Source organism: Hyla sarda, chromosome 2, assembly GCF_029499605.1.
Source record: "Hyla sarda isolate aHylSar1 chromosome 2, aHylSar1.hap1, whole genome shotgun sequence".
Classification (NCBI taxonomy): Eukaryota; Metazoa; Chordata; class Amphibia; order Anura; family Hylidae; genus Hyla; species Hyla sarda.
Window position 1 is genome coordinate 318,351,379 of NC_079190.1, and position 72,089 is coordinate 318,423,467.

General features: G+C 43.7%; 2 protein-coding genes across 2 annotated transcripts in view; both read right to left on the minus strand.

Moving 5' to 3' along the window:
- Window positions 1–21,739: 21,739 nt before the first annotated feature.
- Window positions 21,740–28,431, minus strand: LOC130356363 (gastricsin-like). The gene is made up of 9 exons (XM_056557772.1): window positions 28,376–28,431; window positions 26,781–26,937; window positions 25,248–25,365; window positions 24,002–24,120; window positions 23,531–23,730; window positions 23,335–23,442; window positions 23,089–23,236; window positions 22,772–22,870; window positions 21,740–21,948 (listed from the first exon to the last, which is right to left on the minus strand). Exons 1-9 carry the CDS (start codon window positions 28,429–28,431, stop codon window positions 21,796–21,798), a joined length of 1,158 nt encoding a protein of 385 aa, XP_056413747.1. The 3' UTR covers window positions 21,740–21,795.
- A 36,590-nt stretch (window positions 28,432–65,021) lies between these two features.
- Window positions 65,022–72,089, minus strand: part of LOC130356361 (gastricsin-like) — a 10,305-nt gene continuing 3,237 nt past the window's right edge. Inside the window, exons 2-9 of the mRNA XM_056557767.1 lie at window positions 71,507–71,648; window positions 70,971–71,088; window positions 70,450–70,580; window positions 70,083–70,282; window positions 69,788–69,895; window positions 66,844–66,991; window positions 65,663–65,761; window positions 65,022–65,228 (exon numbers count right to left, since the gene is read on the minus strand). Of these exons, the coding sequence (XP_056413742.1) occupies window positions 65,076–65,228; window positions 65,663–65,761; window positions 66,844–66,991; window positions 69,788–69,895; window positions 70,083–70,282; window positions 70,450–70,580; window positions 70,971–71,088; window positions 71,507–71,648 (1,099 nt within the window). The 3' untranslated portion in view covers window positions 65,022–65,075. The remainder of the gene's footprint in view (window positions 65,229–65,662; window positions 65,762–66,843; window positions 66,992–69,787; window positions 69,896–70,082; window positions 70,283–70,449; window positions 70,581–70,970; window positions 71,089–71,506; window positions 71,649–72,089) is intronic.

The window sequence follows — 72,089 nt, forward strand, 5'->3', positions numbered from 1 at the left end:
TTCCGGGTCTGATTATGGTCGACTGCACGGCGGGCGGCGTGTGACGTCACGCCTCCGCCCCCGTGTGATGTCACGCTCCGCCCCTCAATGCAAGTCTACGGGAAGGGTCGTGATAGCTATCACGCCCCCTCCCGTCGGCTTGCATTGACGGCGGAGCTTGACGTCGCACGGGGGCGGAGGCGTGACGTCACACGCCGCGGGCCCTGCGGTCGCCGGTAATCAGTCCCGGAGCAAACACGCTCCAGGGACTGATTACACACGGGGTGCCGCGTGCATGATCACGTGGGTCCCCAGCGGCGGGACTCCCGCGATCAGGCATCTTATCCCCTATCCTTTGGACAGGGGATAAGATGTTTAAGCACCGGAGTACCCCTTTAAGGACTAACAAAATCCTCTGCTTCTGATTGAGTGCCTGTCCAGATAAAAAATAAATCATCAATATATCTTTTAAATAAAACAATATGGTGAAAAAACGGTGAGGACTGTGCCATGTGCTGGGACTCGAATCGCACCATAAATAAATTTGCATAACTAGGGGTGAAACGAGTCCCCATGGCACAGCCTTTGGTCTGTCTGTAAATTATCTCATTAAAAGTGAAAATATTGTGCTCCAAAATAAATTGTATGGAATTTAGCAAAAAAAGAAGATTGTAAATTTTTTTTAATTGGATCATTGGTTCATAAATGTGCCACACTCTCCAAACCGAGTTCTGCACTAATATTAGAGTAGAGAGAACACACATCCAAAGTAAGGAACAAAAAAGAAGGGGGAAGAGGAGTAGTGTTGAGATTTTGAATTAATTGTGTAGAATCCCTTAAATATGAGGGTAACTGTAACACATATGGTTGAAGGAATAAATCAACATAATGGAATAAATGAGCAGTGATGGAATAAATGCCCGAAATAATAGAGCGACCTGGGGGGTTAACAACATTTTTGTGTAACTTAGGCAAATAATAAAAGATAGGGGTGGAATAATGTGTAATATTAAAGGGGTAGTTCGGTGCTTATACATCTTATCCCCTATCCAAATGATAGGGGATAACATGCCTGATCGCGGGAGTCCCGCGAGATCATGCACGCGGCACCCCGTTTGTAATCAGTGCCCGAAGCGTGTTCGCTCCGGGACTGATTACCGGCGACCGCAGGGCTGGCGGCGTGTGACGTCACACCTCCGCCCCCGTGTGACGTCACGCTCCGCCCCTCAATGCAAGCCGACGGGAGGGGGCAAACACGCTCCGGTTCTGATTACAAACAGGGTGCCGCGTGCATGATCCCGGGGGTCCCCAGCGGCGAGACTCCCGCGATCAGGCATCTTATCCCCTATCCTTTGGATAGGGGACAAGATATTTAAGCACCAGAGTACCCCTTTAAGGAATGTTTGTTCTCTCTTATCCAATAGATTTAAATCCATAGCTCCATTTATTAATTCTGTATACATCAAGAAATATTCGGATGAGGGATCTCTTGGAAGGATTTTGTAGTAATCTATATCTGATAGAATTCTATTAGCCACATTAATATATATTTCCCTATCAAGGATAGCTATCCCGCCCCCTTTATCAGCCTGGCAGATGATAATATTTTTATTATCCTGTAACGACCTATTATTATCTCTAGATGTCAATAATGGTGTCTTTTCGCAGAATTGATCGAATTCTTTTTAACTATTGAATAAAAAGTATCTAAATGATTACCCTAATGCTGAAGGGGATAAAAGGATCATGTAGGTTTAACTGGAACATGTTTAATGGGAGGGTGTGCACTGGTGAATTCTGTAGTTGATTCAGTGGATTGGGCATTAGGTGTACTCATTTTAGTAATGGAAAAATGATGTGTTAAAGTGAGCTTTCTGATGTAATGATTTAAATCTAAAAATAACGGAAAATCATTGGGTTTGGAAGTAGGGCAAAATGAGAGGCCCCTAGCTAGCTCATCTCATTTTGAGCTAGCAAATAGGAGGAAAGATGTGTGTGGACGTGCGCACTTATGCGCATTCCCACTACCTGTAGAACACTTTTCATACCTATTTTTGTGTTGATTATACAGTATTGCTCATCCCTTTCAAGTTTTTATTTCCATTGCATACTTTTTTTATTATATATTTTTTACGGATCTTTAACGTAATCCAGTAGGATTTCTTTGAATTATTATACATATTTTCTGTATATAAAATTTAATTTTTTGTATTGATAACACAAAAATACAGACATACATATCGTACATTTGATAATACGGATAGATTAAAAAAATTATTATCCTATCTTGATTTATATGGATATATACTTTCATCACCAGCATATTAATATATACACATATCATACATATTAAACTTATCATTATTCATACAGATAGCTATATCTCTTTCAATTTTATTCTTCATATATATGTTTGTCTGTTGATTTATTATAATTTCATCTTTTTCATCATTATTTTTTTAATACCATTTTTGATTATTTCTATCATGTTGTATAAATTTTTTTCGTCCATTTTGCCTCAGAGATAGACCCACTATCTCTGAGACTAACCATTTCTCCTATCCACCCCCCTCCCCCAAACCACATAAATGGGATATCTCTAAGGATCAGAAAGAAACAAATAAGATGAACTAGACTATATCTCCGTTGATCTAACCATTCTGCCACCGAAGCACATCGAATCTTGGAAAAACACAATTATCTTTGAATACCACCCTAAGTCTAGTGGGAAATAAAAGTGAAAACTTTATATTTTAATCATGTAGTCGTTTCTTGACCATTTTAAACCCTGCCCGGTTTATTTGGGTGTTCCTTGCAAAATCTGGAAACAAAGCAATTTTTGAACCATTAAAACTGAGGTCAGACATAGATCTTGCTCCTCTCAAAATGTTGTCCCAATCTGATGATAGGAGCACTTTAATTAACAACGTCCGAGGAGAAGAGCCAGGAGGGAGGGGCATCCCCGGGATCCGATGTGCCCTCTCAAGTGCAAACAGTGGTGATAGTCCAAGATGATTGAACCTGTCCATCAACCATTTATGAATAAATGTCACCTGGTCTGACCCCTCAGAATCTACTGGAAGGCCTAGAATTCGCATATTCGACCTCTTGGATTGGTCCTCGAATTCTGTCAGCTTCTGCTTTAAAAAAAAGTTTTCCTGTTTTACCTCCACCCCTCCTGTTTGAGTTTAGTCAGATCTTGATTCATATTGGGGATTAAGTTCTCTGCATCCACCAATCTAGCGTGCAGGTTGTTCATATCATCCCTAATCAATATAATATCTGTGGATAAGGGTTACAAAGTTGAGTTTCTTTCAAAATATTAGTTAATATATGTTCATTTTTCTCCAAATCAACTGTCTCCTCCTCCATAGGACATGATTTTTCTGCAGCATTTAAAAGTCTTTTAGTTTCTCTTTCTTATCCTTATTATCCTTAACCATTACTCCACTCCCCAGTGAGCCAATGTATTTATCAATTTTTCCAGTCATCGATTTATCCTTATTGAGCGATGATGTTACGAGTTTTTTTGGCCCCATTTTGGCTGATATTGCAACTCCCCTGGATTAATTAAATCAGTAAAAAAAATAGTCCACTGCTTAAGCCACATCCCCAATAGTCACTTTCGTATTTAGGTAATATATCAATCTACAAGGCGTGTAATCATAAAAATTTCTGTACAGCTGTCAATATGTGGCAGGTCATAGTAGTACAGTCTATTATATAAGCCGGAAAAAAATTGTTAGTAGTTTACTCCAGCCAATCTTCCTCTTATTCGGGTAATATATTCTTCTAACTAACATAGAATCTTAAGCTTATACCTTTTGGCATGCAGCAGGAATAGTATCACAGTTAGAGATGAGCGAACTTACAGTAAATTCGATTTGTCACAAACTTCTCGGCTCGGCAGTTGATGACTTTTCCTGCATAAATGAGTTCAGCTTTCAGGTGCTCCTGTCGGCTGGAAAAGGTGGATACAGTCCTAGGAGACTCTTTCCTAGGACTGTATCCACCTTTTCCAGCCCATCGGAGCACCTGAAGGCTGAACTAATTTATGCAGGATAAGACATCAACTGCCAAGCCGAGAAGTTCGTGACGAATCAAATTTACTGTAAGTTCGCTCATCTCTAATCACAGTCTATATTTTAGTCCGGGCCAGTCATTGTTAATAATATTCTCCTGCCAATTTTTCCACCGATGGGAAAGTAACAGTATAATATATTTGTCTCACCCCCTTCAGTTGTAAAATTACTTCTGAAATCCTAATAAATCAATCCGCAATCTGGCGGTAACCAGGGCCTGATATAGAAGATAGAATTCAGCCCGGGTTCCTTCCGTTAGGAAAAAGTCTGCACAGCCCTAGATATAGATTTAACTTGGAGATATAATTGGGCCGATTTAAGACACCTGAAAAAACAAAAATAAGAGAAGCATGGAAAACGGGACAGGCATACATATCCAGCCGCCATGACCGTCCATTTATCATGCAAGCGGCGAGCAGCATCATATATTGTTTAACAAAGACCTCTTTGGCTGACCTTAATCTGTAGTAAGTCATGGATAAGGTGGGGGGTAAACAGGCAAGTTTTAATCACCAAGTCTAAAAAAAGAAAAAGAAAAAAATTTAAAAAGAAAATTCACTCCATCCAGCATATTTCGCCTTCTATTAAACAAGTGATAAAAATATAATATATCAGATAAATTAATAAAAGTCCATGCCTCTAACCTTTAATTGCAGAGTTTCTTAAGTACTAGCATACAGTGACAATTTATTGGCAGGAACTTCAGCACCCAGGCTGCAGCAAAGCCTAGCTCAAGTAAGACAACTTTCCAGAGCCCACACCAAAAATGAAAAAGAGACAGCAGGCGGTCATCTTATTACCCTGCTCTCTTCCCAATTTCATATGCAGGTAAGCAGGTACAGATTCTAAATAGCACAAATTCATCACTCAGTATAGGCATGTTACCTGCAGTTTGCTTTTAAGTTCGACAATGTCCGTCTCCCAGAGGGAGAGAGGGGTGAGGGAGGGACGCCACATCTCAGTGTCTTTTAGCGTCTCCTTCCTATCCCTCCCCTCCTCCCCAGTTCTAACCAGCAGCCCCAGTATGGATCTTAATAAAGCCAGCCTATCCGCCTTGTCCACCTCTCTGTCCATCCCTGTCACCCATGTCCACCCCCCTGTCACCCATGTCCACCCCCCTGTCACCCATGTCAACCCCCCCTGTCACCCATGTCCACCCCCCTGTCACCCTGTCCACCCCACTGTCACCCATGTTCACCCCCTGTCACCCCTGTCCACCCCCTGTCACCCCTGTCCACACCCATGCCCACCCCCTGTCACCCATGTTCACCCCCCTTCGCCCATGTCCACCCCCCCTCTCACCCCATCCACCCCCCTGTCACCCCTGTCCACACCCCTGTCACCCCTGTCCACACCCATGTTCACCCCCCTGTCACCCCTGTCCACACCCATGTTCACCCCCCTGTCACCCCTGTCCACACCCATGTTCACCCCCCTGTCACCCATGTCCACCCCCCTGTCACCCATGTCCACCCCCCTCGTCACCCATGTCCACCCCCCCAGTCACCCATGTCCACCCCCCACCCCCGTCACCCATTTCCAACCCCCCCCCGTCACCCATGTCCAACCCCCCTGTCACCCATGTCCACCCACCCCTGTCACCCATTTCCACCCCCCCCTGTCACCCATGTCCACCCCCCTGTCACCCATGTCCACCCCCCTGTCACCCATGTCCACCCCCCTGTCACCCATGTTCACTCTCCTGTCATCCCTGTCACCCCTGTTCACCCTCCTGTCACCCATGTCCACCCCCTGTCGCCCATGTTCACCCTCCTGTCACCCATGTTCACCACCCCTGTCACCCATTTCCACCCCCCCTGTCACCCATGTCCACCCCCCTGTCACCCATGTCCACCCCCCTGTCACCCATGTCCACCCCCCTGTCACCCATGTTCACTCTCCTGTCATCCCTGTCACCCCTGTTCACCCTCCTGTCACACATGTCCACCCTCCTGTCACCCATGTTCACCCTCCTGTCATCCCTGTCACTCATGTTCACCCCCCTCTCACACATGTCTATCCCCCCTCTCATACATGTCCACCCTCCTATCATTACCGTCACCCATGTCCACCCCCCCTCTCACCCATGTCCACCCTCCTGTCATCCATGTCCGCCTTGTCTACTCCCCTGTCCATCCCTGTAACTCATGTTTACCCCCCGTCTGCCCCCGTAGTCTACTCTGTCACCCATGTCCACCCTCCTGTTCACCCATCTGTCCCTTTGTCACCCCAGTCCACCCCTCTGTCACTCCTGTCCACCCCCCGTCACCCATGTCCACCCCCCTGTCACTCATGTTCACCCCCTGTCACCCCTGTCCACCCATCTGTCACCCCTGTCCACACCCATGTTCACCCCCCTGTCACCCATGTCCACCCCCCTGTCACCCATGTCCACCCCCCGTCACCCATGTCCACCCACCCTGTCACCCATGTCCACCCCCCCCTGTCACCCATGTCCACCCCCCGTCACCCATGTCCACCCCCCCGTCACCCATGTCCACCCCCCCGTCACCATGTCCACCCTCCCCTGTCACCCATGTCCACCCCCCTTGTCACCCATGTCCACCCCCCCGTCACCCATGTCCACCCCCCCCGTCACCCATGTCCACCCCCCCATCACCATGTCCACCCTCCCCTGTCACCCATGTCCACCCCCCTGTCACCCATGTCCACCCCGTCACCCATGTCCACCCCCCTTGTCACCCATGTCCACCCCCCTGTCACCCATGTTCACCCTCCTGTCACCCATGTTCACCCCCCTTTCACCTCTGTCCACCCCCTTGTCACCCCTGTTCACACCCATGTTCACCCCCCTGTAACCCATGTCCACCCCCTGTCACCCATGTTCACCCCCCTCTCACACATGTCCATCCCCCCTCTCACACATGTCCACCCTCTTATCATTCCCGTCACCCATGTCCACCCTCCTGTCATCCATATCCGCCTTGTTCACTCCACTGTCCATCCCTGTAACTCATGTTTACCCCTTGTCTATCCCCTTGTCTACCCTGTCACCCATGTCCACCCTCCTGTTCACCCATCTGTCCGTTTGTCACCCCAGTCCACCCCTCTGTCACTCCTGTCCCCCCCCCCGTCACCCATGTCCACCCCCCTGTCACCCATGTCCACCCCCCTGTCACTCATGTTCACCCCCCTGTCACCCATGTCCACCCCCCCCTGTTACCCATGTACACCCCCCCTGTCACCCATGTCCACCCCCCCCCGTCACCCATCTTCACCCTCCTGTCATCCCTGTCACCCCTGTCCACCCTCCTGTCACCCCTGTCCACCCTCCTGTCACCCATGTTCACCCTCCTGTCACCTATGTTCACCCCCCTTTCACCCCTGTTCACACCCATGTTCACCCCCCTGTCACCCATGTCCACCCCCTGTCACCCATGTTCACCCCCCCTCTCACACATGTCCATTCCCCCTCTCACACATGTCCACCCTCCTATCATTCCCGTCACCCATGTCCACCCCCCCTCTCACCCATGTCCACCCTCCTGTCATCCATATCCGCCTTGTCCCCTCCCCTGTCCATCCCTGTGACTCATGTTTACCCCCGTCTACCCCCGTAGTCTACCCTGTCACCCATGTTCACCCTCCTGTCACCCATGTTCACCCCCTTTCACCTCTGTCCACCCCCCTGTCACCCTTGTTCACACCCATGTTCACCCCCCTGTCACCCATGTTCACCCTCCTGTCACCCATGTCCACCCTCCTGTCACCCATGTTCACCCTCCTGTCATCCCTGTCACTCATGTTCACCCCCCTCTCACACATGTCCATCCCCCCTCTCATACATGTCCACCCTCCTATCATTACCGTCACCCATGACCACCCCCCCTGTCACCCATGTCCACCCCCCTTTCACCCATCTTCACCCTCCTGTCATCCCTGTCACCCCTGTCCACCCTCCTGTCACCCATGTTCACCCTCCTGTCACCTATGTTCACCCCCCTTTCACCCCTGTTCACACCCATGTTCACCCCCCTGTCACCCATGTCCACCCCTGTCACCCATGTTCACCCCCCCTCTCACACATGTCCATTCCCCCTCTCATACATGTCCACCCTCCTATCATTACCGTCACCCATGTACACCCCCCCTCTCACCCATGTCCACCCTCCTGTCATCCATGTCCGCCTTGTATACTCCCCTGTCCATCCCTGTAACTCATGTTTACCCCCCCCCCCCGTCTGCCCCCGTAGTCTACTCTGTCACCCATGTCCACCCTCCTGTTCACCCATCTGTCCCTTTGTCACCCCAGTCCACCCCTCTGTCACTCCTGTCCACCCCCCGTCACCCATGTCCACCCCCCTGTCACTCATGTTCACCCCCCTGTCACCCCTGTCCACCCATCTGTCACCCCTGTCCACACCCATGTTCACCCCCCTGTCACCCATGTCCACCCCCCTGTCACCCATGTCCACCCCCCGTCACCCATGTCCACCCACCCTGTCACCCATGTCCACCCCCCGTCACCCATGTCAACCCCCCCTGTCACCCATGTCCACCCCCCCGTCATCATGTCCACCCTCCCCTGTCACCCATGTCCACCCCCTGTCACCCATGTCCACCCCCCCTGTCACCCATGTCCACCCCCCTTGTCATCCATGTCCACCCCCTTGTCACCCATGTCCACCCCCCTGTCACCCATGTCCACCCTCCTGTCATTCCTGTCACCCCTGTCCACCCTCCTGTCACCCCTGTCGACCCTCCTGTCACCCATGTCCACCCCCCTGTCACCCATGTTCACCCTCCTGTCACCCATGTTCACCCCCCTTTCACCTCTGTCCACCCCCTTGTCACCCCTGTTCACACCCATGTTCACCCCCCTGTCACCCATGTCCACCCCCTGTCACCCATGTTCACCCCCCTCTCACACATGTCCATCCCCCCTCTCACACATGTCCACCCTCTTATCATTCCCGTCACCCATGTCCACCCTCCTGTCATCCTTATCCGCCTTGTTCACTCCCCTGTCCATCCCTGTAACTCATGTTTACCCCTTGTCTATCCCCGTAGTCTACCCTGTCACCCATGTCCACCCTCCTGTTCACCCATCTGTCCGTTTGTCACCCCAGTCCACCCCTCTGTCACTCCTGTCCTCCCCCCGTCACCCATGTCCACCCCCCTGTCACCCCTGTCCACCCCCTTGTCACCCCTGTCCACACCCATGTTCACCCCCCTGTCACCCATGTCCACCCCCCTGTTACCCATGTCCACCCCCCTGTCACCCATGTCCACCCCCCCGTCACCCATGTCCACCCCCCGTCACCCATGTCCACCACCCCCCCTGTCACCCATGTCCACCCCCCTTTCACCCATCTTCACCCTCCTGTCATCCCTGTCACCCCTGTCCACCCTCCTGTCACCTATGTTCACCCCCCTTTCACCCCTGTTCACACCCATGTTCACCCCCCTGTCACCCATGTCCACCCCCTGTCACCCATGTTCACCCCCCCTCTCACACATGTCCATTCCCCCTCTCACACATGTCCACCCTCCTATCATTCCCGTCACCCATGTCCACCCCCCCTCTCACCCATGTCCACCCTCCTGTCATCCATATCCGCCTTGTCCACTCCCTGTCCATCCCTGTAACTCATGTTTACCCCCCGTCTACCCCCGTAGTCTACCCTGTCACCCTCCTGTTCACCCCATCGGTCCCTTTGTCACCCCAGTCCACCCCTCTGTCACTCCTGTCCACCCCCCTGTCACCCATGTCCACCCCCTGTCACTCATGTTCACCCCCCTGTCACCCCTGTCCACCCCCCTGTCACCCCTGTCCACACCCATGTTTACCCCCCTGTCACCCATGTCCACCCCCCTGTCACCCATGTCCACCCCCCCCTGTCACCCATGTCCACCCCCCCTGTCACCCATGTCCACCCCCTCGTCACCCATGTCCACCCCCCCTGTCACCCATGTCCACCCCCCTTATCACCCATGTCCACCCCCCTGTCACCCATGTTCACCCTCCTGTCATCCCTGTCACCCCTGTCCACCCTCCTGTCACCTCTGTCCACCCCCCTGTCACCCATGTTCACCCTCCTGTCACCCATGTTCACCCCCCTTTCACCTCTGTCCACCCCCTGTCACCCCTGTTCACACCCATGTTCATCCCCCTGTCACCCATGTCCACCCCCCCCTGTCACCCATGTTCACCCTCCTGTCATCCCTGTCACTCATGTTCACCCCCTCTCACACATGTCCATCCCCCCTCTCACACATGTCCACCCTCCTATCATTCCCATCACCCATGTCCACCCCCCCTCTCACCCATGTCCACCCTCCTGTCATCCATGTCCGCCTTGTCCACTCCCCTGTCCATCCCTGTAACTCATGTTTACCCCCCCCCCCCCCCGTCTACCCCCGTAGTCTACCCTGTCACCCATTTCCACCCTCCTGTTGACCCATCTGTCCCTTTGTCACCCCAGTTCACCCCTCTGTCACTCCTGTCCCTCTTTTACCCCCTTGTCACCCTTGTTCACCCCTCTGACCTCCTGTCTCCCATGTCCACCCTCCTGTCATCCATGTCTACCCCCCCATCCAACCCTCTGTCACCCCTGTCCATCCCTGTCCCCCATGTTCACCCTCCATTGTCCACCCCTCTGACCACATCCTTGTCACCCATGTCCACCCCTATTCACCCCTCTGTCACCCCCTATGCCTCCGTCGCCCATGTTCACTCTTCTACATCCATCTGTCACCTTTGTACACCTCCCTACACCCCTCTGTACACTCCTCTACACCCCTCTGTCACCCATGTACACTCCTCTACACCCCTCTGTCAACCATGCACACCCATCTATCACCCATGTACACTCCTCTACACCCCTCTGTCACCCATGTACACTCCTCTACACCCCTCTGTCACCCATGTTCACTCTTCTACACCCATCTGTCACCCTTTTACACCTCCCTGCATCCCTCTGTACACTCCTCTGCACCCCCCTGGCACCCATGTACACTCCTCTACACCCCTCTGTAACCCATGTACACTCCTCTACACCCATGTATCACCCATGTACACTCCTCTGTCACCCATGTACACTGCTCTACACCCCTCTTTCATCCATGTACACTCCTCTACATCCATCTGTCACCCATGTACACTCCTCTACACCCCTCTGCCACTCATGTCCACTCCTCTACACCCCTCTGTCACCCATGTCCACTCCTCTACACCCCTCTGTACACTCCTACACCCCTCTGTAACCCATGTACACTCCTCTACACCCATATATCACCCATGTACACTCCTCTACACCCCTCTGTCACCCATGTACACCCATCTGTCACCCATGTACACTCCTCTGTACCCCTCTCTCACCCATGTACACTCCTCTACACCCCACTGTCACCCATGTACACTCGTCTACACCCCTCTGTCACCCATGTTCACTCCTCTACACCCCTCTGTCACCCATGTACACCCATCTGTCACCCATGTACACTCCTCTACACCCCTCTCTCACCCATGTTCACTCCTCTACACCCTTCTGTCAGCCATGTACACTCCTCTACACCCCTCTGTCACCCATGTACACTCCTCTACTCCCTTCTGTCACTCATGTACACTGCTCTACACCCCTCTCTACACTCCTCTACACCCCTTTGTCACCCATGTACATTCCTCTACATCCATCTGTCACCCATGTCCACTCCTCTACACCCCTCTGTACACCCCTTTGTCACCCATGTACACTCCACTACACCCCTCTGTCACCCATGTACACTCCTCTACACCCCTTTGTCACCCATGTACACTCCTCGACTCCCCTTTGTCACCCATGTACACTCCTCTACACCCCTCTGTCACCCATGTACACTCCTCTACATCCATCTGTCACCCATATCCACTCCTCTACACCCCTTTGTCACCCATGTACACTCCTCTACATCCATCTGTCACCCATGTCCACTCCTCTACACCCCTCTGTCACCCATGTCCACTCCTCTACACCCCTCTGTACACCCCTTTGTCACCCATGTACACTTCTCTACACTCCTCTGTCACCCATGTAAACTCCTCTACAACCCTCTGTCACCCATGTATACTCCTCTACACCCCTCTTTCATCCATGTACACTCCTCTACACTCCTCTGTACACTCCTCTACACCCCTCTGTCACCCATGTACACTCCTCTACACCCCTCTGTCACCCATGTACACTCCTCTACACCCACACCCCTCTGTCACCCATGTACACTGCTCTACACCCCTCTTTCATCCATGTACACTCCTCTACATCCATCTGTCACCCATGTACACTCCTCTACACCCCTCTGTCACTCATGTCCACACCTCTACACCCCTCTGTCACCCATGTCCACTCCTCTACACCCCTCTGTACACTCCTACACCCCTCTGTAACCCATGTACACTCCTCTACACCCATCTATCACCCATGTACACTCCTCTACACCCCTCTGTCACCCATGTACACCCATCTGTCACCCATGTACACTCCTCTGTACCCCTCTCTCACCCATGTACACTCCTCTACACCCCACTGTCACCCATGTACACTCTTCTACACCCCTCTGACACCCATGTTCACTCCTCTACACCCCTCTGTCACCCATGTTCACTCCTCTACACCCCTCTGTCACCCATGTACACCCATCTGTCACCCATGTACACTCCTCTACACCCCTCTCTCACCCATGTTCACTCCTCTACACCCTTCTGTCAGGCATGTACACTCCTCTACACCCCTCTGTCACCCATGTACACTCCTCTACACCCTTCTGTCACTCATGTATACTTCTCTACACCCCTCTCTACACTCCTCTACACCCCTTTGTCACCCATGTACATTCCTCTACATCCATCTGTCACCCATGTACACTCCACTACACCCCTCTGTCACCCATGTACACTCCTCTACACCCCTTTGTCACCCATGTACACTCCTCGACTCCCCTTTGTCACCCATGTACACTCCTCTACATCCCTCTGTCACCCATATCCACTCCTCTACATCCCTTTGTCAGCCATGTACACTCCTCTACATCCATCTGTCACCCATGTCCACTCCTCTACACCCCTCTGTCACTCATGTCCACTCGTCTACACCCCTCTGTACACCCCTTTGTCACCCATGTACACTCCTCTACACCCCTCTGTCACCCATGTAAACTCCTCTACAACCCTCTGTCACCCATGTATACTCCTCTACACCCCTCTTTCATCCATGTACACTCCTCTACACCCCTCTGTCACCCATGTACACTGCTCTACACCCCTCTTTCATCCATGTACACTCCTCTACATCAATCTGTCACCCATGTACACTCCTCTACACCCCTCTGTTACTCATGTCCACTCCTCTACACCCCTCTGTCACCCATGTCCACTCCTCTACACCCCTCTGTACACTGCTCTACACCCCTCTGTCACCCATGTACACTCCTCTACACCCATCTGTCACCCATGTACACTCCTCTACACCCATCTGTTACCCATGTACACTCCTCTATACCCCTCTGTCACCCATGTACATTCCTCTACCCCCATCTGTCACCCATGTACACTCCTCTACACCCATCTGTCACCCATGTACACTCCTCTATACCCCTCTGTCACCCATGTACACCCCTCTACACCCCTCTGTCACCCATGTACACCCCCCTGTCACCCCTGTCCACACCCATGTTCACCCTCCTGTCACCCATGTCCACCCACCTGTCACCCATGTTCACCCTCCTGTCATCCCTCTCACTGATGTTCACCCCCCCCCCCCCCCCGTCACACATGTTCATCCCCCACCCACCTGATTTGAAGCGTGCTCAGCTTGTGAACATGCTTTACACCCCAGTAACGGGACCATGGTGTACTTTTGATACCTGATGAACAGTATAAATATCGAATCATGAGGCTCTGTAATGCAGTGGCCATCTTCCCAAAAATTTTTTTTTAAATCATAACCTTTTAAATTTCACACCTAAAAATCCATTTAATGGCTTATTTTTTGTGCCATCAATTCTACTTTGTAATGACATCAATAATTTTACCCAAATCTCTTCGGCGAAACAAAAAAAAATCATTGTATGACAAAATTGAAAAGAGAACACCATTTTATAAATTTTGGGGGCTTCCATTTCTACGCAGTACATTTTCTGTAACAATGACACCTTCTCTTTTTTCTGTAGCTCCATATCATTAAAATGATACCCTACTTATATAGGTTTGAATTTGTTGTACTTTTAGAAAAAATCATAACTACATGCACAAAAATTAATACGTTTAAAAATTTCCTCTTCTGACCCCTGTAACTTTTTTCCCCTCATATGGAGATATATGAGGGCTAATTTTTTTGTGCTGTGATCTGAAGTTTTTATTGGAACCATTTTTGTTTTGATCAGACTTTTTGTTCGCTTTTTATTTATTTTTTTATGGTATAAAAAGTGACCAAAAATACGCCATTTTGGACTTTGATTTTTTTTTACGAGTACTCCATTGACCGTTCAGTTTAATTAATATATTTTTATAGACCAAACATTTACACACACAGCGATACCACATATGTTTATATTTATTTTTATTTACATAGTTTTTTTTTATGGGAAAAGGGTGATGATTCAGACTTTTATTAGGGAAGGGGTAAAATCACATTTATTAATACTTTATATAACATTGCACACACCGATTTCCTACACTGATCACTGCTATGCAATCGGCAATCAGGCACGGAGCAGTCATTCGACGATCAGACAGCGAGGATGCAGGTAGGGACACTCCTCATGTCCGCACAGCTGATTTCACCGCAGTTTCATTTTCAATTCAGACGCAGTGATAAACTTTACTCGCTGCATCTGAAGGGTTAATACCTGGCATCATCGCGATCGGTGATGTCCGGTATTAGCTGCGTTATATCGCGGGAGCCAGTGCAGGACGTAAATATACATCCTGCGTTGTTAAGGGGTTAATGTGTAAAGTTAACCCCTTAAGGATGAAGCCCATTTTGACCTTAAAGGAGTACTCCGCCCCTAGACATCTTATCCCATATCCAAAGGAAAGGGGATAAGATGTCTGATCGTGGGGGGTCCCGCCACTGGGGACCCCCGCATTCTCAGCTGCGGCACCCCAGACATCCAGGGCATGGAGCGAACTTCGATCTGTGCCGGATGGTTAGCGATGTAGGCTGGAGGTTCGTGACGTCACGACCATGCCCCCTCCACAAAATCTATGCATTGAGAGGGTGTGGCCGTGAAATCACGAGCATGGCGTGGCTGTGACGTCATGAGCCTCCGGCGCTGCACCCAATGCTCTAACTGAATGCTGGATGCAGCAGGGAGATCACAGGGGTCCTTTAAATAGGGAATAATATGTCTAGGGACGGAGTACCCCTTTAAGGACCTGACCATTTTTTGCAAATATAACCTGTGTCACTTTATGCATTAATAACTCTGGGATGCTTTTACTTATTATTCTGATTCTGAGATGATTTTTTCATGACATAATCTACTTTAAGATAGTGGTAATTTTTGGTCGATACTTGCATTATTTATTTGCGGAAAATTCCCAAATTTCATGAAAATTTAGCATTTTTCTAACTGTAAAACTCTCTGCTTGTAAGGAAAATAGACATGCCAAATAAATGATATATTGATTCCCATATACAATATGTCTACTTTATGTTGGCATCATAAAGTTGACATCTTTTTACTTTTTGAAGACATCACAGGGCTTCAAAGTATAGCGGCATTTTTCAAAATTTTCACAAAAAATTCAAGATCTGAATTTTTTAGGGACCATTTCCATTTGTAGTGGATTTGAGTGGCCTTTTTGTAAGAAATCCCCCATAAATGACCCCATTATAAAAACTGCACCCCTCAAAGTATTCAAAATGACATTCAATAAGTTTGTTAACCCTTTAGGTGTTTCACAGGAATAGCAGCAAAGTGGAGAAAAACTCAAAATCTAAATTTTTTTACACTAACATGTTTTTGTAGCCCCATTTTTTTCCCATCTATACAAGGGGTAAAAGGAGAAAAAGCCCCCAAAATTTGTAACCAATGAAACAACTACACTTTGCTTTGTCATGAAGATTTTTTATTTTTCTTACAAAATGTTCTCCTTCTAAGTTTTGCTTATGAGTGTAATATGCCCATGCTATCACGCCCTGCCAGAACCATATGGAATGAAGATAAGAAGACCAGACTATGTAGACAATGGACAATTTACACTATAAAAGACAGTGCTGCTATCTGATCAAATTGCATATGCCGGTAGGATATGTGGGAGATACTATGTATATGCGTGTTTCATTGTAATCTTGCCTAATTATTTAATAATAATTTCTTTTTAATTTGGTCCAGCTGTTTCACTTTGTCTTTCTCTTATCATAGGAAATACCTTATATGTGAATGTAAAGTGCTCTGTGGGTGCACTAGAGGGCTCAGAAAGGAAGGAGCAACATCTGGCTTTTGGAGAGAGAAAAGCAAAAAAAAAACACGGCAACCATTTGGGAAACTACACCCCTCATGGAACATAACAAGAGAGCCTTAAAAATCCACAGGTGTTTGACGAACTTTGGTTAAATGTGGATGTGAAAATGAATAATTTGATTATTTTTTTAACTAAAATGCTGTGATACCCCAAATCTTTCATTTTTACAAGGGGTAATAGGAGAAAAAGCTGCCCCCCCCCCCGCCCCCAATTTTTCTTAGTATAGAAAAATCCCTTTTGTGGTAGTAGAGTGCCCTATGGACACACTACAATGCTCAGAAGAGAAGGAGCAAAATTTGGCTTTTGGAGAGCAAATTTTGCTGAAATGGTTTTTGGGGGCATGTCTTATTTAGGAAGCCCCCATGGTGCCAGAACAGTAAAAAAAAACAGTTAAAAAAAAACAAAAAAAACACATGGCATACTATTTGGGAAACTACATCCCTCAAGGAATGTAACAAGGGGTGCAGTGAGCATTTACACCCCACAGGCATTTCACAGATTTTTAGAACAGTGGGCTGTGCATGTGAAAAATTAAAATGAAACCCTTGTTATGTTCCTTGAGGGGTGTATTTTCCAAAATGGGGTCACATGTGTGTGTTTTATTTCTTTATTTATTTATTTGCGTTTCTTTCAGAAAAGCTGCAACTATCAGGCATACCATTGCAAATCACCCATTTAGGCCCTAAATGTACATGGTGCTCTCTCACTCCTGAGCCCTGTTGCCCGCCTGCAGAGCACTTTACATCCACATATGGGGTATTTCTGTATTCAGGAGAAATTGTGTTACAAATTTTGGGGGTCTTTTTCTCCTTTTACCACTTATGAAAATAAAAAGTATGGGGCAACACCAGCATGTTAGTGTAAAAATTTTAATTTTAAAAGCCCCGCAAAGTTTGTTACACAATTTCTTCCAAGTACAGAAATACCCCATATGTGGTACTAAACTGTTTCCTTGAAATACTACAGGGCTCCAGAGTGAGAGAGCGCCATGCACATTTGAGGCCAAGTTAGGGATTTGTTTAGAGAACACTGCACGGTGATCTCCAAACTGTGGCCCTCCAGATCTTGCAAAACTACAAATCCCAGCATGCACGGACAGCCAAAGAGCATGTTTGCTGTCTGGGCATGCTGGTATTTGTAGTTTTGCAAGATCTGGAGGTCCACATGTTTGGAGATCACTGTGCAGTGGTCTCTAAACTCTAGCCCTCTGAAGACCACTGCCGCTGACTCACTGCTGCCATCTCACTGCCACCGGAAATCACTGCTGGAGATCGTCCCCGCCGCCTCTTCACAGGTTCCTAGTATGGGCAGAGCGGGGAACAGAACTTTGAACTCCCAACCGACCAATCACAGGGGATACGAGGAGGTGCTACCCCTCACTCCTATCCTTCAGGGTGATTTGTGCTGTCTCGGACTTCTTAAGTACCAGGACGCAAGGGTGTACCTGTACGCCCTTAGTCCTTAACAGGTTAAAGTACCTGTCATTAGCAAAAAGTACAGTACCTGTCATTTGCAAAAACTTTAATATAATGCATATAATACTATTATATGTATAATATACATTGGTTAAATAATGTGTATATGTTAAGATGAAAAAATGCTATCCCTGCTTGTCCTAAGTGCACAGAGCCCTGCTTGTCCACCCACGCCTCCTGTATTTTGTCACTTCACAGACACACAGGCAATAGCTGCAGAGACAAGCCAGAATTTTTTGACCCAAAATTTTTTGACATTTTTCAACCGATGTACAGTATATTACAAATATACTACAAATATATTACAAATAAAAAAAAATGAGTCCTCATACCGCCCCATATGCAGAAAAATAAAAAGTTATAGGGGTCAGAAGATGACAATTTTAAACGTATACATTTCCTGCATGTAGTTATGATTTTTTCCAGAAGTACGACAAAATCAAACCTATATAAGTAGGGTATAATTTTAACCGTATGGACATATAGAATAATGATAAGGTGTCATTTTTACCGAAAAATGCACTGCGTAAAAACGGAAGCCCCCAAAATTTACAAAATGGTGTTTTTTCTTCAATTTTGTCTCACAATAAATTTTTTTTTCGTTTTTCCGTGGATTTTTGGGTAAAATGACCAATGTCACTGCAAAGTATAATTAGTGGAGCAAAAAATAAGCCATAATATGGAATTTTAGGTGGAAAATTTTAAGGGTTATGATTTTTAAAAAGTAAGGAGGAGAAAATGACGCTGAAAATGACGCCGAGTCCTTAGGGGGTTAAGTTCTTAAGGATGTAGTGATTTTTCATTTTTGCTATTTAGTTTTTTCCTCCTTACCCTATTAATAGCAATAATGTTTCACCTGTAGACCCATATGAGGACTTCTTTGTTGTGCCACCACTTGTACTTAGTAATGACATCAGTCATTTTGCCACAAAATCTACAGCGAAACCAGAAAAAAAATATTTCCGGGGCAACGCCATTTTGCAACTTTTGGGGGTTTAATTTCCACGCAGTGCACTTTTCAATAAAAAAGACATGTTATTTTTATTCTTTAGGTCCAATTAATTACAATGATACCTGATGTATAGGTTTTGTTTTATTTTACTACTTTTAAAATAATTATACAATTTTTATGAAAATTTGCATGCCTAAAATTGTCCTCTTCTGACCTCTATAACACTTTTGTTTTTCCGTATATGGGGCTGTATTAGGGCTCATATTTTGTACCATGATCTGTATGATTATTGATGGGACATTTTAATAGCCTTTTTTTTTCTGGTAAATGATGTGACCAAAAATTTACAATTCTGTAATTTTTTTATGTTTACGCCGTTTACAGTTTTACTAATGTTTTATTTTAATAGTTTGAGCATTTTTGCAAGTGGCCATACCAATATGTTTGTTTATTTTTGTTTACATTTTTTTATTTGAAAAATGGCAAAAGGTGATTAATTTTTTTTAGAAAAGGGCTTTATTCACCTGTATTAATATTGTTTTGACATTATTCACCCTTTTTTAGTCACCATAGGGAACTTTTACCTGCAATCGTTTGATTTCATACACTAAACAATGCTGTGCTTTGGCACAACATTGATCAGTGTTATTGGCGCTCCACTTGTAAAGGCTGCCGAGGCTGCCTGCACTTTTAGAGCGCTGATCAGACAGCAGGAACAATGGTAAAAGACTTCTGCTCCTCCTCCTAACTGAAGGGGCCCCTGCGATTTTGCCATGGTGGTCCCAATCAGTGTTCCTGAGCAATAAGCAATAGAATTTCGGCACTGGGAGCAGGCACAGGGGTTAAAGTCACTTAAATCCCCTTTCTTTCCCACTCTGATGCTCAGTTTCAAAATCAGCAAATTTGTCTTGGGGAATAAACCTTGTTTTGACACTTGTGCCACTTATCTTTTAAATTCCTGGCTGCCAGTGCTGCATCAATAGTCAAGACCCATTCATTTAGCTGAAAGTTACAGAAGGGCTCTGGGGGCCCTATGCTGTTCTTTTGCAGCAGGGCCTGCAACCCTTCAGCTACAGCCCTGGGCTCATCTCAGCTTGAAAGAGAACAGAGTAGTTTATTTGCTGTGATGGTTATATTTATGACATTTCTCCAATAAACATCTTATTAAAAATGAGGCCACTTTTACTCCCACACCCACTTAAGTTGGTAGTTTATGTATGAAAACCTTGCCACTTGCTCTCCGTTCTTCAGCAGCCATGTGATACTTGTTATTACTTTCATGATGAGTAAGTCTGATAAATGAGCACTGATGAATATTATAGCATCCTTTGCAACTGTAAATGACAATGATAATGCTATTTTGCTCAAGAAGTAAGGGACACATTTTTTCTCTTTCTTTGGTATTTTTAACTGTAAGAATTTTGCTTTGTCCAACTCTCCATCAAGCAGCTAGGCTGACTACAAAGGACATGTGCAGCTAAAAGCTATGAAACTACACTGCTCCAAAAAATAAAGGGAACACTAAGATAACAAATCCTAGATCTGAATGAATGAACTAATCATATGAAATACTTTCGTCTTTACATAGTTGAATCACACAAAAATGATCAATGGAAATGAAATTTATCAACCCATGGAGGTCTGGATATAGAGGCACAATCAAAATCATAATGGAAAACCACACTACAGGCTGATCCAACTTTGATGTAATGTCGTTAAAACAAGTCAAAATGAGGCTCAGTAGTATGTGTGGCCTTCACGTGCCCGTATGACCTCCCTACGACACCTGGACATGCTCCTCATGAGGTGGCAGATGGTCTCCTGAGGGATGTCCTCCCAGTCCTGGACTAAAGCTGGCTAACGTGGCGTGGATGGAGCAAAACATGATGTCCCAGATGTGCTAAATGGGATTCAGGTCGGGGGAACAAGTGGGCCAGTTCATAGCATCAATGGCTTCCTCTTGCAGGAATTGCTGACACACTCCAGCCACATGAGGTCTAGCATTGTTTCGCATTAGGAGGAACCCAGGGCCAACCGCACCAGCAAATGGTCTCACAAGGGGTCTGAGGATCTCATCTCGGTACCTAATGGCAGTAAAGGCTACCTCTGGCAAGCATATGGAGGGCTGTGCAGCGCTCTAAAAAAATGCCACCCCCACACCATTACTGACCCACCACCAAACTGGTCATGCCAGAGCTTTTTATTTCTAGAGAAATAGACATTTTCTTTAGAAAATGTTTTTTATTTGCATACATTAAAGAAGCACTCAAGGGCTGTTTTGTTATATAGTGCAGCATAGGCTATTGTTACAGAATAATGTTGTGTATGCCTAGTTTATACATATTTTAGTTGATGTAGCAAGCATGGGTTGTCTTCCATCTTGATTCTGCCTTCACCCCTGATATGGTTCTCCCAATTTCCCATGATACCTTTGGATTTATAAAGACAAGAGTGGGGGCCTCATCACTTCATTTGCTTCTATGTCCAATCTAAGGGAGTTGTATAATTCTTCAACTTATCACTGTATGGAATCACTAACTACAGTATATTAATCACTCTTGATCTCTCAGTGCAGAAATAATTTCTTCAACAGAGCTTTGCACACGGAGAGCTATAGAGAGGAATAAGGAGGATTGAGGAATGCTTATTTAATAATCTAATGTGGACAGCAGAATGTTGCACATCTTACATGTATGTACAAAATGTATGTTGCAAGAAAATAAACATTTAAATGTAGTCAGTGGTACTGATTTATTTGCTAGGTTATTCAATTCATAATACTTTCTCTTCACGTTACAGGTACCTGTATATAATACTGACAATCTTAAGAACTGCAGATGTTTATGCTGATTGTGCAAATCCAACTCTGTTGTTGCCCATATCATAAACAGAGTAGTACTGACGAAGGAAGACATCACCCAGAATCCAGAAGGGTTGACCATTTTGAGATGGAAGGTAGGTCACTTCTACTCCAACTGTACAGTAGCCATTATTCTGTAAAGTGAAAGAATAATGTATTGAATTGTGTGAATAATACATAAAATGTATGGCTTTGCAATGTGGTAACTAGCGGCATGGCATACAACCGTAGATGATAACCCAGCCTAATGCTCAATAATATTTTACTCAAAGCATAAACAACCTGCCTATAACAATGGAGCATGGAAAACAGGATTTGACGGTTTACACCCTATTGAGTGAAGAGAACAACTGTTTCCTATACTACCATTTAAGTGTACTACAGTACTGTGTGAATTTACATATTTTTTTTTGTTTTAATGATCCCCACCTGTTCTAACTGTTAACCGCAGCATCTCATGGTAAAATCTTGCACATTTTGCTACATGGTTTCCTTGCCACTATATATCCCCCATTGTTCCCATTTAGGTTTTTAGGGCTCTGGACAGTGAATGCAATAATGCAATGCCCCACACAATATCCTAACACTAAAGTCAACAGATTTCTATTCCTTTCAGTGCCTCATGTGGGGGCCTTTGGGTCCCCAAGACTACGGGGCCCAGTCGCAACTGCGACTTATGCGATCCCTCTAGTTCTGCTTTGCCCATAGGAATTATATATGCCTGTGTACAGTCTGTGTGCACACAACTTTAATGTGTCTGTTAGTTAAAACTTGGATGTCAGTTTAAATTTTAAAATATAATGAATCACAATTTACAATATTTTGTAAATACTGAAAATAAATAAAAGCTGAGCTGATATTTTACTTCATATCATGTACATGATAAAAACATTAGTTATGTACATAACTTAATTTCATTTTTCATATAAGTGTGATGAAAATACAAAGACAAGGTACCTGGAGAATGTATGCAGAAGGAGGAATGGGAAACTGGACACCATTGATCGTGAAGCTGATGGTTGGCAGGCTCTGCACGCTGTTACAGTTTACCAGGTACTGTGAATCAATAAGCATATGATATGTATCTATAGATGTCTTAGCAATGCACTCAACATTTTATGACCATAACAAGATGCATTACATTACGATTACATTTTTTATGCAATTAGTTTACTTTTTCCCACCTATTTTTAAGATGTAACTATAAAACTATCTTATGTCACATATGAAAACGAACTTTAAACAAGTGAATGCTTCCTTGAAATCCATTTTACCTCTCCATTCTGGCTTTGTTGAGCTCCCACGTATTGAAGAAAGGTTCCCAAAAATTGTTGAGGTATGGTAAGGAGAGAGGTGCCAGTATCCACCATGGCTTGACAACCCTGGCTACACCAACCTGTTGCTTGTCCATTGATGGAAAACCTTGAATACGGTACATTAAATTAGTATTATGCATCATTAATATTTGAGTACAAAGATTTTCAATGACAAACTTTACATTTGGTTCAGAAATTACTCACGCATCAACTGCAATCTGCCAGTACAACTCCTGAGTGACTGGTGCCCAGTATATTTGACCAGAATATAGGCTGTTGTCGACACCTCCAAATACTACCATCCCTGATTGACTGCAAAGACATTGTAAAGTCGTTTAAGTATAATTTCTAGTACAGAAGGTATATCATCAAAACTAAAAACAGATTTACCAGAACATACCTACTCATGTAGACACTAAAGATTGGGTATGTGAGGAGGTTTTGTTGCAACATGCCCTGCATTGCAGTGGTGGCACCTCCAGCAGAAAGAGCAGGGTAGGCCATTCCAAAGATTCCTTCAAATGCAGCATAGACAAAGTTGGTGCCTGGTTCATTCACACTTAGCCCAATCTCTTGGTTTGTGATGCTTAGGCCTTGTACCTATGCAAGAGAAAATTTTATAAAGATATTGAAGACATTATACATATCTTTATATCACAAATAATAAAATAATAACAAGGGAATAATTTGCAACTGTATTGTGAGTTTCTTAAATCTTTTATGTCATTACTGTTTTCACCATTAGAACATAGAGTAGGATTGTAGTAGTTGTCTCAGTAACCTTATAGGAATTTTCTAACTTGGTTAGTATTTAAATCTTGAATATCCTATTATTATGTATAAGACTTAAGGCCAAGAAGTAATTACTTACAGTTACAGTGTCATATCCAAAGATACCAGTAAGGCTGCCACTGCCATATTGCATGGAAAACTGCTGATTACTGGAGGTATATGTGGATGACTGGCTTGGGTTGAAAAGTGGGTGGTTCTCTAAAGGTTCAAGAAAATGTAATCAGTAAAATACCTATATTTTTCAAGACCTATAATGAAAAAGAGAGAAGTGTTTCCTAAAATGTATATTTTACATATTACAGAGTCTTTTTATTATAGTATTTCACACAGAAAACAGCAAATATCATTGTCAATAAGCCATAGCATCAAAGCATATACAGGCCTTGTATCTGAGGCATACACAGAAAATATAGGGCCTCATAGCAAACCTCAGATAGAGTCCCAACCCCTATTGAAAGCTCAGAGAAATTTACAACTTTTAATAACTTATTTAATAACTTTTGTTTAATAGGGATTGGCACTCCATTTTTTCTATCCCATAGAGTTCTATGTTCCCTTTGACTTAGGACTAAAAATGATAGCAGAGTTATATGCATTTTCAGGTCTGATTGACTGTCTAATGGAGTTTTTTTATCCTTAAAAGGATTATGTGCAAAAACTTTTTTACATGAATGTGACCATTGCCTAATTACCTCCATTACACCCCCGCAGCTTGGATATCACATTGCCCAGTCTGTGGTGACTTTGCTTTGCTGAACTGCATCCAATACTTAACATTGACGCTCAACCAATCTTGCCTCAGTCAGTGATTGGCTGAGCGACAATGTGATGTGCCGCCTGCAGCTCCGGACAGTTCACCAGAGACCGGATGCCATGATAACGAGGCTGTAAGGAGAGTGATGGTGGTAATTTAAAAGGAGGATCTGGACCCTCCCACATTGAACTCCCAGGTTGCTACACCAGGAGTGGTGCAACAGCTAAAAAGAAACTAAGCAGATGAAACCAAGTCACATCGCCAAGTTAGCAAGCAGAAATCATAGTCAGGAAGGGTTGTTGCAGGTGGCATTCACTTAGTAACAGTAGACAGGCGGAGGACAGGGCAGGGAACAGACTATTGGATGTTGCTATGCAATAGCAAGGAGTTGCTGCAGGCAAACATCAATGCCTTTTTAGAAAATAATAGTGGTTTATCATCTGAAGAGAAGAAATGACAACAAAAAGTAATACTTAGATAATAAATTTTTTTAAACCAAAGTCATTTTTGTTCTTTGAGTATTATCTCCATTGCTTATAGTTTATTTCATATGATCTATCAAAAAACTTACGACAAGCTGAACTTTGGCAATAAGTAGAAGCAACCCAAAGATTGGATGACCCTGTGTCGAAAAGTACCATAAAGTTTTGTGGTGGTGTTCCAACACTAATTTGTCCATAGTAACAAGCCTAGAACCAAAATAAAAATAAAAAAAAACACAAAAACCACAGTGTTACATTTACTAAAGCTTCATAAAATAAAATATATTCATTCAATAAGGTTTTTGTTTTTATAAAAAAATGTATTATATATTTGGTTTTATTTTGGTAGGTATTGTTTTTTTATTTTTTATGTGACTATTTCAAACAAAAAAATATTTAAATATACCGGTTTTCACAATGGCCACAGGAGCAGTTATAGTACAACCGATGCTTTTTCAACTCTGTAGCCCACTAGTCAGTTTTGCTGTATAGATTGGGACAGGGTATGCAAAGTTATCTAGTGATCATTAGAGGATGGGGAATTAATAGTACTGCTGGGGGAGTAGATAAGTAGTATCACTATACATTTCATACACATATGAGGCTCTGTGAGTATCTTCTCTGTCACTCCATAATCTCTGTGGGAGGGTTGCCCTTCATTATTTCCTAGAGATTGTAATAATATATAAACATTTTTGCATTTGCCTATCTATGGCCACTGTTGCTGGGTTGTTGCTTTGAAGTGTGCTTCATCATGCCAGCCAATCATATTTAAGAGCTGTGATTTAAAGGAGGCTCTGGAACCAAGATGGTATCAGCAATGCTACAAGTGACTAGTTATTATGGCTAGTTCTCCCCACTATTTCTAAACTTAAATTTTTTTAAGGGGTTGCACAGTGGAATCTTTTCTAATCGGATATACCCAGTTCCCCCCCCCCCCCCCTCCTCCAGTATCAGGGCGCTCTGTCTCTGCCGGGTATCTGCTGACAGTCTGCTTCCTGAAGCTGGTTGAAACTGTAGACATGACGTCACAGCATTGCTCAGCCAATCACTGCTGCCCTTGCTGCAGACACTATGCTCTGCAGCTCAGGGAAAAGCAGAGTCCCAGGCTGAAGGCAGAGCACCCTGATACCAGTGACTACAAGGGAGTGGAGGAAGGTGAGTTAAAGCTTTTATTGCTTTAATAAACAGTCAGGGCAAGTTCAATTAAATAAAAAAATAATCATTTTTTAATTCTTAACTGGCTAAATGTTTATGATGGATTATCCTCTAGTCAACTGAACAATGTGAATTTCACTCACCTATGGTTATGCTTTGCTATAAAATTGGTAACACATTGGTCTCTGTCCCTTTCAAGTGTGTTATAGAGTGTAAATTATGTCAATTAGATTTTAAGCCTTAGCAAGGACAGGGACAGGGACAAGTATGAGTAAATACATTTTGTATAAATCGAGAACATGTTCACACAGCTTATGAACTAAGCTATGTGAACATATTATGGTGCCCATTATTTTAATGGAAAGAAGAAGACAGCATGCAAATGCTTCCAGCTTTTTTGATGGCATTTATGAAGAAGGCTCCTAAGGGAATTAGGAATCTTTGGAACTTGTGAAAATACTCACATCCATGTTCATTGGCTCATAGACAATTGCAAAGTTATTCTTGTGGTTGAAGCTGTATTTCATGGCTGGATCCCTTTTGTGCGTTTTCATGAACTGCTCCAGAACACCTTTCTCCTTCATTGTCTCTCTTATAGATTTGAATCTTTTCAGAGGGACTCTAAATGAAGAAAATTTTGTGATAAGCATATTGTATACCATATACATGTATCTGTCAGTGTATCAGTCATCTGATCTTCATGGCAACATCTATTTTACTTTATTTATTAAATCCCAGACTGAAAATGTTATTATATGTGATCATTGCACAGGTTGGAATATGTTCATGAAATTATTCCTTATTATATTTTTATAGCCAACTAAGTACTGTGTCTAAGCCGTTGATAATGCTGTATGACACCACAGTTCATAAATACGTCATGAACTGAACTACATTACAGCCATAACAATAAAATCATCTGCCTAATATTGTGTAGGTCCCCCTTTTGTCATGCCAAAACTTGTTACAGGAAGAATCAGGTCTGTTGGCTGTGGACCATTTCCTGTTACACTTTTAGGAGTGGCAATGACTACAGTACCAGTGCAATGGATAATTGGAAATTCCTAGCAACATTTCTATTGTTGAATGATATATCCTGCATTGAAGAGTCTAGGGTTCAACCTTTGGGACCCCCAGTGATCCTGAGAAATATGGCAGTTCTACAGTGCTACAGCCCCTTCACTGTTTTTTAAGTGAATAAGGTGAGCTGCAGCTACCTACAGAGTCAGATTGCTAGGACACCAATGTGCAGCAAACTCTTGAATTCCCAGCAATCATAAAGTGATAGCATACGCCAGTAACATAACATTACTTTGAGATCTGAATTCTCCTTCAAAATTCTAAGTTAACTAAACTAAACACAGTTGTGCTTGAGTAAATTGGTGAGTTGACATGTTTTTATTGCAAAAATATAAGTGTATGTTGTATTCTATTTTTAGGTAGATTTTTTTTTTATTCCAGCCGCTGGGGCCTCCCGCAATCCAGCAAATTCAGAACGTAGACTGTGCTAGGCTTCGGGTGGCTTTGGTCATCATGCCCCCTCCATTAATGTCTATGGGCGTGACGGCGGTAATTGCTCGTAATCCGCCACGGAGGGAAGTTCGCTCTGTGCACGGATTACTAGGGTACTGGGCCGGAGATTGCGGGGGGAGGGGGGGGATGGGGTCTCAGCGGACAGACCTCCAGATCAGACATCTCATCCCCTATCCTTTGGATAAGGGATAATATGTCTAGGGTTGGAGTACCCCTTTAAAAAAAAAAAAACAGTGGTGTTCACAAAGCTAAAATTGTTTGAAACACTGATCTTGCAGAATATTAGACAAACCTTTTTTTTGCTTAGCATCTAACTTAAAATACATGTAACTATAAATATTATGCGAGGACTATATCATGCTTTCCTTGCTTATACTACAACTACAACTATCACAAAGTGCATATTCAGTTACAAGGTACATATAAAATATGTAAATAAAAACTGAGAAGGTATAATTCAGTAGACCATCTCAAATTTCTAAAATGTTTTTATGCTTAACTAAATATTAAAACCAGGGGTACAGACCTGACCAATCCCTCTGACAGCTGGAGACAGACCAGCGCAATGATCACCCACTTCATGGTTACAGACTTTGGGACACTCTGGTGAACTTGTGAGACACTCTGATTTGCCTTTTATAACTCAAAAACTTAATAGAGTTGCGTCATGACTTCTATATTTTCATATAACCTTCCAACATGTCCTTGATTATTATATTTATTTTGGAGCCCTGAAGCATTTGCTATCAACTAGATCCTAGCAGTTCTGTCAATGGTATTGTAATGTAATCAGATTTATTCAACGTCATTAAGCTAATAAAAAAAATTTCCTGCAATCATTAACAAACAAGACAAAAGTGTGTATATGCAGTTAGATTTACATTATTATTCCAATGATAACTTTTTCTACAATATAAAAAAATATTCTATATAGATTAATACATGCAGTCAGAGTAATAATGACTTCAGATTTTTTTTTTTACCCATTTAGTTCATAGGACTGAACATAGTTTACTACAACAATTTACTATAATTCTGTGGGACTCCAAAGTACAGGTGACTATACCTGTAAAAGACAGTATTTCTTTGGAAGTGATAGTCACTAGTAGGCTACATTCAGTGTATTGAACTGACTGGGCATGCACAATACACTGGGTTATAGTGTAAGTGGGGCATAGTGGGTAAACAGCATTAAAACAAGGTGTTACTTGCATAATTCTGTCTGATCAGCTTTTATGAAGAGATAAGCTCAAGACTGGATCAGGGCAATTCATTGGATGTTGTATATCTTGATTTCTCCAAAGCATTTAATACTCTGCCTCATAAAAGGTTGGTACATATAATGAGAAATGCTTCATAAAACAGCAGGAGCGTTGGGAGTGCCGCATCTGGCTGATTACCATAAGGCCCGTATGAGGCACTTGACCAAATGAGGCACTGGTGGGCCTCTAGCTTTAACAAAACTTGGGTCTCTTTAGAAAGTGTCTGCTCTGCCCCTGTAACCCTACGATCCTGGCCTTATGAGGACTTTGCCCACTCCCCTCTCACCTTTCCACAAATAACATCTCTGATGTCATGTGGGCTTCCCTTTTAAAACACCGCCAGTCCTCAACATCATTCCCTTTAACCCATGTCCCACTTGATTATATAGAATCTCAAATAACTAATCTCTTGGAAAGCTTCATGGAAATCCTGTGACATCAATGATGTTCCCTTCCCTTCACTTTGATTTACCCCATAGGGAATTTTTTTAAAGTCTGCAAGTCCATAGCTTACTCACCAAAGACTTCAGGCTCTCCCTCCAGATCACCACTAAAGATTTGTCATTTCTCAATAGATCCCCACACTCAAAAAGGGTATTTCCTTCTTCTATAACCTTCTAGGTGACAATACACAATTAACTAAACTCCCGTTTATGGAGAAGTGGGACAGAGATCTTGGAGTACAGATCACTTTGGTGCAATGGCAAAAGGCTTTCCACCACATCTACAAGTTACTCCATTTAACCATTATCATTAAGAGGCAACAGCCAAAACTATATACCGCTGGTATAATACCCTCTCCAAACTTCACCTGGTGGAACCCTCGATTCCTAAACGTTGCTGGCGCGGTTGTGGAGGTCAAGGAATACTGGTCCATACACTATGGGCCAGCCCATGTCTGTCCCCCCTATGGAATGGAGTACTTCTGTTGATTAGCAGATTAAAAAGTGTGTAAACTCAGCTGTCTCCTACTACTGCCTTACTTCTGGTAGATTTGGACCTACCACTATGAATGACAAGAATTCTTTCAGCAACGCATCGCACCAGCCAGATGTGCTGCTGTTAGAATACTTTTCATTCATTCACGCATATGATTATAGAAGCACTGTGGGGGCCAGACATATGGATACATGTCTGAACCCTGCAGCGCATCTATATACAGATGCACCTGCAGCGCCATGAATGATAATTATTCTTTTAGCAGCACATCGTGCCGGCCAGATGCGCTGCTGTAGAATATTTTCATTCATAGCGCTGCCGGGGGCTTATGATAGTGCCGCGGGGGGAACATATAGAAATGTGCCGGGGGGGGGGGGGGGCAAGATAGATAGAAGCACTGTGGGGGCCAGACACATCCCCCCCCCCCCCCAGCGATTCTATATATCTTTACTCACCGCAGCGCTTCTATTTGAAAACCCCGCCAGGAGCCCTGCATGGCTCCTCAGTACCGGCCATTCAGGGCTCCCGGTGGAGAATTTATAAATGAAACATCGTACATCGCAGGGGAGTGGAGCATGCCGCCCCTCCCCTGTTTAATAACTTCCAATAGCATCTGGTCTCAGAAGTGAGACCCAGTGCGATCAATCCCTCAGCCCCTGTACTACAACCCCCATTATGGAACAGAGTCTGTTCCATGATGGGGATTGTAGTACAAACACTAATGTTGCCTTCGGAGCCGGTGAATTACTACTCCCATCATGAAAACAAGTTTGTTCCATGATGGGAGTAGTAGTAGTCCCTCAGCACTACAGGAGTCTGCTGATGTCACCTCTTCTGAGCATGCTCAGAAGTAATAACGGATATTATAAACCAGGTACAAACGGATGACATAAAGGCCATAGACTTCATTGTTAAAAATAACGTCCGTTACCGTATTTATCGGGCTAAAACACGCACTGGCCTATAGCACGCACCTTCATTTTTCCAAGGAAATTTTGGTAAAAAAGTTTTTTTTACCAAAATATCCTTGGAAAAATGAGGGTGCGTGTGTGTGCAGGTATACCTCGATAAACTGTTTCTTGCGGCTTCTGCTGTTCAAAGATTTAAAGCAAGCGCTGACGTGCATTGATGTGCAGTGGCTTCTGTGGAGCCAGAGTGCTGCTGCTCTATTCCCTCCCCGTCCACGGTTTTATAGATAAATATCCCGCCGCCGCCACGGCATAATTCCCTCCCCGTCCCTGGTTTTATAGTAAATATACCGCCGCCGCTGCCTGATTCCCTCCCCGTCCCTGTTTTATAGTTAAATATCCCGCCGCCGCCACTGCCCAATTACCTCCCCGTCCCCGGTTTAATAGTTACATGTGCCCTGGGGACTGCGGTCCTTCATGCTCCGACGGTCTCCTGATCTGTCACTGTGCGCCGCGCACTGACTGACGAGTGACGTCGTGTTGAGGACGTCACTCGTCATTATGCAGCTCACAGTGACAGATCAGGAGACCGCCGGAGCATGAAGGACCACAGTCCCCAGGGCACATGTAACTATTAAACCAGGGATGGGGAGGGAATTGGGCAGTGGTGGCGGCGGGGTATTCAACTATAAAACGGGGACGGGGAGGGAATTGGGCCATGGTGGCGGCGGCGGGATATTTAACTATAAAACCGGGAATGGGGAGGGAAATGGGCAATGGCGGCGGGACATATAACTATAAAACCGGGAACAGGGAGGGAATCAAGCAGTGGCAGAAGCTGCTGCAGGTCAATGATTTAAAGCGCCCACTTTAAGTCATTGAACTGCAGCGGCTTTTGCGTGGTCACAAACAGTCTATCGGCTTATAACACGCAGATAGACTTTAGGCTAAAAAATTTTACGCCGATAAATACGGTAATTTACCCGTTTCTTGTGACAGAAGAAAAATTTGTGCATGTGCCATTTTTTCTTCTGTCACAAATAACGTCTGTTATTCATGATGGGCTATAACGGGTCATAACGGATAATCAAAACATCCCATAGACTTGAATGGGATTTTGTAAGCGATGTTTAACATCCGTTTTTAAAGCTTTTCTAACGGAGGTTTATAACAGATCTTTTAATGGATGAATTTTATAGTGTGAAAGGGGCCTAGTATAAATATATCAGGCAGTACAGAGATCTCTCTCCCTTTCTCTCATGATTTATTTCTACTCAGGACTGTATCTATAACAAGAGGATATCCTCTAAGTCTAGAGAAAAGAAGGTTTCTATTCTTCTATTCTTTATTGTAAGTGCCATGAGACTATGGAACTTTCTGCCGAAGGAATTGGTCATTGTAAACTCAAGTTTACTTCATGTCAAGTTCAAAAGGGGCCTGGAAACATTTCTGGAGAGTAATAACATTAGAGGTTATAAATAGTACGGACAAAAAAATGTATAGGGACAAAATGTTCATCCAGGGATTTATTGTGATTGCCATATTTGAAGTAGGGAAAGAATTAGCATCAGCCACAGGCTAGGTTTCCACACAGGTTTTTTTCTGAGTTTTTTTTTGGAAAACTGCCTCTGCCGTTTTTGAGCCAAAGCTAGAAGTTTATTCAAAAGAAGGGCTTATACTTCTCCTTCCTTATGGATTCACTTCTCATGCACGCCATATCTCTAATATGTCCCTATTGTGTTTATCTCTGGATAAACACAATAGGGACATATTAGAGATATAGTTTGAACATGATAAACATTCTTTTCCACCTTATAAGCCATGTATATAAGCTATATTTCTCAAACTTCTGACCAAATCAGGGTTTTATGGGTTCGGTTCACTCAACATTACTAACAATTTCTGGCTGCCATAAGTAGGCCGGATGGGGCTGGCGAGGCTTTGTTCTTTAGATAGGATATTCCATGAATAGGCTATACATTTATGAGGAGGGACTACTTCTTGGAATTCCTCATATTCAAACAAGGAAAAAAGAAAAATAATGCATTAAAAAGGCTAAATTTTAAAGGGGTACTCGGGTGGAAAACTTTTTTTTTTTTTTTTTTATCAACTGGTGCCAGAAAGTTAAACAGATTTGTAAATTACTTTTATTAAACATTTTTAATCATTCCAGTACTTATTAGCTGCTGAATACTACAGAGGAAATTATTTTCTTTTTGGAACACAGAGCTCTCTGCTGACATTATGACCACAGTGCTCTCTGCTGACATCTCTGTCCATTTTAAGAGTAGGAAAAAATCCCCATAGAAAACATATGCTGCTCTGGACAGTTCCTAAAATGGACAGAGATGTCAGCAGAGAGCACTGTGCTCGTGATGTCAGCAGAGAGCACTGTGTTCCAAAAAGAAAATAATTTCCTCTGTAGTATTCAGCAGCTAATAAGTAATGGAAGGATTAAGATTTTTTAATAGAAGTAATTTACCAATCTGTTTAACTTTCTGGCACCAGTTGATTTAAAAAAAAAAAAAAAGTTTTCCACCGGAGTACCCCTTTAACGACGAAGGACGTATATTTACGTCCTCCGCCGGCTCCCGCGATATTTCACCGTGAATTTTTGGGTAAAATTTCTAATGTCACTGCAAAGTAGAATTGGTGAGGCAAAAAATAAGCCATAATATGGAATTTTAGGTGGAAAATTGAAAGGGTTATGATTTTTAAAAGGTAAGGAGGAAAAAACGAAAGTGCAAAAACTGAAAAACCCTGCGTCCTTAAGGGGTTAAGGGATGTTGTGTTGATTTTCAGACACATTTTTGGTGAATAAAGTGATTTACAAATATTTTGGAAATCACATAGGCAGGAAATGGAGGGAAGTTGTTTAAAATGATGGTGGCCATTCATATGAAATGAAAATGCCTGTGACCGAGTGATAGGAAAGGTTACTATTATTTCGACAGAAGCGTGATCCCCCTTCTGCATTTTGCTACATTTTCCTGTCATTTTTGTTGACTACCAGATAAATACCGTGTTCAAAATGTTTAAAAATAAAATAGAATTACTCTTGATAAACAATGTGAAGACAAATTCTTTAAATGCATGGCATTTGCGACAAGTGTTTTTAAATGCTCAAAAAAAAAAAAGCATATTTCTCATAGGAGGTAGAGGTTGCTGTGCAGGCAATCCCTAGGTTATGCTCTTAGGATAGTCTCAATAGCAGCTTGCAGATAACATCTTGGAACCAGAATCAATAAAAAAAGACTTCCAATCCAGGTCTCCACCTCACAACAATTCCTTTATCAATATGCATTAATATGCATTAAAACTAGCTACAAACACCACAGCCCTGTGCCACACACATTGTGATCTCAACGATTAGATCATAATATGTGTGGCACAGTGATGTGGTGTTTGTAGCAAATGTTAATGCATATCAATAAAGGAATCATTTTAAATTGGAGAGCGGGATAAGAAGTCTACTTTTCTTGGCGTAAGCCACACACATATGGCCTTCAAACATGGAGGTGAGCTTAACCCCTTAAGGACCCAGCCAATTTTCATTGTAGGGCCCAGCCATTTTTTGCACAAAATGACATTCAGTAAGTGTGTTAACCCTTTAGGCGTTTCACAGGAATAGCGGCAAAGTGAAGGAGAAAATTCTAAATCTTCATTTTTTACACTCGCATGTTCTTGTAGACCCAGTTTTTGAATTTTTACAAGGGGTAAAAAGGAGGAGAAAAAGCCCCCCAAAATTTGTAACCCAATTTCTCTGGGGTAAGGACATACCTCATATGTGTATGTCAAGTGTTTGGCGGGCGCAGAAGAGGGCTCAGAAGGGAATGAGCAACAATGGGATTTTGGAGAGTGAATTTTGCTGAAATGGTTTTTGGGGGGCATGTCACATTTAGGAAGCCCCTATGGTACCAGAACAGCAGAAAACCCCCACATGGCATACCATTTTGGAAACTACACCCCTCAAGGAACGTAACAAGGGGTCCAGTGAGCCTTAACACCTCACAGGTGTTTGACGACTTTTGGTTGAAGTTGGATGTGTAAATGAAAAAAAAAAATTTTTCATTAAAGTGGAGTTTTTTTTCCCAAATTTACCATTTTTACAAAGGGTAATGGGAGAAAATGCCCCCCAAAATTTGTAACCCCATCTCTTCTTTGTATGGAAATACACCATGTTAGGACATAAAATGCTCTGCGGGCGAACTACAATGCTCAGAATAGAAGGAGTCACATTTGGCTTTTGGAAAGCAAATTTTGCTGAAACAGTTTTTGGGGGTCATGTCGCATTTATTAAGCCCCTATGATGCCAGAACCGCAAAAAAAAAAAAAACACATGGCATACTATTTTGGAAACTACACCCCTCAAGGAACGTAACAAGGTGTACAGTGAGCCTTAACACCTCGTAGGTGTTTGACGACTTTTTGTTAAAGTTGGATGTGTAAATTTAAAAAAAAGGGGAAATAGGAGAAAGTGACCCCCAAAATTTGTAACTCCATGTGTGGGCATCAAGTGCTCTGCTGGCGTACTACAATGCTCAGAAGAGAAGGAGCGCCATTGATCTTTTGGAGAGAGAATTTGTTTGGAATTGAAGGCCACATGTGTTTACAAAGCCCCAAACTTGAAGCAGAAGACTCACTGTAAACCCACCCGTGTGAATGTACCCTGTACATTGAAATGGGGGGGGGGGACAAACCTCCTGTTGTTTCAAAACTACAACTCCCAGCATGTACTGACAGACCGTGCATGCAGGGAGTTGTACTTTTGCAACAGCTGGAGGCACACTGGTTGGAAAACCTTCAGTTAGGTTCTGTTACCTAACTCAGTATTTTCCAACCAGTGTGCCTCCAACTGTTGCAAAACTACAACTCCCAGCCTGTACTGATTGCCGAAGGGCCTGCTGGGAGATGTAGTTATGCAAGAGCTGGAGGTACGCAACTACAACTCCCAGCATGCCGAGACAGCAGTTTGCTGTTTGGGCATGCTGGGATTTGCAGTTTTGCAATATCTTGAGGGCTACAGTTTAGAGACCACCGCACAGTGATCTCCAAACTGTGGCCCTCCAGATGTTGCAAAACTACAAATCCCAGCATGCCCAAACAGCAAACTGCTGTGTGGGCATGCTAGGATTGTAGTTTTGCAAGATCTAGAGGGCCACAGTTTAGAGATCACTGCACAGTGATCTCCAAACTGCAGCCCTCCAGGTGTTGCAAAACTACAAATCCCAGCATGCCCACACAGAAAACAGCTGTCTCAGCATGCTGGGAGTTGTAGTTTTGCAACATCTGGAGGGCTACAGTTTAGAGACCACTGTGTAGTGGTCTCAGGCTGTAGCCCTCCAGAAGTTGCTAGGCAACTCAACGGCTTCCATAGGATCCAGGGAGCCGCATCGCCGTCCTCCTCTGCCACCGATCACCGCCGCCGGTCGCCGCCTGCTGCCACCAATGGGTAAGTGGACTTTGGCGCTGGTCCCTGTCCCTGTCTCCCCACATGGCATACCATTTTGGAAACTACACCCCTCAAGGAACGTAACAAGGAGTGAGCCTTAACACCTCACAGGTGTTTGACGACTTTGCGTTAAAGTCGGATGTGTAAATGAAAAAAAAATGTTTTTCATTAAAGTGGAGGTTTTTTTCCCAAATTTATCATTTTTACAAAGGTAATGGGAGAAAATGCCCCCCAAAATTTGTAACCCCATCTCTTCTTTGTATGGAAATACACCATGTTAGGACATAAAATGCTCTGCAGGCGAACTACAATGCTCAGAATAGAAGGAGTCACATTTGGCTTTTGGAAAGCAAATTTTGCTGAAACAGTTTTTGGGGTTCATGTCGCATTTATTAAGCCCCTATGATGCCAGAACCGCAAAAAAAAAACACCTGGCATACTATTTTGGAAACTACACCCCTCAAGGAACGTAACAAGGTGTACAGTGAGCCTTAACACCTCATAGGTGTTTGACGACTTTTTGTTAAAGTTGGATGTGTAAATGAAAAAAAAAGGGGAAATAGGAGAAAATGACCCCCTGCTGCCACCAATGGGTAAGTGGACCGCCTGCTGCTGCCAATGGGTAAGTGGACTTCGGCGCTGGTCCCTGTCGGTTTCCCCGTTCCGCCCCACCTATTGTGGGTGGGCAGAACAGGGAAACCGAAAGTTAAACACCCCCACCCCCGATCTGCTATTGGTCGTCGCTTCTTGATGGCCAATAGCAGGAAGAGGAGGGGTGGCACCCCTGCCACCTCACTCCTATCCCTTCAGGGGATCGTGGGTGTCTTGGACAACCCCGATCCCCCTTATATTCCGGGTCACCATAGACCCGTATGACCCGGAATCAGCTCAAATCGCAGGTGTGAATGCCCCGGTGTGATGACTCCCCTGGGCATTTGCGCGGGGTGCCTGCTGATCAATATCAGCAGTCACCCCAATCCAGTCCCCGCCCGGCGTGCAGCAGGGACCAAAATTCCCACGGGCATACAGGTATGCCCTGGGTCCTTACGTACCAGGGTGTCAAGGGGTACCTGTACCCCCTGGGTCCTTAACAGGTTAAAGAGATTTTTTCCTTTACCAGAATCAATAAAAAGAAACATGGTCATACAAATCTTAAGTCTTGGCTGGGTAACAACTGTCATTGGGACATGGAGAGGGGCAGTGGCTCAAATATGAACAGCGGTCTGTGTCCCATTATAAGCACATACTCAAAATAGGCAACCTTTACTAATGAAGCAACATAGGATGAATATTATGGGCATTTAGATGAAATGCACCATAAAAATATCTATATATTTTTTTTTTTTTTTATACTAAAAATTAGGTAGCACAAAAGAGAACAGTGCACAGGTACAAACGGATCTGGAATTCAGGCTTTAGCAAAGCAGTGGTAAATGAGAATTATCAATGACAAATGTAAGGTTACACACTTCAGGAGGAAAAAAACATGCCACCCATACATACTAGATTCTCAAACAGGGGAAAACAAACATGTTTTAACTCCTTTTATCAGTCATAACTAAATGAAAAACAGAGGAAGGAAGGTATGTAGAAGAAAATAAAAGACTAGCTGACAATAAATACTTTTGTTCATTTTTACTGAAGAAAATGAAGGAAAAGGACCAGTTAGGGAGGAAGGTTAATGAATCTTTTAATGCATTTGTCTTTACAGAGGAAGAGGTTCCTCTGAACCATTAACAAATTTATTTAACCAATCACTGGTAACAGGAGTTGTCCCAGAAGATTGTAAATTACCAAATGCTGTCCCAATTTATAAAAAAAAAAATGGAAAAGGAATTAGGCAACTATAGGCCAGTAAGCCTGACATTAAAGGGGTACTCCGGTGAAAAACTTTTTTTTTTTAAATCAACTGGTGCCAGAAAGTTAAACAGATTTGTAAATTTAAACAAATATTTGCAAGAACAGGTGTGGCACCTGGCACTGCTGTATCCAATCAGCCAGTAAGGATTTTTGGGATAGATAACGCTGCTGTGACCGTGTGATGAACTACCTTGCTGCATGGAGGTGCAGACCGGTAGATAGAGGTAACTAATATCAGCCAATAGAACGAGGTAGAAAAAAAAAAGTCGCACTCACCAACCTGGAGCAGTGTTCAGAGTCTGTTCTTTATTCACACCGGCAGTGGAACAATAAAAGACGGTCACACACGCGGGGAGCGAGAGCAGCCGCTCTCACGATGCGGGGGCACACCACCAGAGGCGACTAGTTTTGCATCACAGATTGACGCTTCTTCCGGCCAACAAGGTGTACACCTACCTATTTAGGTTAAAATGGGAGGGGGCAGTGAAGAAGGGAGGGGAGGGAAAATGAGTGAAGCGTGGTGACCGTAACAAACAATAAAGTGCATTACAGAGAAACCACATACCATTTTAAAACCTAAAAGTATATAAACAATACTTATGGTAAAACCACCCTAAAAAGGTAGCTGATTCACAGAAAAGCTGACAGATCTTGTTTGTCATTCATGCCCGTCGGTCCCATAGCTTTTAGTCTGATGATCCAAAAAGCCTCTCAGCATAAGAGGAAGGTATCTTTTTCTATGCCGACTGGGACATGCTCTATTCTCTCGAGTCCTGTAAATTTTAGTCCCTCGCTTACACTGCCATGATAGTCATTCATGTGAGCGATGAAACGTGGGGACCCCTTGCCCGATCGGAGAGAGTAGAGATGTTCTCTCACAAGTGCATTTAGTTTTCGCTTGGTTTTGCCCACATAATATCTTTTGTAAATTACTTCTATTAAAAAATCTTAATCCTTCCTGTATTTATTATCTGCTGAATACTACAGCGGGAATTATTTTCTTTTTGAAACACAGAGCTGTCTGCTGACATCATGAGCACAGTGCTCTCTGCTGACACCTATGTCCATTTTAGGAAGTGTCCAGGGTAGCATATGTTTGCTATGGGGATTTTCTCCTAGTACTTGACAGTATTTCACAGAAACCAAATAACAGGTCTATTGACACCAAATACTATCACAGAATTCAAGACAATTAAAATATTACTTTTATTTCGAGCCCATAAAACAAGGGTACCACAAAATCAAAACACAGATAATATTAATCACCAAATTGGATTAATATACACACAGGTGAAAAATCACCAAAATAACCAGAGATGTGTCTGATAAAGCACATAACACAGATCACATCAGTCACTCAGGGTCTGATTACAATTATAGTTAAAGACAATTTTACCAAGTATACATATATGTATCTATCAGACCCTAACCCCAGATGGCACAGGGTAGGATATAGGGAGGGACAACTGGGGGGCCGGGTCAGGAGCCTGTCACTCCCTACAATAATCCCTGTTAATGGCCCTCATCCTAGGCGGAATTGTTGCCCTAAGAAGGACGGCCCCGAACAGGAACCTCCTAATCTATACTGTCAATTCCCTATAATAAACTAACTAACTAGAAGTATGTTGCCTCTCTACCCGGGCAAACCCCAAATTCACTATGTGTATTAATAGCAACACAACAATTAAACTGCATAAAATATGCAGAGAGGGAGGTACAAGTATGCCACTGGCTGACAGAAAGACTGTGCATAAAGCTAAAATGGTGTCACTATAATTGATGCTAAATGTGAGCCGCTGTATTGTATGTTGCACCTTAATGCAGGTAAGTATGTATATATATTAATGGATGCAGTAAAGATATAGAACAGCAGCCATGCAGGTCAAGCGCAGAGCACCCATAAATGTAGATATACATCACAGAAGCAAGCGTGACAAAAAGCGGTTGACTCACAGGTCACAGGCAACAACTCACTCACAATAGTGACAAGTAGCTAGTTATCCCAAGCCATGCAATGATATAAGCGCAACAAAAAGCCAGCACAGTGACAACAGATTCAAGATAGATACACACTTACTGACAGGGCAACCTTCTGCTAGTTTAGAATAACATAAATGCTTGAGAATGTGTAAGATAATACATAAATGTATACTTATATGGATAGCTGTTCCATAGATATCAACAGACAAAACTCTCGACGCGTTTCTCCCATCACGGTCATCAGGAGAGTAGATGAGATGAAGATACAGGTGGCTCAGACCCCCGGCGTTCCCCTGCATGGAGATCCCATCTCAAGTGCAGGGGCGGATCCAGAGTCGAGTCTCGGGAAGGGCACTATTAGAGTATTTTGTGTTGGCGGACAGAAAAAAGGTGTTGCTTACGGAACTTACAATATTATTAAATGTATCATACAGTCCTAACCTTGTTTAAGACTCTTAGGCCATGTTCACATGTCAGAATAATTATCAAATATGCCAATTGCCACAGAATGGGAAAGTGCTAAAGAAGTTTTTACCATTTAAAACTACAGCTTCCAGTATGACCTAAGAAGTGGTAAGGGGATGCTGGGAGTTGTTGTTTCACCCATCATTACTGCAGAACTTCTTCAGTGACTACAGCTCTGATGGGACATACACAGGAGGATACAGAATGACATCAGTGACTACAGGTGACGTTTTCTCTATAGTCTTTCCTTATCTAATTCAGATGTAGATACCACCGGGACTTGTTTCAGCTAAATGTTCTCTCTGCAGAACTTGATGCCCAGACGTCTCCTCACTATGTCAGCAGATTCTGATCCTCTATATGAAAACAATAATTATTATGATACTGCCAAACACTGTATTCTTCGAATATAATACTGGCACATACCTTCTGAATATAATTCTGACACACTGTACCTCCTGAATATACAACACACTGTACCCTCTGAATATAATACCGCCCCACACCGTACCCTCTGAATATAATACTATCACACACCGTACCCTCTGAATATAATACTACCACACACTGCGCCATCTAAATATAATACTACCACACACTGTGCCCTCTGAATATAACACTACCACACACTGTGCCCTCTAAATTTAACACTAGCAAACACTGCACTCTCTGAATATAATACTACCACACACTGCACTCTCTGAATATAATACTACCACACTGTGCCCTCTAAATTTAATACTACCACACACTGCACTCTCTGAATATAATACTACCACACACTGTGCCGTCTAAATTTAATACTACCACACACTGCACTCTCTGAATAGAATACTACCACACACTGCACTCTCTGAATAGAATACTACCACACACTGTACCCTCTGTATATAATACTACCACACACTGCACTCTCTGAATATAATACTATCACACACTGTACCCTCTAAATTTAATACTATCACACACTGCACTCTCTGAATATAACTTGCTGTGCAGTGCACCCTCTGAATAAAATACCCAAATGTATCGTGGCCCATAAAAAAATTTACCACCCCAGAAATTCCTCATAATCTACAATATACTTCTGAAATGCAGAACACTCTGTGCCTTCACATATAGTAATAATGCCCCATCTTGTGCCCCTACATATAAAAATTATGACCCGTCCTGTTCCCCCCACATAATAATGCCCTGTGCCCCTAACATATATTGCCCCCTGTGCTGTGCCCTTCACATATAATTCCCCGTTCTTTGCCCCTCACATATAATGCCCCCATCATGCATCCCTCACATATAATGCCCCCCGTGCTGTGCCCCTCACATATAATGTCCCCTGTGCTGTTCCCCTCACATATAATGTCCCCTGTGCTGTTCCCCTCATATATAATGCCCCCCGTGCTGTGCCCCTCACATATAATGCCCCCCATGCTGTGCCCCTCACATATAATGCTCCTTTCATATGCCCCACACATATAATGCCCTCTGTGCTGTGCCCTTCACATATAATGCCCCCGTTCTTTGCCCCTCACATATAATGCCCCATCATGCACCCCTCACATATAATGCCCGTGCTGTGCCCTTCACATATAATGCCCCCGTTCTTTGCCCCTCACATATAATGCCCCATCATGCGCCCCTCACATATAATGCCCCCTGTCCTGTCCAGTCAGGGGGCATTATATGTGAGGGGCACAGCACAGGGGGCATTATATGTTTGGGGCACATGACAGGAGCATTATATGTGAGGGGCACAGAACAGGGGGCATTATATGTGAGGGGCACATGATGGCGCATTATATATGAGGGGCACAGGATGGGGGCATTATATATGAGGGGCGCATGATGGGGGCATTATTTGTGAGGGGCACAGCACAGGGGCATTATATGTGTGGGGCACAGCACAGGGGGCATTATATGTGATGGGCACAGAACAAGGGGCATTATATGTGAGGGGAACAGCACAGGGGGCATTATATGTGTGGGGCACAGCACAGGGGGCATTATATGTGTAGGGCACAGCACAGGGGGCATTATATGTGTGGGGCACAGCACAGGGGGCATTATATGTGCGGTGCACAGCACAGGGGGAATTATGTGTGGGGCACAGCACAGGGGGCATTATATCATATAATGCCCCCTGTACTGTGCCCCACACATATAATACCCCCTGTGCTGTGGGGCCCACACATATAATACCCCCTGTGCTGTGCCCCCCACACATATAATTTATATGTGTGGGCACAGCACAGGGGGCATTATATGTGAGGGGCACAGCACAGGGGGCATTATATGTGTGGGGCACAGCACAGGGGGCATTATATGTGTGGGGCACAGCACAGGGGGAATTATGTGTGGTGCACAGCACAGGGGGCATTATATCATATAATGCCCCCTGTGCTGTGCCCCACACATATAATACCCCCTGTGCTGTGCCCCACACATATAATGCCCCCTGTGCTGTGCCCCACACACATATAATTTTTATGTGTGGGCACAGCACAGGGGGCATTATATCATATAATGCCCCCTGTGCTGTGCCCCACACATATAATACCCCCTGTGCTGTGCCCCCCACACATATAATTTATATGTGTGGGCACAGCACAGGGGGCATTATATGTGAGGGGCACAGCACAGGGGGCATTATATGTGTGGGGCACAGCACAGGGGGCATTATATGTGTGGGGCACAGCACAGGGGGCATTATATCATATAATGCCCCCTGTGCTGTGCCCCACACATATAATACCCCCTGTGCTGTGCCCCACACATATAATTTTTATGTGTGGGCACAGCACAGGGGGCATTATATGTGAGGGGCACAGCACAGGGGGCCCCCCTGTCATGTGCGCTTAACATATAGTGCCCCCAGTGCTTTGCCCTGCAGCACCTCACATTAAAAATTCCCCTTTCTCTTCCCCCTCCCCCCTCCCCCTCCGATACAGTGCCCTTAACAGTGGCACATATTCTGTCCCCCAAATCCCCTGGGCCCTGAGCATACTCTTCTTACTTACTGTATGCTGGCCGCGGGGACGGGATTTACGGGCACCGGCGTGATGATGTGACGTCATCGCGCCGGCCTGCAGAGGATCGCGTCCCCGCAGCTCACACGCTGTGTACTCACAGCGTGTGACTGCCTAGGTTAGTGAATGGTGGAGCGGAAGCTTACAGCTTCGGCTCCACCATTCTAGGGGGCGGGGGGCAGCAATCTCGGGGGGGGCAATTGCCCCATTGCCCCCCCCCCTTGGATCCGCCACTGCTCAAGTGGCGGCATCTATGTCTAAGGCTTGCGTCCTTAAGTACGCCGCTCATGATGGGTAGCTCCACCTTGTTGTGTGAATATATCCATTCATTGGTTACTAACCTGACCTTGACGTCATTCATGAAGAGGAGTCTCCCGACTTCCGCGTCTCACTGGGTGGAAGTCTCGGGACCTCACGATATCATGCGTCTCACAGGCCGGATATGACTGGCATAAACAGGCTGGAAACTCCATTGTAAGCCGGAAGGTTACGTGCATGCTCAATAGAGCGATATGCGCTGAGCCGGTGAAATAATTACCAAGATGTCTCCAGGGTGCGTGTCACGGTGCGTTCCATGATAAAGGACATGCGCACAACGAAGCGTCTAAGTTTAGTATGATGCACTGATGTCTCTAGATACTGGGCGCTCCTAACCAGGAGCGCATGCGCAACGTAAGTATCCCATATATTGGCATCATGCATAGGGCACATAGACATATATCAATATACTTATGTTACCACTAGTTCGCATGACACAAGCGTATATGCATAAGACCATTACTATCCCAGAATGCAAAGATGGACCAGATCCTATGCATTTCACCTCTCTTATATGATGTCAGATGATAATAAACCACAGCAGTCAGTGTCTCCCGTATGTATTACAGTAGTGAAATAAAATATGGGGCATAGATATTTCTAAGGTAATAGAATAGTGATGGGGATCTCGCATCCACTTTATACCGTAAGTCCACGGCAACGAACACTCTTTTGCACTGGTCTAGCTACCATCCCTTGTCTCTCAAAAAGGGGATACCTAAAGGACAGTTTCTGCGATTACGCAGAAACTGTTCTTCTGAGTCAGACTTTGAACAGAAATCATTGCCAACGCTTTATAGATAGGGGGTATCCTGGTGACACACTAAGTACAGCTCTCTCCAATGCTAAAGGAGCTGACCGACAGACGCTTCTTTCCCCTATAAGAGATAAGACCTCTGACGGATTTACCAGAATCATAGGAACGTATGATGATAAATCGGACACTGTTTACAAAATCCTGTTAAAACATAGGAGAGTCTTGCAGGCTGACCCACTTCTTGATAGGGTCATCTCTGATAGACCTTTGGTCTCTTATAGAAAGGGACACAGCCTAAAAGACAGACTTGTACACAGTCATTATACTCAGCCAAAATCATCAGGTACGTGGCTTCCCCCTAAACCCAAGGGGACATTTCCCTGTGGGTCATATGTGGCATGTCCTCATGTCCCTAAGAAGAATGGGGTGGTTAGCTCTAGCACAGGTAAAACCTTTTTCTCTTGGGATTTTTCAAACTGTAAAACTAAAGGCTTGATCTACATCTGCCAATGTAGCTGTCCCAAGGATTATGTTAGGAAGACCCTAAGGGAATTTAGGAGGAGGATTGGGGAGCACATTGGGGATGTCTGTCATAACAGGAATACCCCCATTGCTAAACACGTCCATGAAGTCCATGGGGGCAGTGCTTCTTGTTTAAAATAATTTGTCCTTGAAGTGGTTCGTCCTTCCCCCCGGAAGGGCAACTTTGATAGGCTGTTATTACAGAAAGAACTGCAATGGATCTTCAGAGTAAAATCACAAGCACCCCTGGGACTTAATGAAGCCATTGCATTTGGCTGTTTTATTTAGGCTTTCCCTCTGCCCTCTGAATCTTGCTATATATACAATTTTTGGTCAATAAAACACAGACCCGGTCTAATCTATGATTTAATAATCCTGCTTTATTGGCACTAGTGAAATGTGCCTATTCTGTGTCATATCTAATGGTTCGGGATCCTCTGAACCTAGAATTCTATATTATACATCTGTCGTGACCCAAATTTGGCTCTATATTGTCCCCTCCTGAAAACTTAGATTAGAAATATCTATGCCCCGTATTTTATTTCACTACTGTAATACATACGGGAGACACTGACTGCTGTGGTTTATTATCATCTGACATCATATAATCATATCCGGCCTGTGAGACGCATGATATTGTGAGGTCCCAGGACTTCCGCCCAGTGAGACGCGGAAATCGGGAGACTCCTCTTCATGAATGATGTCCTGGCCAGGTTAGTAACCAATGAATGGATATATTCACACAACAAGGTGGAGCTACCCATCATGAGCGGCATACTTAAGGACGCAAGCCTTAGACATAGATGGGATTGAGATGGGATCTCCATGCAGGGGAATGCCGGGGGTCTGAGCCACCTGTATCTTCATCTCATCTACTCTCCTGATGACCGTGATGGGAGAAACGCGTCGAGAGTTTTGTCTGTTGATATCTATGGAACAGCTATCCATACACATTTATGTATTATCCTGCACATTCTCAAGCATATATGTTATTCTAAACTAGCAGAAGGTTGCCCTGTCAGTAAGTGTGTATCTATCTTGAATCTGTTGTCACTGTGCTGGCTTTTTGTTGCGCTTATATCATTGCATGGCTTGGGATAACTAGCTACTTTTCACTATTGTGAGTGAGTTGTTGCCTGTGACCTGTGAGTCAACCGCTTTTTGTCACGCTTGCTTCTGTGATGTATATCTACATTTATGGGTGCTCTGCGCTTGACCTGCATGGCTGCTGTTCTATATCTTTACTGCATCCATTAATATATATACATACTTACCTGCATTAAGGTGCAACATACAATACAGCGGCTCACATTTAGCATCAATTATAGTGACACCATTTTAGCTTTATGCACAGTCTTTCTGTCAGCCAGTGGAATACTTGTACCTCCCTCTCTGCATATTTTATGCAGTTTAATTGTTGTGTTGCTATTAATACATATAGTGAATTAGGGTTTTGCCTGGGTAGAGAGGCAGCATACTTCTAGTTAGTTAGTTAGTTAGTTTATTATAGGGAATTGACAGTAAAGATTAGGAGGTTCCTGTGCGGGGCCATCATTCTTAGGACGACAATTCCACCTAGGATGAGGGCCGTTAACAGGGATTATTGTAGGGAGTGACAGGCTCCTGACCCGGCCCCCCAGTTGTCCCTCCCTATATCCTACCCTGTGCCATCTGGGGTTAGGGTCTGATAGATACATATATGTATACTTGGTAAAATTATCTTTAACTATAATTGTAATCAGACCCTGAGTGACTGATGTGATCTGTGTTATGTGCTTTATCAGACACATCTCTGGTTATTTTGGTGATTTTTCATCTGTGTGGTACCCTTGTTTTATTGGCTCGAAATAAAAGTTATATTTCAATGGTCTTGAATTCTGTGATAGTAGTACTTGACAGTACCTAAAATGGACAGAGATGTCAGCAAAGAGCACTGTGCTCATGATGTCAGCAGACAGCTCTGTGTTTCAAACGGAAAAGAATATCCATTGTAGTATTCAGCAGCTAATAAGTACATGAAGGATTAAGATTTTTTAATAGAAGTAATTTACAAATCTGTTTAACTTTCTGGCACCAGTTGATTGAAAAAAAAAAAATTCACCGGAGTACCCCTTTAACAGTGGGGAAATAATGGAAACTCTGCTAAAGGATAGGATTGTGAAACCTAAGGGAGATCATGTTAAACTTATCTAATTTTCTTTTTTGGTGGGGTGATTCAAATAATAAATGGCGATGGTGCAGTAGACATAGCTTATCTACATTTTAGTAAGGCTTTTGACACTGTCCCATATAGAAGACTTATCAATAAACTGCAGTCATTGAGCTTGGACTCCCATATTGTTGAATGGATTGGGCAGTGGCTGAGGGACAGACTACAGAGGGTTGTAGTCAATTGAGTATATTCAGAGCAAGGTCTTGTTACCAGTGGGGTACCTCAGGGATCTGTACTGAGGCCCATTTTATTTAATATCTTTATCAGTGATATTGCAGAAGGTCTCGATGGTAAGGTTTGTCTTTTTCTGATGACACAAAGATATGTAACAGGGTTGATGTTCCTGGAGGGATACGCCAAATGGAAAAGCATTTGAGTAAACTAGATGAATGGTCAGAAATCTGGCAACTAAAATGTAATGTGGATAAGTGCAAGATAATGCACCTGGGGAATAAGAACCCAAGGACAGAGTATATAATATGTGATACAGTTCTAATCTCAGTATCTGAGGAAAGGGATTTAGGAGTCATTATTTTCAGAAGATTTAAATGTAGGCAATGTATTAAAGCAGCAGAAAATGCTAGAAGAATGCTTGAGTGTATAGGAAGAGGTATTAGCAGAAGAAAGAGGGAAGTGCTCATGCCGCTCACTTGGAGTATTGTGTGCAGTACTAAAGTCCGTATCTCCAGAACGATATTGATATTTTCGAGAAAGTTAGAGAAGAGCTACTAAACTAGTCTATAGGTTGCAGGATTAAACTTACCAGGAAAGGTTAAAGGACTATAACACGTATAGCTTGGAAGAAAGACGAAACAGAGGGGATATAATAGAAACTTTTAAATACATAAAGGGAATCAACACGGTAAAGGAGGAGATAATATTTAAAAGAAGGAAAACTACCACAAGAGGACATAGTTTTAAATTAAATGGGCAAAGGTTTAAAAGTAATATAAGTATTTTACTGAGAGAGTAGTAAATGCACGGACTAGATTTCCTGCACAATTGGTGGCTGCAAATACAGTGAAGGAGTTTAAACATGCATGGGATAAGCATAAGGCTATCCTTCATATAAGATAGGGCCAGGGACTATTCATAGGATTCAGATTATTGGGAAGACTAGATGGGCCAAATGGTTCTTATCTGCCAACACATGCTTTGTTCTTATGTTAAGGACATTAAAGTAAACTATGGCAATAATTATGAAAAAATGAAATAGTGCTCAGCTCCCCACCCACAATGGATACAAATGCAGAGGGACTCCGGCTGTATGGTAATTCCTGGAGCACTGACTGTGCGGGTCGCATCCCGTTTGCAGTAGAGGAATGGAAGGGGAGGTCCATCTCACAGGTAAGTTGCTCCTCCTCCCAGGAGGAGGAGTAGATCTTTTCCATCATGCTGTTTGTAGGGACATTAAAGCCCTACTATACCCCCAACCCAAGCCAAATATCACTAGGGGAGAAAAAAAAGGCACTGGATTGGCTCACTAGTAATCAGGAGATTATCACCTCAAAAGCAGATAAAGGAGGGGCTGTGGTAGTATGGTATAAAAAAGACTATCTAACAGAAGCTCAAAATCAACTTAACAATAATAAGGAATATGAGAAGCTTTCTAGTGACCCAACCTCTAAAATCTTGAGTAAACTTCGTTCCTTTCTTAGAACTTATAGCGAAAAAGGGATTATTTATATTAGAACAGCAGAAAAATTGCTCCCTAATAACCCTAGGAATGCTTATGGTACTATAAACTGCCCATAATACACAAAAATCGCATGCCCCCTTCCGGTCGCCCAATAGTGGCAGGTATTGGCAGCCCCACTGAATTTCTGTCCAGTTATGTTGACTGGCTAATTTCTCCTATGTTGCGGCAGATACCTACTTACCTGCGCGACACCGGAGACTTGATTGTTGCCTTGGAAGGGATGGATTGCAGTCAGATTGTCATTTGGCCTCCATTGATGTTAAGAGCCTGTATACTCGCATCCCTTGGGATGTGGGTATGCAGGCTCTCAGAGAATTTCTTTTTTGTTCTAACAATTCCCCGGGTTTCATTGATTTTGTGGTAGAAGCCACGGAGTTAATTTTGAAGAATAATATCTTTCAATTTGATGGTAAATGGTACAAACAAATTAATGACACAGTGATGGGGACCCCTATCTCTTGTGCCTTTGCTAATATTTTTTGTTTCATACTTAAATAATGCAAACACGGTAAACATGCTGTTCACATCACACTATGGTGATACCGCACTTGAATTTTTGGATATGCAAATCAGCCAAAGGGATGGTAAAATAATTACATCTGATTATCGTAACCACGTCCAAAAATGCCCTTTTGCATTACACCTCATCCTGTACTGTTAGCACAAAAAAATAGTATCTCCTTTAGCCAGATGATACGCCTAAAAAGGCTTACCAGAAACAAGTAGTTGAGTTAGAAGGTAGACTATGTGATCGAGGATACCCGGAAAAAGGCTTTACAGAGGCCAGAAAAAGGGCAGATAAAATAGATCGTAGGATCCTTTTTCAAACCCGTCCGAAAAAAAGTAACAACAGGTTCACATTTGTATTTGCTAATACACCAATGAATGAGATTATATGAAAGGCAGTTACCATAAATTGGTTCATCTTACAACAAGATAAGTGTAACGCCGAGCGCTCCGGGTCCCGCTGCTTCCCCGGAGTGCTCGCGGCGTCACTCTGCTTGCAGCGCTCCGGTCGGCGCTGCTGACCGAGAGCGCTGCTACCCTGTCACCGGGGGGGATGCGATCCGTGGGACGTGCCCGTTCACGGATCGCATCCCATGTCCCTTCTCACCCGCTCCGTCCTTCCTCTGCCCTTGCCCAGCACGCGCGGCCCCACTCTCTAGGGCGCGCGCGCGCCGGCTCTCTGAAATTTAAAGGGCCAGTGCACCACTAATTGGTGCCTGGCGAAATCTAGTCTAATCACTGTTTCCCCTATAAAACATCACTTCCCCTTCCTGTCCCCGCCAGATCTTGTTGCCTAGTGCCTAGTGAAAGCGTTCCAGTGTGTCCTTGCCTGTGTTTCCAGAATCTCTGCTGTTGCCCCTGACTACGAACCTTGCTGCCTGCCCTGACCTTTCTGCTACGTCTGACCTTGCCTTGCCTTGTCCTTTTGTACCGCGCCATCTCAGCCGCCAGAGAGGTTGAGTCGCTACTGGGAGGAACGACCTTGGGGTTACCTGCCGCAGCAAGTCCATCACGCTTTGCGGCGGGATCTGGTGAATACCAGTAACCCCTTAGACTCCGTTCCCCTGGTACGGCCCACGCCATCACCTCTCTGGTTCAGAGGATCCACTTCCAGTGTCCTCACCTTCCGCCAACCCGGATCCTGACAATAAGGACTTGCAGGAATACAACTCGGATGTCCCTATTGTGACGTACAGGAGAAGCACGACCATTAGTGATTATATCAAAAAACTAAAGAAAAAAATGTAAAAGAAGGGGAAAAAAAACGCAGTGGCTGTCTGAACATAAACCTACAGGCAACTATGCATGTGGGTCGTGCTCCTTCTGCAGTCACAACTCCAGGTCTAGAGAATTGAAGCTGGGAGGTTATACAGTTAAATGGGCACTGTCAGATACAAAAACTTTTGATATGTTGTAAAGAATGCAAAACCAATAGGTTTTGCAACTGCTTTCATTAGAAAATTTTCTGTATTTCATACTGAAAAATCCAGTCAAACAACTGCCCCCCCTGCCGGCTTGGACACATACTAGTCCCGCTGTGTCCATGCATCATCACCTACATCATGGAAACACTTCCTTGACTGACAGCTGTGAGTGCAGGGCTCACAGCTGGAGGAAAAATCCTTCCACTGTCAGCTTGTGTCCCGCTAATGTCAGTGAGGACAAACTGGGAGTTGTAATTTTGCTAATGCTAGGGGACATGTGAGCAGACAGAATACTGAAGGAGGGTGTGAAGAGCTGCACAGTGAGTCCATGCCCCCTCCCCTTGAGAGAAATTCAGACTAGTGAGCTAAATTAAAAGTGTAATAAAAAAAAAAAAAGGTGCTAGACACATAAATGTACATGATCAGGATTAGGTACTGAGTGATATATATAAAAAAAAATTTGTTTTGTTGGACCTGACGGGTATGCTTTAAAATCAACCAATTCATAACCTGTAGATCGGACTTTGTGGTTTATGCCATATTCTGTGACTGTGGACACTTTTATGTGGGGAAAACTATACGCCCACTTTTTCATCGTATAAGAGAACATTTTAGATCTTAAAACAGGAGAAGGAGCTACAAGATTTATTACCCATGTCACAGAAGTACATGGGGGATCCACAAAGTCTTTGAAATTCGCAGCTTTAGAGAGAATTGAAATAACGAATACAAAGGAAAACAGGCACTAACAATTATTAACTAAAGAATCCAGATGGATATCCATACTGGATGCCACAGGCGGTTTAGGATTAAACAAAATGAATGAGAAAAAATAAAATGCCTGTTTTCCGTTGTTTTGCATGTGCAGGTGTTTGTTTTTAAGGTTTTTACGTACACTATAGTGTTTTGTAATGTAATTTTGTTTATTTTTCGTATCCATGGTGATGGTTTCTCTTGCCTTAATAACACACCTGTATTCGTGAGCAAATCAGAGGCCTGAAGAAGTGCTGAGTGCGCAATACGGACTGTCGCCCAACCCTCTCCCCCCACCCCTCTGCTTCCGTCGGCTCTCCCACACATGTCTGAATGCTGTCCAGCTACCATGAAATAAAGAAGCTTGCTGACATTATATGACCTGGCAAGTGTTCCATTTCTTTCATTATCTGTTATGGATTGTGCTGTTAAAACATAGCTTTTACTGTCTTAGATTAAAAAACATGGAAACAAATGCAAAAAAAACACCTAAAGTGCATTAAAAACAGCACCCCAACGCGTTTCGAGCTTAGAACAAGCTCTTAGTCATCCAATTTATATATAGAAGTGGTCACCTGTTCACACCTGGGTGGGTTTGGTGCGTTAAGTAGTGAGGCTCACAGACTCACTTATAGATCCATGTGCAAAAGAATGAAACGCCACACAACCATTTCAATTGATCCTTAGAAGCTTTAGTGTAAATTTCTTGCATATATACAAAAGTTCCAAACGTTTCATGTAAAAGTAATGCAAAGAAAATGAAAGCAATTCACCCAGGTGCACCTGTTGCTGACACGCTAGACACTCTGCACGCTGCCGGAATTTTCAGCCCATGCCAGGGCCACCATGCATTATACCCGAATGGGTTAAAGGAATCATGTAATTTTAGCATGTTTCTGTGAGATACTATCTTACTATGCTGCTCCTAGTAGAATTTCTCCCACTTTTATGTATTTCTTGTATTTTCTACAATTTTTTTGTTTTTGATTTTAATTCTGTTATTCTCACCTTTAGAGTTAAGTTCCCGTGAGAATGCGGTACCTATTTAAGTGGTGATGGGAGCACGATAGGGATACTTGAAAAAGGAGGCATGTCCTCCGAAACGTCGTAGTATCGACGCGAGCTCCACTCTGATCCCCTTCGTGAGAGGAAGGTTGTTCAGCTGAAGGTGGCCCTGGCATGGGCTGAAAATTCTGGCAGTGTGAAGAGTGTCTAGCGTGTCCGCAACATGTGCCCCTGGGTGAATTGCTTTTGTTTTCTTTGCATTACTTTTACATGAAACGTTTGGAACTTTTGTATATATGCAAGAAATTTACACTAAAGCTTCTAAGGATCAATTGAAATGGTTGTTTGGCGTTTCATTCTTTTGCACAAAGCTCTTAGTCATGGCAAGGTAACACAATACAGTGGTGGTTTAAATGCACTCATCAAAAAAATGAAAGGAATACCACGTGAGAGCCCGCGAGACACCGGGCAGCAGATTCACCATGTGGCGACAGACCCGGTCGTTTTCAGCTGCAGCACATATATAACCTGATATGGATATCGGTGCCACAGCCGAACACATAGGGCTGCAGTAACACTTAGCAACATTGCATGAAAAAAGGAGGGGGGGGGGGGGATGTGGCCAGTTTGAAAAATAGTGAGTCTGGAGAGTCCAAGTACACACACAAGCACATAGGCAGACAATAATGTAAGCACAGAGTGAATGCAGGTACATGCATATGAGTGTGTGGATAATCAACATCTGGACTATTTGGCAGTAGCTGTACAGGTATATCATATAACATCTTCTGTGCCAATAGTTTCGCCTAGGTGTGGAGTATAATAGAACATAAAAAATAGAAACATTTTTTATATAGTAACTAAAAGATAACAAAGTATTATTTAAGTGAATCACAGGGAGTTGTCACGATGCCGGCTGGCAGGTAGTGGATCCTCTGTGCCAGAGAGGGATTGGCGTGGACCGTGCTAGTGGATCGGTTCTAAGCCACTACTGGTTTTCACCAGAGCCCGCCGCAAAGCGGGATGGTCTTGCTGCGGCGGTAGTGACCAGGTCGTATCCACTAGCAACGGCTCAACCTCTCTGGCTGCTGAAGATAGGCGCGGTACAAGGGAGTAGACAGAAGCAAGGTCGGACGTAGCAGAAGGTCGGGGCAGGCAGCAAGGATCGTAGTCAGGGGCAACGGCAGGAGGTCTGGAACACAGGCTAGGAACACACAAGGAACGCTTTCACTGGCACAATGGCAACAAGATCCGGCAAGGAAGTGCAGGGGAAGTGAGGTGATATAGGGAAGTGCACAGGTGAAGACACTAATTGGAATCACTGCGCCAATCAGCGGCGCAGTGGCCCTTTAAATCGCAAAGACCCGGCGCGCGCGCGCCCTAGGGAGCGGGGCCGCGCGCGCCGGGACAGGACCGAGGGAGAGCGAGTCAGGTACGGGAGCCGGGGTGCGCATCGCGAGCGGGCGCTACCCGCATCGCGAATCGCATCCCGGCTGGAAGCGGAATCGCAGCGCCCCGGGTCAGTGGATCTGACCGGAGCGCTGCAGCGGGGAGAGTGTAGCGAGCGCTCCGGGGAGGAGCGGGGACCCGGAGCGCTCGGCGTAACAGTACCCCCCCCCTTGGGTCTCCCCCTCTTCTTAGAGCCTGAGAACCTGAGGAGCAGACTTTTGTCTAGGATGTTGTCCTCAGGTTCCCAGGATCTCTCTTCAGGACCACAACCCTCCCAGTCCACTAAAAAAAAAGTTTTCCCTCTGACCTTTTTAGAGGCTAAGATCTCTTTGACAGAGAAGATGTCCGAGGAGCCGGAAACAGGAGTGGGAGGAACAGATTTGGGAGAAAAACGGTTGAGGATGAGTGGTTTAAGAAGAGAGACGTGAAAGGCATTAGGGATACGAAGAGAAGGAGGAAGAAGAAGTTTGTAAGAGACAGGATTAATTTGACACAAAACTTTGAAAGGACCAAGATAGCGTGGTCCCAACTTGTAGCTAGGGACACGGAAGCGGACATATTTAGCGGAGAGCCATACCTTGTCTCCAGGGGAAAAAACGGGAGGAGCTCTTCTTTTCTTATCTGCGAACTTCTTCATGCGTGATGAAGCCTGTAAGAGAGAATTTTGGGTCTCTCTCCATATGATGGAAAGGTCACGAGAAATTTCATCCACAGCGGGTAGACCAGAGGGCAAGGGGGTAGGGAGGGGGGGAAGAGGGTGACGGCCGTACACCACGAAAAATGGGGATTTGGAGGAAGATTCAGAGACTCTGAAGTTATACGAGAATTCGGCCCATGGAAGGAGATCTGCCCAGTCATCCTGGCGGGAGGAAACAAAATGTCGCAAATAATCACCCAAGACCTGGTTAATTCTTTCTACTTGTCCATTGGACTGGGGATGATATGCAGAAGAAAAATTTAATTTAATCTTGAGTTGTTTACAGAGAGCCCTCCAGAATTTAGACACGAATTGGACACCTCTATCCGAGACGATCTGCGTAGGCAACCCGTGAAGACGAAAAATGTGTACAAAAAATTGTTTAGCCAACTGAGGCGCTGAAGGAAGACCAGGAAGAGGGATGAAATGTGCCATTTTGGAGAATCGATCAACGACCACCCAAATAACAGTGTTGCCACGGGAAGGGGGTAAATCAGTAATAAAATCCATACCAATCAGAGACCAAGGCTGTTCGGGGACAGGCAGGGGATGAAGAAAACCAGCGGGCTTCTGGCGAGGAGTCTTATCCCGGGCACAGATAGTGCAGGCTCGGACAAAGTCCACAACATCCGTCTCCAGAGTCGGCCACCAATAGAAGCGGGAGATGAGTTGCAGAGATTTCTTGATGCCCACATGACCTGCGAGATGGGAGGAGTGACCCCATTTGAGGATTCCGAGGCGTTGGCGTGGAGAAACAAAGGTCTTTCCTGGAGGAGTTTGCCTGATGAAGGCAGGAGAAGTGGAGATCAGGCAGTCAGGTGGAATGATGTGTTGCGGAGAGAGTTCAACTTCTGAGGCATCCGAGGAACGAGAGAGAGCATCGGCCCTAATGTTCTTATCGGCAGGACGAAAGTGAATCTCAAAATTAAACCGGGCAAAGAACAGAGACCACCGGGCCTGGCGAGGATTCAGCCGTTGGGCAGACTGGAGGTAGGAGAGGTTCTTGTGGTCGGTGTAAATAATAACTGGAAATCTTGATCCCTCCAGCAGATGCCTCCATTCCTCAAGTGCTAATTTAATGGCTAGAAGCTCTCGATCCCCGATGGAGTAGTTCCTCTCCGCCGGAGAGAAGGTCCTAGAAAAAAAACCACAAGTGACGGCATGCCCGGAAGAATTTTTCTGTAGAAGAACAGCTCCAGCTCCCACTGAGGAGGCATCAACCTCCAGTAGGAAGGGTTTGGAAGGGTCAGGTCTGGAGAGCACGGGAGCCGAAGAAAAGGCAGACTTGAGTCGTTTAAAGGCGTCTTCCGCTTGAGGAGGCCAGGACTTGGGATCGGCATTTTTTTTGGTTAAAGCCACGATAGGAGCCACAAGGGTAGAAAAATGTGGAATAAATTGCCTGTAATAATTGGCGAACCCCAAAAAGCGTTGGATAGCACGGAGTCCGGAGGGGCGTGGCCAATCTAAGACGGCAGAGAGTTTGTCTGGATCCATTTGTAGTCCCTGGCCAGAGACCAAATATCCTAGAAAAGGAAGAGATTGGCATTCAAACAGACATTTCTCAATTTTAGCATAGAGTTGATTGTCACGAAGTCTCTGAAGAACCATACGGACATGCTGGCGGTGTTCTTCTAGATTGGCCGAAAAAATTAGGATATCATCCAGATATACAACAACACAGGAGTATAACAGATCACGAAAAATTTCATTAACAAAGTCTTGGAAGACAGCAGGGGCGTTGCACAGGCCAAAGGGCATGACCAGATACTCAAAGTGTCCATCTCTGGTGTTAAATGCTGTTTTCCACTCATCCCCCTCTCTGATGCGGATGAGGTTATAGGCGCCTCTTAAGTCCAATTTAGTAAAGATGTGGGCACCTTGGAGGCGATCAAAGAGTTCAGAGATGAGGGGTAAGGGGTAGCGGTTCTTAACCGTGATTTTATTAAGACCGCGGTAGTCAATGCAAGGACGTAGGGAGCCATCTTTTTTGGACACAAAGAAAAATCCGGCTCCGGCAGGAGAGGAGGATTTACGGATAAAGCCCTTTTTTAGATTCTCCTGGACGTATTCAGACATGGCAAGAGTCTCTGGGGCAGAGAGAGGATAAATTCTGCCCCGGGGTGGAGTAGTGCCCGGGAGGAGGTCGATAGGACAATCATAAGGCCTGTGAGGAGGTAGAGTCTCCGCTTGTTTTTTGCAGAAAACATCCACGAAGTCCATATAGGCCTTAGGGAGACCGGTTACTGGAGGAACCACAGAGTCACGGCAAGGGTTACTGGGAACCGGTTTTAGACAGTCCTTGGAACAAGAGGGCCCCCAACTCTTGATCTCCCCAGTGGACCAATCCAGGGTTGGGGAATGAAGTTGAAGCCAGGGAAGTCCAAGGAGAATTTCCGAGGTGCAATTGGGGAGGACCAAAAGTTCAATCCTCTCGTGATGAGATCCGATGCTCATTAGAAGGGGCTCCGTGCGGAAACGTATGGTACAGTCCAATCTTTCATTGTTTATACAATTGATGTAAAGGGGTCTGGCGAGACTGGTCACTGGGATGTTGAACCTGTTGACGAGAGAGGCCAAAATAAAATTTCCTGCAGATCCAGAGTCCAAGAAGGCCACAGTAGAGAAGGAGAAGGCAGAGGTAGACATCCGCACAGGCACAGTAAGACGTGGAGAAGCAGAGTAGACATCAAGGATTGTCTCACCTTTGTGCGGAGTCAGCGTACGTCTTTCCAGGCGGGGAGGGCGGATAGGACAATCCCTCAGGAAGTGTTCGGTACTAGCACAGTACAGGCAGAGGTTCTCCATGCGGCGTCGTGTCCTCTCTTGAGGTGTCAGGCGAGACCGGTCGACCTGCATAGCCTCCACGGCGGGAGGCACAGGAACAGATTGCAGGGGACCAGAGGAGAGAGGAGCCGAGGAGAAGAAACGCCTCGTGCGAACAGAGTCCATATCTTGGCGGAGCTCCTGACGCCTTTCGGAAAAACGCATGTCAATGCGAGTGGCTAGGTGAATAAGTTCATGAAGATTAGCAGGCATTTCTCGTGCGGCCAGAACATCTTTAATGTTGCTGGATAGGCCTTTTTTAAAGGTCGCGCAGAGGGCCTCATTGTTCCAGGATAATTCTGAAGCAAGAGTACGGAATTGTACGGCATACTCGCCAACGGAAGAATTACCCTGGACCAGGTTCAACAGGGCAGTCTCAGCAGAAGAGGCTCGGGCAGGTTCCTCAAAGACACTTCGGATTTCCGAGAAGAAGGAGTGTACGGAGGCAGTGACGGGGTCATTGCGGTCCCAGAGCGGTGTGGCCCAAGACAGGGCTTTTCCAGACAGAAGGCAGACTACGAAAGCCACCTTAGACCTTTCAGTGGGAAACAGGTCCGACATCATCTCCAGATGCAGAGAACATTGGGAAAGAAAGCCACGGCAAAACTTAGAGTCCCCATCAAATTTATCCGGCAAGGATAGGCGTAGACCAGGAGCGGCCACTCGCTGCGGAGGAGGTGCAGGAGCTGGCGGAGGAGATGACTGCTGAAGCTGTGGTAGTAACTGCTGTAGCATAACGGTCAGTTGAGACAGCTGTTGGCCTTGTTGCGCTATCTGTTGTGACTGCTGGGCGACCACCGTGGTGAGGTCAGCGACAACTGGCAGAGGAACTTCAGCGGGATCCATGGCCGGATCTACTGTCACGATGCCGGCTGGCAGGTAGTGGATCCTCTGTGCCAGAGAGGGATTGGCGTGGACCGTGCTAGTGGATCGGTTCTAAGCCACTACTGGTTTTCACCAGAGCCCGCCGCAAAGCGGGATGGTCTTGCTGCGGCGGTAGTGACCAGGTCGTATCCACTAGCAACGGCTCAACCTCTCTGGCTGCTGAAGATAGGCGCGGTACAAGGGAGTAGACAGAAGCAAGGTCGGACGTAGCAGAAGGTCGGGGCAGGCAGCAAGGATCGTAGTCAGGGGCAACGGCAGGAGGTCTGGAACACAGGCTAGGAACACACAAGGAACGCTTTCACTGGCACAATGGCAACAAGATCCGGCAAGGAAGTGCAGGGGAAGTGAGGTGATATAGGGAAGTGCACAGGTGAAGACACTAATTGGAATCACTGCGCCAATCAGCGGCGCAGTGGCCCTTTAAATCGCAAAGACCCGGCGCGCGCGCGCCCTAGGGAGCGGGGCCGCGCGCGCCGGGACAGGACCGAGGGAGAGCGAGTCAGGTACGGGAGCCGGGGTGCGCATCGCGAGCGGGCGCTACCCGCATCGCGAATCGCATCCCGGCTGGAAGCGGAATCGCAGCGCCCCGGGTCAGTGGATCTGACCGGAGCGCTGCAGCGGGGAGAGTGTAGCGAGCGCTCCGGGGAGGAGCGGGGACCCGGAGCGCTCGGCGTAACAGGAGTTATTATGTATATACAGTACATATTAGATAGCTTGTTAATTTATGCTGTGACCTGTGTATAATCATATAAACCAAATAAGGTAAAAACAAGTTATCCTGCCAAACCAAAAAATTGTTTAATATCCAACAATATTATACATCAGTAAATTATTAGTAGGTAATTATATTGCAATATTCACACACATGCCATTGATAAAATGACATGTGCAGGACACTGAGTAACCAAACCATTCCAGTAATTATAATAAATTCAGCTGGCAAAAATGTACAATGCAATATTATGATATTATAGCTAACAATATCGACCGCACATAATGAAAAGCCAAAAACATTAAATAAAAGTGAAATATGATGTTAGGGAAAATAACTTTAGCAGATATACCTATAATCCTTTTTATAAGACAAGAGCAAGGGGGGGAGCCAATCTAATAAATTTACATGAGGTCAATAGGGTAATTGAGTCCGTTTGGTACACGGGGGTCCAGGGACAATATCCAAAATGCCTCCCGTGGAAAAACCAAACGTGTTCAGTCCCCTCCACGGCGGGGATACTAGACTTTCTCAATCCCTGTAATTTGTATACATGATGGATCCCCCAAGTGCACATCTCTGATATGTTTTGTGAGTCCAGAGGTGGACCTAGTGCCCATAGTAGTTTCAGATGGTAGAATATTTCTCATGTTCGGCCACTAAGAGTTTTAGTTTTCTTGTGGTGCACCCCACATATTGGAGTGCACAATCTTTACAGATGGCCAGATATATATCATGATTGGTGTTACAGTTAATAAGTCCTTTAATCGGATAGACACGTTTGGTGGTGGTAGATGTGAAAGTTTTGGTGTTTGGTGTTTGTGATAAATTTGTAGGTGGAGCAGCATGGCTGATTACATTTGTAAGATCCAGTGGTGGATAGCCAGGTGTTTTTGTCCATTGTCTCTTTGTACTCGCTTGGTGACAATTTATCCCATAAGGATCTGGCTCGTTGAGCCACAAATCTGACCCCAGTTTGTAGAATACTGGCAGTAGTAAAGGCCTGATGTAAGACAGGCAAATATTTTTGTATGATCTTGCGTATATTAGCAAAATCCACAGAGTATGGTGTTGAGAAAGTTAATTTTGATTGAAACTGTTCTAGATATTGATTTTGGTTTTTATAGCAAATATGTTTTTATTGAAATCAAAGAAAACATCAAACAAAATAAACAGTACATAAAATAATGGCACGGTATACGGTCAGACTTGCACATAGGAAAGCGCCAAACACAATAATAATGGGTCTTCCACCAATCACCAAACAGAGCTCCTCTCGCACGGAGAGATCGGAGCTGTACATACCCATTGCAGTAATTACCCCGTTTTGCAATAGACACATGAGCAGACAGGGTATAATACCAAATTTAAGGTGGATGCGTCCAGTAGAGGACACCCCAAATATCTGACATCTCGTAACCTACTACTATGTAAGGACATCATATATCGAGAATGAGACCCAGAGGTAAGAGAAAAAAGAAAACAAAAGGAGAGAAGAAGAAAGTAAGAAATGAACAAAAGAGTGAGACACGGAAGGGGACAGAAGGGGGAGAGGGGAGGAGGGGAGGAGAAGGGACAGGAGGGAGGTAAAAGGGGAGGGGATGGGATAGTAAGCCATCACGCATAAATAGAGCAGTATACCTTAGCTACTCAAGGAACTCAGCTGAGTCCCTATAGCTGTCCCATGATGCCCAAACCACAGAGAAACATTACTCGCTTGACTTCCTGAACACACAAAACATCTTTGAGAAGATGTTCATTCAGTCTCCAGGAATATGCTCTATGCGCTCCCGAGGAGAGTTGAATGCTGACAAGGACTAGGGCATGATCTGACCATACAATTGGGGCTATGGATGCCCTGCGAGAGAGGGAGAGAAGGGAATGACTAGTGAAGACCATGTCTAAGCGGCTATAGGACTTATGTGTGGGTGAGAAATAAGTGAAATCCTTGACCCCCAGGTGGGTCGTGCGCCACACATCCACCAACCGGCGATCAACGAGTTCCCTTCTCAGTCTACGCAGTGCTGCGAATGAGAGAGAGGACTTACCCATGGAAGTGTCTACAAGAGGGTCCCAGACCCAGTTGAAGTCCCCACCTAGGATTATCTGTGAGGAACCTGCAAAGTCATCCAGGAGGAGAAGGACCCTAGTAGCAAAAGAAACTTGTCCCTGGTTCGGAAAATAAACAGATGCAATAGTGAATAAACGGGAAGAATGAGAGAATTGCAAGAACACGTAGCGACCTTGAGGATCACAGGAAGATTTCAGTACAGAGGGTTGAAAGGAGCGGTGAAAAGCTATGGACACCCCTTTAGATTTGGAGTCAGGAGACATAGATTGATACCAGACCGGAAACAATCTATCATTAATCACTGGGAGTTCCGTAGACTTAAAATGAGTCTCCTGGAAGAGAGCTATGAGCACTTTTTGTTTATGTAAGTATCTAGAGATTTGTCATCATTTTCAGGGACATTTAGACCCTTCACATTAAACGAACACACAGATAATGTATCCATGATGACTTACGGTGGGTCGGGGAAAGGGAGAGGGAGGAAGGGCGGGGCTGGGAGGGGAAGAGGGGAAAGGAAAGAGGGGGGAAGGGAAGGATACTGACATACGGACAAAAAGAGACAGAAAAAGATGGAATAAGAAACAGGGAAAGAAAATTACAAAACAAGAGACAACACAAATGCAGTAGCACAATGCCTCTATGAGACATCGACAAGCATGCTACCAATAGAGCAGCATATGGCAGCATCCCACCCACCGCCCTTGTCAGAGTAGGGCTATGCCAGCCCATCACGGCTAAAAGTAAGGACAAGTAAGTACTCTAGTGCAACAGTACCCCAGGAACGGAGCTGAGGAGAAGCGCGTCCTCACACCGCCATGAGCAAGCCACGCCTTGATTTTGGTTTTTAGATGTGCTTAGTAGATATCGGGCTCTCGTTTTACCATCTGCTATGGCTTTGGCTCTATGTAGTATTGTGGGTTGGTATCCACAAGCTTGTAAACGTTTGCTGATGTCACGTGCAGTGTTGTCATATATTTCTACTGTTGAGGAAGCTCTCTTACCTATAGGAGAGCTTATAAACTTACCTATAGGAGAATATGTGAGGGCCAAGAGAGCTTTCTCAACAATAGAAATATATGACAACACTGCATGTGACATCAGCAAATGTTTACAAGCTCGTGGATATCAACCTACAATACTACATAGAGCCAAAGCCATAGCTGATGGTAAAACGAGAGCCCAATATCTGCAAAGCACATTTAAAAACCAAAATCAATATCTAGAACAGTCTCAATCAAAATGAATCTTCTCAACACCATACTCCGTGGATTTTGATAATATACGCAAGATCATACAAAAACATTTGCCTGTCTTACATCAGGAAATGATCTTCCATGTAGTGTATTTATGTTGGGGCGATTAGCCATTAAGCCATTCTAGACAACTCATCTGTGCTTTTGACATGATCCGTGGATTTGTGCCAGTTATCTGGTATTGTGCATTTTTGCCAGCTGAATTTGGTATAATTAATGGAACGGTTTGGTTTTAGCAATGGCATGTGCGTGAATATTGCAAAATAATTACCTACTAATAATTTACTGATGTAAAATATTGTTGGATATTTAAAAAAATGTTGGTTTCGCAGGATAACTTGTTTTTACCTTATTTGGTAAATGTGATTATACACAGGTCATAGCATAAATTAACAGGCTAACTAATATGTATATACATAATAAATCCCTGGGATTCACTTAAATAATGCGTTATCTTTTAGTTACTATATATATTTTGTATGTTCTATTATACGCCACACCTAAGCGGAACTATTTTCACAGAAGACATTATATGATATTGTTGACTATCCACACACTCATATCCACGTACCTGCATTCACTCCTTGCTTACATTATTGTCTGCCTATGTGCTTGTGTGTGTATTTGGACTCTCCCGACTAACTATTTTCCAACTGACCACATCCCCCTGTCCTTTTTTCATGCAACATTGCTATGGGTTACTGCAGCCCTGTGTGTTCGGCTGTGGCACCAAAATCCATATCAGGTTTTATATGTGCTGCAGCTGAAAACGACTGGATCAGTCGTCACACTGAATCTGCTGCCCGGTGTCTCGCGGGCTATCACGTGGTATTCCTTTCACTTCTTCGATGAGTGTATTTAAACCACCACTGTATTGTGTTACCTTGCCATGACTAAGAGCTTGTTCAAAGCTCGAAATGCGTCAGAGTGCTGTTTTTAGTGCACTTTAGGTGTTTTGTTTTTTTTTGCTTCCATGTTTTTTAATCTAAGACAGTAAAAGCTATGGGGGAGATTTATCAAAGTTGTCTATGTCCCGCATCAATATAGACCAAACTACAGAGGGTTAGGCTGGTCTATTGTGCGCCTAATTTATCAAAAGGAGCAAGGCTCTTGATAAATTCTGTGCACAAACTTTGTGATCTATGCTTTAGACTGTATTTAAACCTGCTCCAACATGGTCTGACATTTCGGCGTACTTTCAGCCTATGCAACTTGTCGCTGAAAAGTCGCTTTTGATAAATTCAGCACCAATGCATTTTTCTGTCTAGAATAGACTAGAATGCATCATGTTCTAAAAATCCTCTAAAGCAAAAGTCGCACAAAAGTCACACATATTTAGACTGTGACTTTCTGTTCAACACATTTAGACAGGAAAAAACTGTCTAAATCCTTTGATAAATCTCCCCCTATGTTTTAACAGCAACTTACCTGTAAGCTGGACCTCCCCTTTCATTCCTCTATAACAACCAGTGTCAGGCAGCTGCTGCCTAATAGAATAAGATCATGGGATGAACAAAAAGTAGCATAGATGCACATGACAAGAGCAGAGTTTTACAACAAATCAAACTTCAGGCCACAATTGGAACATTGGGACAGATTTATTAAAATTCTTACACAGTGTCAATCTACAATACACTAGAAATTAGTCCCACAATTTTGGCGCAATTTTGGCTCAATTCACACTCCTTTTATCCAAGTGATGTCCACCTTATCACAAAGCTGTGCCTCCTTATCAGATGAGGCCTAACAATTGTCTAAAACGCATAGTAATTGTGGTGCAAGACATGTACTGCAATAGTATATTTGCAATAGAAAATGTTTCCAACTGGAGGAGGGAGGTTGTCAGTAAGTTTATGACAGCATGCTTTGCATGACACTATAGACCAGTTTTCAATTTCTGGCCAAAATCAGTGTTATGTCAGTTTAGGACACATTAATCATCTAGTGAAAACTCAATTCTGTCTTTAATTTTTTTTACCCAAATTAGACCACAATGAAAGTGATCTAAACAGTTTGTACAACTGTAAAAATTTGTGGTGCACATTGTCTAGTCAGAGAATAGCAATGAAAGAAAAGTAAGATAAACAATATGGCATTTGTTGTAGCCAGTTTATTGTTAGAAATGAGATGACATTCTTAACATTCTTATAACATAAGAATATTTCACAAGGTATTGTGCAATGTAATTGGCTAATAGATTTTATTGATTGTTCTCATGTTCCCAGCACAGTGTTAATCCCAGGCAGTCTATGCCACTGGAGCAAAGCCAACACGACTGTTTCCAAAGTCGTAGACTGAATAATACTCCCTAAGGAAAACATCTCCCAGGATCCAGAGTGGCTCTCCATTCGAAGCTGGAAGGCTGATGTCCAAAAAGTTGGCGTAACAGTATCCATTCTCCTAGAACATTAACATTTGTATGATAAAGATGTTTGAATGCAGGTACATATTAGAATATATTCAATATAATTTAAGAATTTTAATGGATTTTTCAATGTAACCTAAAAATGGATATCTACAAGAAACAAACTGGCAACCTTACACAGCAGTGGCACCTAAACATTATTTTTAACAAAGTATGAGCAAATGCTTGCACTTGCTTGATATTTTGTACCTTGTTTAATATGTCTTCTCTATATTTTTTAACTAAATATGTCTCTCAACCACCACTTAAAGTTAAATGTGGCACACAAAGCACCATAGAATTCTTTCATAGAGAAAAAAAAACCTTTTAAACTTCACACATTATAATGTTTCAGTTGATACAAGCTCTAAGTATAAAAGTATAACTGCATTGCAATGAGTATTACCAAAGCTATATTGACATTTTTTACCTGAATGATGTATGCAGATGGTTGCAAGGGGAAGGCAACGCCATTAATGGTGAAGGTGAGAGTTGGCATATTCTGAATATTGTTGCAGTTAATATTGTACTGAAAATGAAAAATATATAAACTGTTTGTAGATCAAATACAGCACCAGCATATTTAATAATTAAGCCATAATTGAACAATGCCACCCAGTCTATTTCTGTAGTTCTCATATGTATAGAAAATCAATACCATGTTTGCAAATATTTATATAAATAAAACACATATTTTCGGGTCTTTTTTGTAACAGGTTCTTTTCACATCATTCCTTCTGAAGCCTTTAAACCAGTTAATGTTCCTAATCTAAATCTTCTAGTCCATATGCCATATTAGGGAATATGCAGTATCTCCCATAAGTGAGTCCACCCCTCACACTTTTGTAAATATTTTATTATATCTTTTCATATGAAAACACTGAAGAAATTACACTCTACTACAGTGAGTGTACAGCCTGTATAACAGTTATGGCTGCTGTCCCTTCAAAATAACTCACCACACAAAGCCATTAATGTCCATAACTTGGCAACATAATGGAGTTCACACCTAAGTGGAAATGTCCCAATTGGCCCCTATGTGTCAATATTTTGTATGGCCACCATTATTACGCACACTGCCTTAAGCCTTGTAGGCATGGAGTCTGCTTGTATTTAGAAAACTGTTTGTAGGCTTTATAGTGCTTCATCTTTAAAAGAGGCTTCCTCCTGGGACGACAGCCATGCAGAGCAATTTGAGGCAGTGTGCAGCGAATGGTGTGAGCACTGACAGGCTGAACCCCCCACCCCTTCAACCTCTGCTGCAATGCTGGCAACACTCATACATCTAGTTCCCAAAGATAACCTCTGGATATGACACTGAGCATGTGCACTCACCTTCTTTGGTAGACCATGACAAGGCCTTTTTACAAAAATGTGAGGGGTGTACTCACTTAGGTGACATACTGTAGATGTCATAGAATTGGGGTCTCTTGCACCTTCCTCAATCTATAAGCGAGAATGGAGAGCCAATATGAAGAGTGGCTCCTGCTCTGGCCGACTCAACCTGTGTTTGAATCACATTTATCTGAATGGCTGGCATGTAATACACTCTGCAGAGGATCACAAGAGTTTACATATATGATCTCGGAATATATTTTCTCTAAATCTTACGCCTCCATTCTGTGTCTGTTGGATACCAAGGTATGGCAGAAGCTGTTGCATATATGTTTGAGGGATATTGAGTTGAGTGGTTCCAGTATCTACAATGACTTGACAACCACCACTACACCAGCCTGTAGCCTGTCCATTGATGGAAAATCTGTAAAAATAAACATAATTTCAGTATAAAGGTTAAACAAACTGAAATAATTATGCAAACCATATATTTTTGTGGTCAGGATAATGTAATATATACATATTAGCCCTGATTTACTAAGAGTGGAGTGTTTATTCTGGAGTGATTTCAATATCACTCATCTTTTTTCAGGCATTTTTACTATTCTGTCGCAAATTTCGTTTTTTTTTATGTCGCACGATTTTTTGTGTTGCACTAGTCAATTGTGTCGCACAAACTCCGAGCTAAATAAATTAGTTGTGTGAGTCAAAATGGTTTAGACTTGTTTGTTTCAAAATGTTTTCATGAATCAAAAGTATTCATGTGTTCAAATTTTTCAAACATTACAACAATTATCCTTGTTTATTAGCTTGGGTGTTAAATTGATTTAACCTCTTAAGGACGAAGGGCGTACCTGTACGCCCTACGCCCGTTCCTGGTGTTTAAAATGGGGTCACGCCGTGACCCCGCATCACACCGGGTCGGTCCCGGCTGCTAGTAGCCGGGACCCTGGGCTAATAGCCTACACCACCGATTGTTGTGCCACGCGCTATTAACCCTTCAGACGTGGCGATCAAAGTTGACCGCCACATCTGAAAGTGAAAGTAAACGCTTCCCGGCAGCTCAGTCGGGCTGATCGGGACATCGCAATAAGATGAGAATTTTTAACATATACATTTTCCTGCATGTAGTTATGTTTTTTTTCAGAAGTACGACAATATCCAACCTATATAAGTAGGGTATCATTTTAACCGTATGGACCTAAAGAATAAAGATGAGGTGTTATTTTTATCGAAACATGCACTGCGTAGAAACTGAAGCCCCCAAAAGTTACAAAATGAAATTTTTTCTTCAGTTTTGTCGCACAATGAATTTTTTTGCCGTTTTGCTGTGGATTTTTGGGTAAAATGACTAATGTCACTGCAAAGTGGTGGCGCAAAAAATATGCCATCATATGGAATTTTATGTGCAAAATTGAAAGCGTTATGATTTTTAGAAGGTGATGAGGAAAAAATGTAAATGCAAAAACGGAAAAACCCTGCGTCCTTAAGGGGTTAAACCTAATATTGCAAATGTGTTAAAAAAAAAAACTAAAAAATTAAACATTAAAAATCACAAAAGCATTCAATATTTTCTTCATAAAAGTGTTGAACTGTACAACATTTTTTCAGGTTATAAACCAAGTTGCTTTCACACAAAACACAATGGCAAACAGTCCCTTATTAGAAATGACTCTATTTATGGAATTTTACTCAGCCTCTTGGCTGTCGGTAATTGTGTGAGGCAGACTCACACTTTTTCTCGAGTGATTTTGGAAGTACTCCGAGTATCTTTTGTTTTTTGTTAGTAAAACGCCCATTTTTCCATAAAACACTCCCATTTCAGAGTGAAAAAAAAAACACTCCGAGTGTTTTCTAAAGTGTTGGTTGTGCGACTAAAATGTGGTCGCATAAATAGTTGCACAGACGTTGCGACAAAAATTTAGGCACAATAACCGAGAAAAAGAGTTGGTTGGACTTTAGTAAATGAGGGCCAATATATGTATATTTACAACAGTGTAAATATATCTACAAAATATATCTAGTAAATACATAGCAATCCAATGATTCCACAGCACACCAAAACGATTCTTTCAAAAATAAATGGTGATTTATTCCATGTCCAGTGTTACAAATACGCTACGTTTCAGCAGCCTCTCGCCGCCATTTTCAAGCTGTTCAAGTGACTCACAGAGAGGATATATATAGGACCTCCCATTAAATATATAATTACATGATTGTACATGATAAAGTGCATAAAATACATAATTCACAAACCAATGATATAAAAAGTGCATTGGTCCTCTCTGTGAGTCACTTGAACAGCATGAAAATGGTGGTGAGAGGCTGCTGAAACGTAGCGTATTTGTAACACTGGACATGGAATAAATCACCATTTATTTTTGAAAGAATCATTTGGTGTGCTGTGGAATCATTGGATTGCTATACTGAACGATCCCCTGACCAAGGCTCTTGCCTCTGCGAGCACCCTCTTTATTTATTTTTTCTTTTTGTAGTAGTGCTGCTCTTCTGGAATATAGTAAATACATAGGATACATTGTGAAGCAGATATGAGCTATTATGAGCTAAAGTCAATACAAAATGCATCTTTTTTTTTTCTTTACTTTTTTAGCACAATGAAAACACATTTTTTGTGTGACTGCTTCTTTTTTCTTTGGAAGAAAAAGCTGTCGTTTTTATTATTACTATTTTAGGGGGAACATAAAATCTTTTGATCATTAACAAAAACAGTTATTCTGGCACTGTTTTTGTTTATACAGCATTCATGGCAGGGGTTAATGCATAATTAACCACCCATATGTCTTTTCCTTTCCAATATGTCTTTTTATGGCAAGACAGCAATAGCTTAGATGTCCAATGCTGCGAATAGCGAGACCTTGCCTGTCCCATGACAGCAGGAAACACAGACCTCCAATATAGGTTGTTTAATCCCTTAGATGCTGCAGACAGGTCATGTCATCACATCTAAGTGCTTTCAAAAGCGGGAGGCCTTGATAGTTCCATTGGCACCCTTGCAATGCTACAGTAGAGTGCCAATAGGTGTTCATGTCACTGAAAGGGTGAATGGATGCCTATTAGCATTATGCTCCATTAAGAAGCATCATTGAATCCACTGCACAAATATTAAAATGCTTTAATGACTTTTCAGAAATTGACTTAGATAAATAGGTCTAACAGGACAACAGAATAAATGAATAATATAAAAGCAAAATAAACTTACTCTTGGAGAGCAACCTGCCAGTAAAGTTGGTCTGAAAGTGGAGCCCAGCTTATCTGTCCAGTGTAAAGGTTAGTATCCACTCCTCCAAAGATGACCTGGCCTGACTGGCTGGAAGTGACAATATAAATTAGAGGAACTATGAGTGTAACAGATGAAGTTAAGAAATAAAATCATTCCGGTGAAGGGAATTTATTCAACTTTACTTTAAAGATCAAGAAGAGACCGCTTACTTTTTATCTTTATGTACATATCAATTATCAGTAAGTGGTAAATTTTCCAAGAAAACATGTCTTACCTGCCAAGATAGACACTGAAAATGGGTTGATTCAAAAGGTTCTCCTGCAATATCCCTTGCATCACAGTAGTAGCGCCACCAACTGAAAGACCAGGATAAGCTAACCCCAAGATTCCATCAAAGGGGGAGTAATAGAAGTTGCCAGAGGGCTCTGTAATGGTTAGACCAAATTCTTGATTTGTGATAGTAAGGCCTTGAATCTAGAAAAATGTACACAAAGAATATATTAAATGTTTAAACAAAGGCCAACTGTGGCACCTCACAAATGGTCTAATATTTTTTAACATTTGTCCTAGGAACTTAATTCATCAATAGAATGCTATGTTACACAGAAACGGTTGAGATTGAGTTATACACTATGACTTACATAGACAGTATCATATCCAAACAATCCAGTGACACTGCTGGCAACATTTCCACCTCCATATCCCATAGTGAATCGCTGTCCATTGGAAGAGTAAGTGGAGGACTGACTTGGGTTAAATACATGATGGTTTGCTAAAGAAAAGTATAAATTGTTACATATTACTTGTGCGATATAATTGCTCTTTTATGATAACCTATAATAACCATTATTTTTAAGATGCCTTGTCAAGTAGTGTAGCAGTAGAAGGTCTATCACTAACACCTAGCATTAACACAATTTAAGACAAGCTGTGAAGGATTTTGATGTTTTACCAACCAACCATTAGCATGTACAAAAATACAAAAAATATTGTATTCTTAAAGGGTACTCCGCACCTAGACATCCTACCCCATAACCAGAGGGTCCTGCCGCTGGGACCCACCACTATCTTCAGTCATTAAATATTACCATATCTTCATTAGGAACAACATTATTAATAATAACAATAATAATAAATATTGTACAGGCACTGAAATACTCACTGCAGGCTGTGCTCTGGCAATAGGTAGATGGGACCCAAAGGTTGGAGGAACCTGTGTCGAACAAAACCAGAAAGTTCTGGGGAGGTGTTCCAATACTAATCGGTCCATAGTAATATGTCTAAAGACAATCAGAGAAGTTATGTTAATCTTCTTACTTTAGTATGATTAAAATGTCGATATCGATTATATTCAATATATAGGTATCAATTTTAATCAATGCAGCAATATAAAACTTGACTTTTTCGTGTAAAATCCTTTGTTTTACAGTTTAGTTATTTCACTATATTTTACCATATTTGCTATTGCATATTTCTTTAATAGTAGTGCTCACCACAAACAATCTGGAAATGTAGGTAAGTGGGTAGTTTTTTCTGAATTCTACACTTTAATGTTCAATACCTCTCCTTTCCAATTTTTATTTATTTATTTAACACAGTGGGCCAGTTCCTCCTTAATTTGTCCTCAATATCACTTAATTTAAATAAACAAATTGAATTAAAAGGTATAATAAATATATCATAAAAAATCTAACGTACATCAAAATACATGTTCTCAGAAGCAACAGCATATCCTCTATATTTATCAGACAGATCAATCTTGTGGGTCTTCAGGTATTCATCCAGGACTCCATCTTCCCTCATCTTCTGCCGGATGGACTTTCCCTTACTCAGAGGAACTCTAAAAATGAACATAAATAGTTTACATGTGATGTGTTGTCCGTAAATGTCCAAGACTAGATTGGTTTATTATTTAGTACATAATTTAATGTAAAAAATATTATACTATACATTTAGAATAACATATAGAAGTTCACATTTAAAGGGACATTGTCACCTCCAACCACCACCCCTAAACTACAGTAATACGTAAATAGTTCTAAAGAAGCTGATTCCAAAACTATGATTTTTATCTTTCTATCCACTTGCATTCCCCTGCTAAAAGCCCATGAATGTGAGAATCTACGTAGTCAGCCATTATATCACTAAACTTACTAGTCTTCTCTATGCATCATCATGCTCAGTCTCCAGGCTTATAACAGGGGAATGAAAGTGAGTTGAAATATAAAAAGTACAAACTTTGAATTGGTGTCTTTAGGGGAGAATGTAAGGGGTCTCTTTA

Coding starts and splice junctions, on each gene's coding strand:
- LOC130356363 (XM_056557772.1), bottom strand. CDS start 28,431: ATGAAGTGGGTGATCATTGCGCTGGTCTGTCTCCAGCTGTCAGAGGGA. Junction 25,366..26,780: donor ATGAGCCAATGAACATGGAT/GTGAGTATTTTC, acceptor TTTTGGTTCTAG/GCTTGTTACTATGGACAAAT. Junction 22,871..23,088: donor AACAAAGCCAGAATGGAGAG/GTAAAATGGATT, acceptor ATTGATTCACAG/TACCTGGTAAACTGTAACAG.